This window comes from Bufo gargarizans, chromosome 5, assembly GCF_014858855.1.
Source record: "Bufo gargarizans isolate SCDJY-AF-19 chromosome 5, ASM1485885v1, whole genome shotgun sequence".
NCBI lineage: Eukaryota > Metazoa > Chordata > Amphibia > Anura > Bufonidae > Bufo > Bufo gargarizans.
This window is the reverse complement of record NC_058084.1, coordinates 478,141,641-478,213,729: the sequence shown is the minus strand read 5'-3', so window position 1 is coordinate 478,213,729 and position 72,089 is coordinate 478,141,641. Positions and strand designations below refer to the sequence as shown.

At 45.5% G+C, this 72,089-nt stretch overlaps 1 protein-coding gene across 2 annotated transcripts; it reads left to right on the top strand.

The window, feature by feature from the left end:
• The first annotated feature begins 12,675 nt into the window (after positions 1–12,675).
• On the top strand, positions 12,676–45,224 carry TAC1 (tachykinin precursor 1). Of its 2 annotated transcripts, none has more exons than XM_044294899.1 (5): positions 12,676–12,830; positions 13,063–13,292; positions 33,470–33,563; positions 34,718–34,741; positions 44,394–45,224. In XM_044294899.1, exons 2-5 carry the CDS (start codon positions 13,185–13,187, stop codon positions 44,441–44,443), a joined length of 276 nt encoding a protein of 91 aa, XP_044150834.1. In that variant the 5' UTR covers positions 12,676–12,830; positions 13,063–13,184; the 3' UTR covers positions 44,444–45,224. The 2 variants fall into 2 exon arrangements, with proteins under 2 accessions (XP_044150834.1, XP_044150833.1); XM_044294898.1 differs by lacking the exon at positions 12,676–12,830 and adding an exon at positions 12,864–12,976.
• The last annotated feature ends 26,865 nt before the right edge of the window (positions 45,225–72,089 follow it).

Here is a 72,089-nt window from a genome sequence, read left to right as displayed (position 1 = left end):
AGCAAACCCAGCTCTACTACATCTATACACATGACAGCTGCCAAAACACAGTCAGCTCTGCTACATCTATACACATGATAGCTGCCCCAACACACCCAGAACTGCTATATCTCTATATGACAGCTGTCCCAGCACAATCAGCCTGCTATATCTCTATATATGACAGCTGCCCCAGCAAACCCAGCTCTACTACATCTATACACGACAGCTGCCGAAACACAGCCAGCTCTGCTACATCTATACACATGACAGCTGCCCCCAACACACTCAGCTCTGCTATATCTCTATATATGACAGCTGCCCCAGCAAACCCAGCTCTACTACATCTATACACATGACAGCTGCCAAAACACAGTCAGCCCTGCTACATCTATACACATGACAGCTGCCCCCAACACACCCAGCACTGCTATATCTCTATATGACAGCTGTCCCAGCACAATCAGCTCTGCTATATCTCTATATATGACAGCTGCCCCAGCAAACCCAGCTCTACTACATCTATACACATGACAGCTGCCGAAACACACCCAGCTCTGCTACATCTATACACATGACAGCTGCACCAGCACACTCAGCTCTACTATATCTCTATATATGACAACTGCCCCAGCAAACCCAGCTCTACTACATCTATACACATGACAGCTGCCGAAACACAGCCAGCTCTGCTACATCTATACACATGACAGCTGCCCCAGCACACTCTACTGTATAGCAATACTTAGAGATATATAGATGTAGCAGAGCTGGGTGTGCTGGAGCAGCTGTCATATATAGAGATATAGCAGAGCTGAGTGTGCTGGAACAGCTGTCATATAGAGATATAGCAGTGCTGGGTGTGTTTGAGCAGCTGTCATATGCATAGATGTAGCAGAGCTGGGTTTGCTGGGGCAGCTATCATATAGAGATATAGCAGAGCTGAGTGTGCTGGAACAGCTGTCATATAGAGATATATCTGAGATACTGCTATATCTGTATATGACAGCTGTCTCAGCACATTCAGCTCTGCTATATCTCTATATATGAGCAGCTGTCATGTGTATAGATGTGAGCCAGCTATAACAGTAGAAGTCTCATATTTTTTTCAGTGAGGAGCAAGGCAGCTGGTCTGGTCTAGTGGTTAGCTGCTTTGCCTCTGAAGCAGAAGGTCGTGGGTTCGAATCCCAGCATAAGCTTTTTCTGAAATACAAGCACTGACTCCATATAAGGACATACAGGGCGGGACAGAATACAAGGCGGGACACAGGAAGAGACTGCATCGCATCGCTGACATGGAGGTAAGTAGAAGTGTTTATTATTTTTTTTTTAATACCCGACTGTTACTGCCATGGGGGAGCGGGAGGCACCTGATACTGGCAGTGGCACCTGATACTGGCACATGGGGGAGGGGGGTTGGCACCTGATACTGGCACCTGGGGGGGAGGGGGGTTGGCACCTGATACTGGCACATGGGGGGGAGAGGGGTTGGCACCTGATACTGGCATAGGGGGGGGGAGGGGAGTGGCACCTGATACTGGCATATGGGGGGAGGAGAGTGGCACCTGATACTGGCACCTGGGGGGGAGGGGGGTTGGCACCTGATACTGGCACATGGGGGGGAGAGGGGTTGGCACCTGATACTGGCATAGGGGGGGGAGGGGAGTGGCACCTGATACTGGCATATGGGGGGGGGAGAGTGGCACCTGATACTGGCACCTGGGGGGGAGGGGGGGTTGGCACCTGATACTGGCACATGGGGGGGGGGGAAGAGGCACCTCATACTGGCACATGGGGGGAGAGGGGTTGGCACCTGATACTGGCATATGGGGTGGGGGGGGGGAGGGAGAGAGGCACTTGATACTGGCACTTTTTTTGTGGGGGGGGGGGGAGATGGCACTATGATACTGGGACATGGGGGGGGGAGAGGCACCTGATACTGGCACCTGGAGGGGAGAGGGGGGGTTGGCACTTGATACTGGCACATGGTGGGGGGGGAGAGGAACCTGATACTGGCACATGGGGAGGGGGAGGGAGAGAGGCACTTGATATTGGCACTTTTTTTTTGGGGGGGGGGAGATGGCAGTTGGCACTATGATACTGGGACATGGGGGGGGGAGGAGAGAGGCACTTGATACTGGCATGTGTGTGTGGGGGGGTTGGCACTGATACTGGCACATGGGGGGGAGAGGCACTTAATACTGGCACTTTTTTGGGGGGAGATGGCACTATGATAATGGGACATGGGGGGGAAGAGAGAGGCACTTGATACTGGCACATGGGGGGGTTTGGCACTATGATACTGGCACATGGGGGGTGGGAAGGAGAGAGGCACTTGATACTGGCACATGTGGGGAGATGGCACTATGATACTGGGACATGTGGGGGGGGGAGAGGCACTTGATACTGGCACATGATGGGGGGGCATCTATGGGGACACTTACTGGCACATTATTGGGGGGCATTATGGGGGACACTAGGCCGGCAGCCTATCAGAGGCCGGACACTGAGGGGCATCTACCGGGGCACTATATATGGGGCATTTTATACTGGTACATTATGGGGGGCACTAGCAGGAAGGGGGGAGAGGAGCACTATGGGGGAATTTACTGGGGGCACGATATAGGGGCATTTTATACTGGCACATTATGGGGGCACTATGGGGACATTAGCTCAACTGGGGGCATTACAAGGGGGTATTTTTGCACTGTCACATTATAAGGAGAATTATTTCTACTGGGGGGGCATTATGGTGGGCTTTATTACTCCCCCATGGTATGACCCCCTAGTAACAGCACCAGCCTCTCCCTGCTCTGCTATCCCTCTGCCCCTTCTCCAAATCCTTATTATAAAATCTTTCTCATTAGGATAAAACACAACATCAGCTCCGCCGAGCCCCCGGCCAAAGTGTGGAAGTGGCGTCCGAGATCCCCAAGGGCCAAGTAACTGTAAGTGTTCATATGAAATATGTTTATGTTATACACACATAGCATACACCGTGCCCCACAATGTACAGTATACCTCTATATTGTGCCCCACAATGTACAGTATACTGCTACACTGTGCCCCACAATATACAGTATGCCTCTACACTGTGCCCCACAATATACAGTATGCCTCTACACTGTGCCCCACAATATACAGTATACCTCTACACTGTGCCACACAATATACAGTATACCTCTACACTGTGCCCCACAATATACAGTATACCGCTACACTGTGCCACACAATATACAGTATACCGCTACACTGTGCCCCACAATATACAGTATACCTCTACACTGTGCCACACAATATACAGTATACCTCTACACTGTGCCACACAATATACAGTATACCTCTACACTGTGCCACACAATATACAGTATACCGCTACACTGTGCCCCACAATATACAGTATACCTCTACACTGTGCCACACAATATACAGTATACCTCTACACTGTGCCACACAATATACAGTATACCTCTACACTGTGCCACACAATATACAGTATACCGCTACACCGTGCCCCACAATATACAGTATACCGCTACACTGTGCCCCACAATATACAGTATACCGCTACACTGTGCCCCACAATATACAGTATACCGCTAGACTGTGCCCCACAATATACAGTATACCGCTACACTGTGCACACAATATACAGTATACCGCTACACTGTGCACACAATATACAGTATACCTCTACACTGTGCCACACAATATACAGTATGCCTCTACACTGTGCCCCACAATATACAGTATGCCTCTACACTGTGCCCCACAATATACACCTCTACACTGTGCCCCACAATATACAGTATACCGCTACACTGTGCCCCACAATATACAGTATACCGCTACACTGTGCCCCACAATATACAGTATACCGCTACACTGTGCCCCACAATATACAGTATACCGCTACACTGTGCCACACAATATACAGTATACCTCACTGTGCCACACTATACAGTATACCTCTACACTGTGCCACACAATATATAGTATACCGCTACACTGTGCCCCACAATATACAGTATACCGCTACACTGTGCCCCACAACATACAATATACCGCTACACTGTGCCAAAGGAGTGGGGTTTACACAGGAGGAGGGAGATGCGAAGCGCGCTGGGGGGGGGCCTTACAAATATTTGCTGTGGGGCCCAGTCACTTCTAGTTACGCCCCTGCATAGGTGGAACATCACACGGGGCTTCCTAAAGCACAGTATATCCCGACATTTTTTTGCCACCCATGACTAAGATCCCTCGAGGATATCGATCACACCAATTGAACATATTGCTGATAGCTGTCCGGATAGATCCAGAAAGGAGAGAGATGTTCTGAATTTTTAAACTACAGACGCTTAAACTATATGGCCTTAATGAGAGCCTTGAAAACAAATGCTTTTGACCTAGATATCCAGAAGACCATTCTCCTCTCCACCACCACTCCCCCCACCCCTTCCTTCCATTTTTCATTCAATCATTACCCCCATTCTTTTTATCAATTTTTTCATTCAATCATCATCCTGTCCCGCCATTTGTCTACATTACTCCCACTTTTTAGGCACACATCTTTTTCCCGTTTGTCAATACACTTCCCTTTGTCTTCTTCCTTTTCTCCTGCTGCTCATACCAGGTTCTTTTTACCCATATCATAGCTGACTCTTTTTCATGTATAGAGATCCTTCTCCCCCTGGTCATTGCCTGGCCATACACTCTATATGTTTTTTTTTTCTCTTGTCCCTTGTACTACTCATCTATTCATATATTCTTTCATCTTTACCCCTCCATTTTCCCTGCCTCCGTGTAGCTCCCTGTCATTATTCACCCTGCTGTAATACCCTTTGGTCATCCTTCTCCCAATACAGGTCCCCTCTGTATCTCCCCACTTTCAAAGAGCATCATTCATTATCGCCTGGACCACTCCCATCCCGCTAATGCCGCTGTCCAACCAGCGCTCCTGGTCCCCGCCCACTCCACACCTCCTTCTTTTTGCTGTGAGCGCGCTGCGAGCGCACAGCAAATCAGATGCCCCATGTGTCGACCGCAAGGGGCCGTGTTTAACCTTCAGTTGCAGCTTCCCAGGTACTTTTACTCTTTCCCCACAGGTCCTTGCCTCCAAGCAGCGATCACTACAAGTCTTTCTTCACAGACATTTATATATCCCCCTTTTTTTGCTGTACTATATCTGGTAACCTTATGTATGGGCCCCCCTTCAAGACCCCATTTATATGCATCCATCATGTAGCTATATACAGTTGCAAGAAAAAGTATGTGAACCCTTTGGAATGATATGGATTTCTGCACAAATTGGTCATAAAATGTGATCTGATCTTCTGCTAAGTCACAACAATAGACAATCACAGTCTGCTTAACTAATAACACACAAAGAATTACATGTTACCATGTTTTTATTGAACACACCATGTAAACATTCACAGTGCAGGTGGAAAAAGTAAGTGAACCCCTAGACTAATGACATCTCCAAGAGCTAATTGGAGTGAGGTGTTAGCCAACTGGAGTCCAATCAATGAGATGAGATTGGAGGTGTTGGTTACAGCTGCCCTATAAAACACATACCAGTTCTGGGTTTGCTTTTCACAAGAAGCACTGCCTGATGTAAATTATGCCTCGCACAAAAGAGCTCTCAGGAGACCTACAATTAAGAATTGTTGACTTGCATAAAGCTGGAAAGGGTTATAAAAGTGTCTTCAAAAGCCTTGCTGTTCATCAGTCCACGGTAAGACAAATTGTCTATAAATGGAGAAAGTTCAGCACTGCTGCTACTCTCCCTAGGAGTGGCCGTCCTGTAAAGATGACTGCAAGAGCACAGCGCAGACTGCTCAATGAGGTGAAGAAGAATCCTAGAGTGTCAGCTAAAGACTTACAAAAGTCTCTGGCATATGCTAACATCCCCATTAGCGAATCTATGATACGTAAAACACTAAACAAGAATGGATTTCATGGGAGGATACCACAGAGGAAGCCACTGCTGTCCAAACAAAACATTGCTGCACGTTTACAGTTTGCACAAGAGCACCTGGATGTTCCACAGCAGTACTGGCAAAATATTCTGTGGACAGATGGAACCAAAGTGGAGTTGTTTGGAAGAAACACACAACACTATGTGTGGAGAAAAAGAGGCACAGCACACCAACATCAAAACCTCATCCCAACTGTGAAGTATGGTGGTGGGAGCATCATGGTTTGGGGCTGCTTTGCTGCGTCAGGGCCTGGACGGATTGCTGTCATCGAAGGAAAAATGAATTCCCAAGTTTATCGAGACATTTTGCAGGAGAACTTAAGGCCATCTGTCCACCAGCTGAAGCTCAACAGAAGATGGGTGTTGCAACAGGACAACGACCCAAAGCATAGAAGTAAACCAACAACAGAATGGCTTAAACAGAATAAAATACGCCTTCTGGAGTGGCCCAGTCAGAGTCCTGACCTCAACCCGACTGAGATGCTGTGGCATGATCTCAAGAAAGCGATTCACACCAGACATCCCAAGAATATTGCTGAACTGAAACAGTTCTGTAAAGAGGAATGGTCAAGAATTACTCCTGACCGTTGTGCACGTCTGATCTGCAACTACAGGAAACGTTTGGTTGAAGTTATTGCTGCTAAAGGAGGTTCAACCAGTTATTAAATCCAAGGGTTCACATACTTTTTCCACCTGCACTGTGAATGTTTACATGGTGTGTTCAATAAAAACATGGTAACATCTAATTCTTTGTGTGTTATTAGTTTAAGCAGACTGTGATTGTCTATTGTTGTGACTTAGATGGAGATCAGATCACATTTTATGACCAATTTGTGCAGAAATCCAGATCATTCCAAAGGGTTCACATACTTTTTCTTGCAACTGTATATGTATGTCACTAGCACATTCTCAATCCAGTAAGCTCCTGGGCTCATATTAACATTTATACATACCACTATGTATTAGTACTTGTAACTACATCCCCTATATCACTCTGGCTATGTACTAATTGTGCATTTATTAATTAACTATTTATTTATTTATTTATTAATTTTATTATAATAATTTTATATTATTTATTATGCATCTATCTCTCATTATTTTAATTATTTTTTCCATTGAAATAAGTTTTTTAATAGCAATATTTAACCCAAAGTATTTCTTCTTTTATATATATACTGTGTGTGTGTGTGTGTATATATATATATATATATATATATATATATATATATACAGTACAGACCAAAAGTTTGGACACACCTTCTGATTCAAAGAGTTTTCTTTATTTTCATGACTAGGAAAATTGTAGATTCACACTGAAGGCATCAAAACTATGAATTAACACATGTGGAATAATATACATAACAAAAAAGTGTGAAACAACTGAAAATATGTCATATTCTAGGTTCTTCAAAGTAGCCACCTTTTGCTTTGATTACTGCTTTGCACACTCTTGGCATTCTCTTGATGAGCTTCAAGAGGTAGTCACCTGAAATGGTCTTCCAACAGTCTTGAAGGAGTTCCCAGAGATGCTTAGCACTTGTTGGCCCTTTTGCCTTCACTCTGCGGTCCAGCTCACCCCAAACCATCTCGATTGGGTTCAGGTCCGGTGACTGTGGAGGCCAGGTCATCTGGCGCAGCACCCAATCACTCTCCTTCATGGTTAAATAGCCCTTCCACAGCCTGGAGGTGTGTTTGGGATCATTGTCCTGTTGAAAAATAAATGATGGTCCAACTAAACGCAAACCGGATGGAATACCATGCCGCTGCAAGATGCTGTGGTAGCCATGCTGGTTCAGTATGCCTTCATAAATCCCCAACAGTGTCACCAGCAAAGCACCCCCACACCATCACACCTCCTCCTCCATGCTTCACGGTGGGAACCAGGCATGTAGAGTCCATCCTTTCACCTTTTCTGCGTCGCACAAAGACACGGTGGTTGGAACCAAAGATCTCAAATTTGGACTCATCAGACCAAAGCACAGATTTCCACTGGTCTAATGTCCATTCCTTGTGTTCTTTAGCCCAAACAAGTCTCTTCTGCTTGTTGCCTGTCCTTAGCAGTGGTTTCCTAGCAGATATTCTACCATGAAGGCCTGATTCACACAGTCTCCTCTTAACAGTTGTTCTAGAGATGTGTCTGCTGCTAGAACTCTGTGTGGCATTGACCTGATCTCTAATCTGAGCTGCTGTTAACCTGCGATTTCTGAGGCTGGTGACTCGGATGAACTTATCCTCCGCAGCAGAGGTGACTCTTGGTCTTCCTTTCCTGGGGCGGTCCGCATGTGAGCCAGTTTCTTTGTAGCGCTTGATGTGTTTAGTGACTGCACTTGGGGACACTTTCAAAGTTTTCCCAATTTTTCGGACTGACTGACCTTCATTTCTTAAATTAATGATGGCCACTCGTTTTTCTTTACTTAGATGCTTTTTTCTTGCCATAATACAAATTCTAACAGTCTATTCAGTAGGACTATCAGCTGTGTATCCACCTGACTTCTCCACAACGCAACTGATGGTCCCAACCCCATTTATAAGGCAAGAAATCCCACTTATTAAACCTGACAGGGCACACCTGTGAAGTGAAGACCATTTCAGGTGACTACCTCTTGAAGCTCATCAAGAGAATGCCAAGAGTGTGCAAAGCAGTAATCAAAGCAAAAGGTGGCTACTTTGAAGAACCTAGAATATGACATATTTTCAGTTGTTTCACACTTTTTTGTTATGTATATAATTCCACATGTGTTAATTCATAGTTTTGATGCCTTCAGTGTGAATCTACAATTTTCCTAGTCATGAAAATAAAGAAAACTCTTTGAATGAGAAGGTGTGTCCAAACTTTTGGTCTGTACTGTATGTGCATATATATATATATATATATATATATATATATATATATATTACACTCACCTAAAGAATTTATTAGGAACACCTGTTCTATTTCTCATTAATGCGATTATCTAGTCAACCAATCACATGGCAGTTGCTTCAATGCATGTAGGGTTGTGTCCTGGTCAAGACAATCTCCTGAACTCCAAACTGAATGTCAGAATGGAAAAGAAAGGTGATTTAAGCAATTTTGAGCGTGGCATGGTTGTTGGTGCCAGACGGGCCGGTCTGAGTATTTCACAATCTGCTCAGTTACTGGGATTTTCACGCACAACCATTTCTAGGGTTTACAAAGAATGGTGTGAAAAGGGAAAAACCTCCAGTATGCGGCAGTCCTGTGGGCGAAAATGCCTTGTTGATGCTAGAGGTCAGAGGAGAACGGGCCGACTGATTCAAGCTGATAGAAGAGCAACGTTGACTGAAATAACCACTCGTTACAACCGAGGTATGCAGCAAAGCATTTGTGAAGCCACAACACGCATAACCTTGAGGCGGATGGGCTACAACAGCAGAAGACCCCACCGGGTACCACTCATCTCCACTACAAATAGGAAAAAGAGGCTACAATTTGCACGAGCTCACCAAAATTGGACTGTTGAAGACTGGAAAAATGTTGCCTGGTCTGATGAGTCTCGATTTCTGTTGAGACATTCAAATGGTAGAGTCCGAATTTGGCGTAAAAAGAATGAGAACATGTATCCATCATGCCTTGTTACCACTGTGCAGGCTGCTGGTAGTGGTGTAATGGTGTAGGGGATGTTTTCTGGGCACACTTTAGGCCCCTTAGTGCCAATTGGCTATCGTTTAGATGCCATGGGCTACCTAAGCATTGTTTCTGACCATGTCCATCCCTTCATGACCACCATGTACCCATCCTCTGATGGCTACTTCCAGCAGGATAATGCACCATGTCACAAAGCTCGAATCATTTCAAATTGGTTTCTTGAACATGACAATGAGTTCACTGTACTAAAATGGCCCCACAGTCACAGATCTCAACCCAATAGAGCATCTTTGGGATGTGGTGGAACGGGAGCTTCGTGCCCTGGATGTGCATCCCTCAAATCTCCATCAACTGCAAGATGCTATCCTATCAATATGGGCCAACATTTCTAAAGAATGCTATCAGCACCTTGTTGAATCAATGCCACGTAGAATTAAGGCAGTTCTGAAGGCAAAAGGGGGTCCAACACCGTATTAGTATGGTGCTCCTAATAATTCTTTAGGTGAGTGTATACTTGCATGTGTATATCCCTTCCTATTCCATTTTATGTTTTTTAGACTTGATAAAGAGTCCTTTGAACCCCGAAACGCGCTGTCTTCAAATAAACCTTATTATACTTGCCATCTGGTTGTGAGTTTGCGCCCTGTGTCCACACGATCGCTAGACTTTCATGGTCCAGTGGAGACCCAGTACTAGTGCGACTGCGACGGGACAGCTGCACCAAAATCCGACTAGGATGGATTTTTGTGCGACTGTCGCGTCACAGTCGCAGCATTTTGTATGTCACAGTGCGATTCCATTGACTATCATTACAAAAAATGTTGCCCTACAAATGTCAGCGGGTAGCCGTACCCTAAGATGTAATGGACTTGCAATGGTAAAACCCCTATAAATAAATATGTATCTGATCAGCTGAACTAATTAGCATCTAAGGTCCTGTGCAGAAAATAGCTCTTGAAGAGACCAGCCACTGGAAGATCCTTCATATGTATGAGCCCCTAAATACGAGTGGTATGCATGCCTCATGGGCAGTGTGAGACAGGACAAGAAAGAGCAAGCTGGTGGCTGCTGCTGGAATCAGATCCAGGGCCATCCCTGCAGGAACTTGTGGAGGTGGTTGCTGCTGAAAAGACAGGTGCAACACCCCAGAAATCAGCTAGGGCACGAGAAGCTGAATACCGCAGAGGGTTAGGAGCCGGAGCCGAGTGATAAACAGAAGCTGTATAATCTGCGCATTCTGAAAGCAGCCGTGACAGAGACCAGCCTGCAAGCAATATTGTGTGAGAGACTCTATACGATACTGCACATGGCGAGGCAGAAATACCGCGATTAATAAGTGTGCGTGCAGAGGCTGTGAAGCCAGATACCAAAACCTGGGAGCGTCTGTTGGACACTGTGCACATTGTGTGATACTGCGCCATGTGGAGACAAATCTGTAGTGATAAGTGCAGAGACCAGGTCCAGAGTGTCCATGCCAGGTAGCTTAGTACAATGTTGTTATCTCTTAAAGGAACAGTGTTGTATTTGTTCATTGCCACTTAAGGAGACAGTGTATTAGATTATGGTGTTGCCTCTAAGTAAGCCTAGGTCCTCATTATGGGACTGTAACCAAGCCAGTTGCCTATCAAAAAGTGTTGTAAGCGTAAGCTTGTTACCCCATGTGAGTCCCGGGTGTTGGACCCCCCACCGATCAGATACTGATATCCTAGGTCATCAGTATAATCTTGGAAAAACCCTTTAAGTTACAACAGTGTCCACTGATTCCTTCCACCATCCTAGAGTAGGGAGCCACTAATACCAATAGGGGCCAAAAATATACTCCATTTTCTGTAATGGACCCCGACTACTATGTCACACCCCTTGCCTTCTTATATCACAGTGCCCATCGAGCCCACCGGCAGCTTTCTCAACACCCCGGCACCTCTCTGTACATACATGCAGGCACCTGACTGTGCGTCAGACCCTGGCAGCACATCCTTTGCGGCTAACACCCTCTTCGGCAGGCTGACCACTGAGTCTACACAGTCAACACTTAACTGTCACGGTCTATGGCTGGTCTATGTGTCCTAAGGCCCTCTGGGATTCCCACTGGCAGCCCTCTACACTCGGCTACAGTGTGTTTAAAGCGGGTCCTGCTGCTCCCCGCTTCTCCACAGACAGCTCTGACTTGCCAACAATCCCAGTGAAAAGGTAGTTAGGGGGGTGCCTATTCCACATGGGCACATGTCCTAACTCTTACTCAATGTGGCTTCAGCTACATGACCTGCTTGCTCTCTATTGCAAGCCCCTTATATATTATGAAACAGTGCCACCTTTTGTCAAGAGTGAGTACTGCAATCTGTACTGAATTACAGGCATGACATAGCACCCCCCCCCACATAATACAGTCCAAGCATGCAGCTAAACAGCACAGAACAGCATGCATAACACGGGATAACTTAACAAGGGCCCTAAGTTACTGCAGCGCTGCTTTACAGTTCAGGGATACAGTTGCAGGAACGGGGTGGTTCAGTGCTCTGACAGTCTCCATCGGAGCTCCCCCTTACAACCCTCTTCTAATATACCATCCAACAGAATACATACTGTAGAGGCAGTCCATGTGGCTACTGTACGGCCCCTGAAAAAAGGGGTCCCAGACCACTTTTGCTGATTTTGACCGAAAACCGATGGAAACACCATGAGGCAAAACTCAATCTTTGCCATGGGCCTCCCTCCCTACCGGCTACCGGCATCATAGGGCATTTTATAGGCATAGTCTGTCCCAGACTTCCACTTTAATTAATAAGAAGCGGAAATGAATCAACTTCAACTTTTTTCTTTTTTTAACAATTTCCATTTTTTGTCCAAATTTGTGATGATTAATCAAACTCCTCGGGGGGGACGGGGGGGACGCTCGGAATGTCTTCCACTTGAACGCCATTGATAGAACAATCATCCCTATCACTAATGGACTCTGATGAATCACCCTCCTCATCATTGCGTTACGTGACATGCAACCCAGCATTAGCATAAAGCGCTCGTGACTCGCATCGCCTCGAAGACATCATTGCCCAATTTTCCTCTTCAGTCATCGGCTACGGGCGTGGCCGCAGATTCGTCCACCTTGACGTCACTCGGGCCAAATTGTAAGTTCTCCCAAGGCGTCACTGGGACAGGCGATGGGGGTAGTGTCACCTACGTAGGATCCATGGAGAAAGCCACGGGAAAGCCTCCGAGACTCATTGAATATTGATAAGGAGACGTCACATGGGCCCCCATATGGTGAGCAGAGTTGGGTAATTAGATTTGGCAAACGCGAACGTCCCCTGGTCCAGCCCCTCTCCTCCTATATAAAGTGGAGAACACTTGGGAGAGGGCTGTTCCAGTAAGACACAAGCCGGTGTGAAGGGGAAGAGGAGAGCAGTGCGGTAAGTATTCACGCCCAGGCTGAGAAGAAACTTCACTCCACCACTGCTGCCTCCCCAGAGCTGACATCGCTTGTCTTCTCTTGCAGATTCCACCCCTGGCTGCTGTACGAAGCTCCTGCCTCTCCGCTCTGAGCCTCGTGCCTCCACCTGTCTCCTCAGCCCTCAGCCCATTGACTCCCGCAGAGCAGAGAGCGTGCAAAGGAGAAGCATGAAAATCGTCGTAGCCTTCGCGGTTGTCATGCTGGTGTCGGCGCAGGTCTTTGCCGCAGAAATCGGGCTGGATGAAATCGACTGGCCGTACAGCGACCAAATCCAGGTAAGAGAACGTTTTTGAAAATGTTAACATTTTGTTACATTCCGGAAAAGAAATTGGATACATTTGTAAAAAAAAAATTTAATTCGGACCTTTTTTTGTGAATTTCAAAAAGTTTTTTTTGTAACTTTTCAAAATTCGACTTTGGGGGGTGGAGGATGTCAGGATAAATATATATATTGTAGGGTTTGTTATTTTGTTGTCGGCACCCAGCTGAATGCCTTTAGTCTGCGCGCAATGTCAATTTCTTTAGTTTTACTGATGTAGCAGAGCCAAACTTGTGATAGGGCTGTTTGTGCACCATGATAACCTCAGCAATTTGGATATGGCATTAGGTTTTACCTGCAGTCCTATGTAAAAATGCTGATATCTCACAGCGGGGTTGTGCCAAATGGCAAACCCAGCTCTGCTACATTAATAAATTGAGCCTGATCCTACATTACTGAATTTAAACCAGTGACAAAAATAAGCTTGGCGCTACTACATTAACAAAACCACCCTTGAGATACTGTTAGTGTGCCAATTGACAAACTCGACTTCAGGTCTGCTACATTAATAGACACAGACCGGGCTAAATGAACAAACTTAGCTCTGCTGCACTAATAAACCCAGCTTTGCTTGTAAGAGCACAATCAGTTGTACCAAACAACACACTCACTTTCACTCAGCTCGGCTAGATTAACATTTAAACCTGTTAAACTTATGGCCCTGCTTGGGATATCACAGTGAGCTGTGCCAAATTGCAAACTCATCGTTGCTGCATTGATAAATTAGCCTTCACTATGTTAAAACATTCAAACCTGTTACATAAGAAAAGTCAGCTCTGCTACTCGCTTGTGATATCACGGCGGGCAGTGCTGAATGACTAACTCAGCACTACTACATTAATAAACCTCAGAGCTGCTGTAGTAATAACCTCAGCCCTGTTACATTTATAAACTGAAACCTGCTACAATGACAATGTCAGCCTACTACATTAATGCACTCAGCTCTGCTACACTAAGAAGCTCAGCTCTGCTTGTGATATCAAAGTGAGCTACGGCAGCGACAAACTCAGCCCTGCTATGTTAAAGCTGCTATAATAATAAACTCAGCTCTGCTATATCGTACAAGAAATCTACATTTCTTTAGAATCTTGTCTCTCATGTTTCTAACATTTCTGTTTCAAGATCATGAATTATAATTCTAGAAAAGATTATTTCCTGTCTATGGCGCCACAAGGAACATAGATCAGATTCTTGACCTGAAGAGCTTACACTCTAATGCCAGAGTTTTCCCCTAATGATGAAGAAGGCAGAAAAAACTATCTATCTATTATCTATCTCATATCTATCTATCTATTATCTATCTATCTATTATCTATCTATCTATCTATCTATTATCTATCTCCTATCTATCTATCTTCTATCTATCTATCTATCTCCTATCTATCTATTATCTATCTATCTATCTATCTATCTATTATCTATCTATTATCCATCTATTATCTATCTATCTATCTATCATTTATCAATCTATCTATTATCTATCTCATATCTATCTCTCTCTCTATCTATCTATCTATCTATCTATCTCCCTCCTATCTATCTATCTATCTATCTATCTATCTATCTACCTCATATCTATCTATCTATCTATCTATCTATCTATCTATCTATCCCCCATTCATAACTGTTAGTGGTGGTTTCCCCTGGTGTCTTCTCACATAACCCAGTCACCCACCTTCCTTCTGTCTGTTACTGTCCCCAGTATTAGGTTATTATATCATTTTATAATTATTAATTATTTTATATCGGTTTAGTTAAAAAAAAAATATATAGCAGAGCTGAACTTGTCATCTGTCCGTTTCCTATATAGACTGTGATGATTATGTCCAGTACTAATTTTGCCAAGTAAATAAGTAAGTGCCCGGACAGGTCCAGCTCTGCTGTATCGGCACAGCTTGGACTATGGCACATGATAGACTGGGAGGGGATACTTTGAAATTGAGTTTCCGAGCAGATATCGTAGCGCTGAACATGCTATTTATTACTGACACCTGCCCAATGATGATGCACAGTATTTACCCACAGCCCTATGTAAAACCATAGAGCCTAAAGACAAACTCGTGTACCCACCGCATGGATAAACTGAGCCCTGCTATACATGTGGAGGTACAGAGCTTCTAGTGGATTACGTTATGCTATACCGCCACATATATGTAATGGGATGGGGGGTCCTAACATTGTACTGCTGCTCCTATACCTTATGTACTGAAACAAAGGGCGCAAACTGGAACATAGTTAGTTAAACCAGTGCTGCCCAATCAGAAGTGTCCACCAGACTGGAGCCCTGTCCCTGCTACTTGTAGAAGAGGCAGGTGGGTTGGTAGGTTAGTGGCCGCTCCAATGAAACATACACTTTCAGGTTCCATAGGCATTCGTTTCCAATTCGTAAGGACTCGTTCACACGAACGCGTGCTGCCCGTTTCCGCATTGTGGAGCGCATTTGCGGATTCGCAATACACGGGCACCGTTCCGTGGCCATTCCGCATCACATTTCAATAGGTCCGCAAATCCGGAGATGCGGAACGGTGCAGAACTGAAGAACGGAAGGGATTACTACGGAAGCACTACGGAATGCTTCTGCACCGCAAAGAGATAGAACTTGCTCTATCTTTTTGCGGAACGGAAGGATCCGTTCCATTCTTCCTTTCCGCATCTCCGGATTTGCGGACCCATTGAAATGAATGGGTCTGCATCTGTGATGCGGAATGGCCACGGAACGGTGCCCGTGTATTGCGGATCCGCAAATGCGCTCCACAATACGGAAACGGGCAGCACGCGTTCGTGTGAATGAGCCCTCACACGAACTTTTTTTTTGCGTTCCGTATACGACCGTTTTTTGCATTCAATGGTTCCGCAAAAAATGTACTCCGTATGCATTCCCTTTCCGTATTTCCGTTTTCCCGTTCAAAGATGGAACATGTCCTATTATTGCCCGCAAATCACGTTCCGTGGCTCCATTCAAGTCAGTGGGTCTGCAAAAAAAACAGAACACATACGGAATGTACCCCATATGTCTTCCGTATCTGTTCCGTTTTTGCAGAAACATCTATTGAAAATTTTATGCCCAGCCCAATTTTTTCTATGTAATTACTGTATACTGTATATACTATACGGAAAAACGGAACGGAACCGGAAACACAACGGAACCAAAAAAGGGAAAAACAGATCCGTTAAAAACGGCCCGCAAAACACTGAAAAAGCCATACGGTCGTGTGAACGAGCCCTTATACAGAAAAAAAAACCAAGAAAACAAACAGCAAAAAGCATGAAAACAACTAAATAACATGGGGAAAAAGCTAAAAAACTAACAGAATAGAATAAAAACAATATAAAATGGAAAAATAAACCCTCTGACAAAAAGATCCAACTGAATATGAAAATAACACAAAAAAGACAAAAAAATGAATGCATAATAAAATAAGAAGGCCGGTGCCCCCGATGACCTTGTTGTCAGCCGGATTAACATACATGGAGGTTGATTTCCCAGGTCGGCGGTTTCCTCATTGTGACCTATTAGCGGAATCCGTCAGTTTCGCAGGACCGTCCACATGGCCGTATTGACCCGCCGGTGCCCTGTAAAATATTTAAGATCTCTGAGAGGTCAATTGGTGAAATCCCCAAATGGATCCCTAATCTGGTTTTAATGACCAGGAATATGAGCTCCTTCATCAGCCCCTTGTAGTATCGTAGGACAGACAACGTCACCGGGCGCAGTCACTTCTCAGCACCACGGACAGCACCCGGGGGATTACAGATGTAGCAGAGGGGAGGCTGTTATTTTACCATAACTCAGCACTGCTACATCTGACAAGCTTAGCTCTGCTACATCTGGGAATAGGAACAGGTGGCTATTATTTTAGGTTATTGAATCCAGAAGAGCCCACACAGAGAGACAGACACACATATGCACTCATACACATGGACATACAGACACACATATGTACTCATACACATGGACATACAGACACACATATGTACTCATACACATGGACATACAGACACACATATGCACTCATACACATGGACATACAGACACACATATGCACTCATACACATGGACATACAGACACACATATGCACTCATACACATGGACATACAGACACACATATGCACTCATACACATGGACATACAGACACACATATGTACTCATACACATGGACATACAGACACACATATGTACTCATACACATGGACATACAGACACACATATGTACTCATACACATGGACATACAGACACACATATGTACTCATACACATGGACATACAGACACACATATGTACTCATACACATGGACATACAGACACACATATGCACTCATACACATGGACATACAGACACACATATGCACTCATACACATGGACATACAGACACACATATGTACTCATACACATGGACATACAGACACACATATGCACTCATACACATGGACATACAGACACACATATGCACTCATACACATGGACATACAGACACACATATGTACTCATACACATGGACATACAGACACACATATGTACTCATACACATGGACATACAGACACACATATGTACTCATACACATGGACATACAGACACACATATGTACTCATACACATGGACATACAGACACACATATGTACTCATACACATGGACATACAGACACACATATGTACTCATACACATGGACATACAGACACACATATGTACTCATACACATGGACATACAGACACACATATGTACTCATACACATGGACATACAGACACACATATGTACTCATACACATGGACATACAGACACACATATGTACTCATAAACATGGACATACAGACACACATATGTACTCATACACATGGACATACAGACACACATATGTACTCATACACATGGACATACAGACACACATATGCACTCATACACATGGACATACAGACACACATATGCACTCATACACATGGACATACAGACACACATATGTACTCATACACATGGACATACAGACACACATATGTACTCATACACATGGACATACAGACACACATATGTACTCATACACATGGACATACAGACACACATATGCACTCATACACATGGACATACAGACACACATATGTACTCATACACATGGACATACAGACACACATATGTACTCATACACATGGACATACAGACACACATATGCACTCATACACATGGACATACAGACACACATATGTACTCATACACATGGACATACAGACACACATATGCACTCATACACATGGACATACAGACACACATATGTACTCATACACATGGACATACAGACACACATATGTACTCATACACATGGACATACAGACACACATATGCACTCATACACATGGACATACAGACACACATATGCACTCATACACATGGACATACAGACACACATATGTACTCATACACATGGACATACAGACACACATATGCACTCATACACATGGACATACAGACACACATATGTACTCATACACATGGACATACAGACACACATATGTACTCATACACATGGACATACAGACACACATATGCACTCATACACATGGACATACAGACACACATATGCACTCATACACATGGACATACAGACACACATATGCACTCATACACATGGACATACAGACACACATATGTACTCATACACATGGACATACAGACACACATATGCACTCATACACATGGACATACAGACACACATATGTACTCATACACATGGACATACAGACACACATATGTACTCATACACATGGACATACAGACACACATATGTACTCATACACACGGACATACAGACACACATATGCACTCATACACACGGACATACAGACACACATATGCACTCATACACATGGACATACAGACACACATATGTACTCATACACATGGACATGCAGACACACATATGCACTCATACACATGGACATGCAGACACACATATGTACTCATACACATGGACATACAGACACACATATGCACTCATACACATGGACATACAGACACACATATGCACTCAATACGCACATAGAAACACATAAGTAATCACACAGACTGACATATGAAGTCATACATACTGTACACACACACACACATGTATTCATACACAGCCAGGCACATATATACTCGTACACACGGACATGCAGATACATACATGTACACACACAGACACACATTGGTACTCATACACACATATGTACTCGTACACACGGACATGCAGATACATACATGTACACACACATTTGTACTCATACACACAAAGTCAGACACATATAGGTAATGATAGACACACACGCATACACAGACACATATGTACTCATACACACACATGTACAAACACATATGTACTTACACAGACTTTAAATGCCCATCATCACTATAATATCTCCAGTACACAGATACACACGTGTAGACTTACACCCTGATAGCTACTTACTGCCAGACACACACATGCAGAAACCGCGACATATACACAAACACATGTACATACTTAAACACCAGCTCAGTAATCCTGCATTGACAAACTCAGCTCCGCTACATCTGTAATGTTCCAGTTTTCAGAATAACACTGCAGTGTACTGTTCACACTTGCCATACAGTACGGCCACTTCACAAATCCTGACAGTGGGAGTATTCTATTATTTCAGGACCGGGTGCAGCACCCACATTAACGGCAACGCCGTCTGAAGTTCAAGAATCTGTTTCTGTTCCGGATGTAGCAGAGCTGAATTGGTTATTTAACAGTTTTTTGCACCATGATAACCCACTAGGTTGAGACAACTCAATGGGCTAACCTGCACATTCAGCACACATGCTGATATCATGCCAAATAACAAATCCAGCTCTGCTATGTCTGTAATTCAGTTCATTTACTGCTGCTTACCATTACCATAGATCTATTAAGACAAGATGCTGTAAAATATAAAATATTTAGCAGTGAATTTATAGCACAGATGTAGCAGAGTGAAGTTTGACAATGCGATATTGGCGAGTTTATTATTTAGCCCAACTTGTGGTAGCGTCAGAATTTGTTATCCGTGGGACTGTAGGTAATGAGCGAGTTCTGATCTGCGGATCTCTTACCCTGCATTCATCTATAGATGTAGCAGAGTTCAGTTTGTCATTTCACACAACTCATTTTATGACAGCATTGTAGTGACTGTGCCAGGACTTCAGGTCAACCTCTTACAGCATTCATATAACTCTGAAAATAATTGAACTCGCTATGCAGATCCAAAGATATAGATAACACGTTGAGCTCTGCTACATCAATACACCAGGGCTTTGTAGCTTTACAGACTATGCACCATCAAGCCCTTTGCTGTGAAACCTCTAATGGCACATGATGGTTGTGTTAGCGCTGCAGCGATTTACTGGCCGCTTTTCGTATTGTCCATTAGCGCATCGTTCTATCAGACCCATCAGATATCATTAACAGCTTCATTCACTTCACACATTATCCAGAGCTGGAATCCCTGGAGGGAAACTTAATGTTCTGAGATGTTTTTTACATTTTTAATTTCCAGCCCAGAGTAAAATGGTTCCTTATGGAACATGATATTTGGGTGAGAAGTGATATCTAGATGTATGTGCACAGTTTGCGGCTGCCGATCCCCGATAGACATGTCACGGTTATTGTATGAGCCGTCTCATGGCTTCGGGCTTCTCAATATTCATGATCTCCATGATTGCATCCTGCCTTCCTTTTCTCCTGTCTTACTTCCCCCTTCCTTCCTTCTTTCCTTCCTCCCTTCTCCCTTTCCTTCCTTTATTCCATCTATAAATTGAAAGATCTCTCTCTATCTCCCTCTTTCCTTTTACCGGAACATCCCTTTCTATTTCTATCTTATTCCTTCCTATCTCTCCTTTGTTTCCATCCATCCAAACATCCTTCTTTATACTTTCTCCTTCCTTCCCCCTTTTCTTTATACTTCCACCATTCCTTCCATCCTATCTTCTCACTTCCATTCTTCTCCTTTCTTCATTCCACCTTTCTCTCAATTTTTTTTCCTTCTCCTTCCTTCCATCATTTCTTCCTTTTCCTTTCTTCTTTCTCCACCATTCCTTCCTTCCTCTCTTGCTTCTCTCTACATCCTTCGGCTTATCATTACTACCTCCCTTCTCTCCCTTGCTTCCTTCTTTCCTCCTTTGCTTATTGCTACTTCTTTTCTTCTTCTTCCTTCTCTCACTCTTCTTTCTTTCTTTCTTTCTTTCTTTCTTTCTCGCTTATCACTACGTCCTTCTCTCTCCTTCTTTCTTTCCTTCATTCCATCTATCCATCCAAAAACCTCTCTATATCTTGCTCTCTTTCCTTCCATCCAAACATCCCTCTCCATTTCTATATCCTTCCTTCATTTATTTTGATCCCTCCTTTTTTCCATTCCATCCAAATATCCTTCTCCTTCTTTTCTTCCTTCTATCTGTTCTTGCTTATCACTTCTTCCTTCCTTCCTCTCTTGCTTCTCTTTACTTTTTACATTCACTTCCCTTTCAGCCTTCCTTTCTTTTCACTCTTCCTCCCTCCTTTCCTCCACCATTCCTTCCTTTCTTTTCTGTACTTCCTTCCTTCCTTCCTGTCTTGCTTATCACTACTTTCTTCCTTCTCTCCCTTGCTTTTTTTCTGTCGTCTTCATTCCTTCCTCTTGTTTATCACTACTTCCCTCGTTCTCCTTCCTTCTCCCCCTCCTTTCTTATCACTACTTCCATCCTCCTCTCTCCTTCCTTCCTTCTTCCATCTTCTCTCCATATCATAATGGTCTCTTCTTCTTTATGGAGCACATGGGGTAGATCCTTTGCGGTAATCCCCCACACTAGATCACTGCTGCTATAGTGACAAACTCATCTCTGCTATAGTCAGTCTTAACCTTCTCAGCTTTTAGAGAATACACCAGATTACTGTAGTGGGATTCAGGGATCGGCAGGATGTCGCGGTCCCGAGTGTTGCATCTGTCGCTGTGATGTGGACGGATCCAGAGTTTATAGCATAGAATTCCTTCACCAGACGAATCTCCTTCTCGTTATAATAAGTTATTTGTCCGTAAAATGCACAATTCCTTCTGTCCGTATGCTCAGAGGGTCGCAGCCATATTTGCCCTGATGCTTTTAGTCATCTGGATGAATGCATTACTGCTGATGTGTAAAGCTGGATACATGTTAGGTGCTGGGGGTGGGGAGGGGTGTAGAATTGGGGGTTTCATGTATACAGCACATTACAGCAGGCGGAATCCGCAATGTATGACGTTGGCTTCATCTCCATAATTAGATCAACCATTTCTTTCTGAAGTTGGGAGCTACGGTATACATTATAGCTGGAGAGCCACAGGTTGGAGACTGGAGCACTTTATAGCCAAATATGACTGGACTCCTTACTATAATACCGCCATTACAGACTGAGCTCAGCATGTCATGTATATGTGTGCTCCAAATACAATCATAGAACATATACATGTAATACCCTCACATTAATACTACATCTTACATATAGTGCATATACAGCGCCCATAAAATACCGCCACAGTCACCATGCATCATACATGTAGTATACATACAGCATCCATAAAATACCGCCACAGTCACCAAGCATCATACATGTAGTATACATACAGCACCCATGAGATACCGCCACAGTCACCATGCATCATACATGTAGTATACATACAGCACCCATTAAATACCGCCACAGTCACCAAGCATCATACATGTAGTATACATACAGCACCCATTAAATACCGCCACAGTCACCATGCATCATACATGTAGTACATATACAGCACCCATGAAATACCGCCACAGTCACCAAGCATCATACATGTAGTATACATACAGCACCCATTAAATACCGCCACAGTCACCAAGCATCATACATGTAGTATACATACAGCACCCATGAAATTCCGCCACAGTCACCATGCATCATACATGTAGTACATATACAGCACCCATAAAATACCGCCACAGTCACCAAGCATCATACATGCAGTATACATACAGTGCCCATAAAATACAGCCACAGTCACCAAGCATCATACATGCAGTATACATACAGTGCCCATAAAATACAGCCACAGTCACCAAGCATCATACATATAGTACATATACAGAACCTATAAATTACTGCCACAGTCACCAAGCATCATACATGTAGTACATATACAGCACCCATAAAATACAGCCACGGTATATACATCATACCTATGGTACACATACAGTAGCCATTAAATACACTTATAATAACCACACATCATACATATAGTACATATACTGCACCTATAAAATACACATAGTAACAACACATCATACATATAATACACGTACAGCACCTATAAAATAGCCTGACCGCAACCAGTGTCAGACTGGGGATCTTGGGGACCACCAGAAAAAATTTAAAGGGTTTTCCGAGACTTTAATACTGATGACTTATCTTCTGGATAGGTCGTTAGTATCTGATTGGTGGGGGTCCGACACCTGGGACCCCTGTCGATCAGCTTTTTGTGACGGTAGCGGTGCTCCAGTGAGCGCAGCGGCCTTCTCCCTGCTCACAAGCACAGCGCCGTACATTGTATAGTGGTTGTGTTCGGTATCACAGCTGTGCCCAGGCCATGGGACCGATGAATGTGATGTGACTTGGCCTATGGTAAGCTGCGAGAAGGCTGCGGGCTACTGCGAACCCTGGTGCCTTCTCAAACAGCGGGTGTCGGACCCCCACCGATCAGGTACTGATAACCTATCCTAATAGGTCATCAGTATATAGGTCATCAGTATATATGTCATCAGTATATATGTCTCAGAAAACCCCTTTAATCGTGAGCCCCTATATCCTCAATATAGTTTAATAGATTTTGAATCAAAGAAATAGATGCTAGAGGCTCCAAGTTATTGGCTCCAAGAGCAGCCAAATGTCAGTTTTTTCCTCCAGGATCTTTGGGGCCACTATGGTATCAGAGGCTGGGCCCTCCGGAGGACCCCCCGTTACTGTGGTGGGCCGGTCCGACCCTGCATGCAGCGCACCGAGGGCAGCCAAACAGCACACATACTGCAGTCATAATGTCCTCTCACATCAACCACAGAACACCCATGGAATACCTTGATCTCAGTCATACATGACACATATGGGGCACATACAAAGAAATATCCTCAAAGAAAGCACATGTATAGTGCACATAGGACACCCATAAAATCTCCTCTCCCAAAGCACAGTAAAATACTGTACCGTCATAGCGTCTCCATAGGTCAAACAGTCTTACAGAAAGCGCTGCGTACCTACAGCACACATGGAGCTCCATAAAACACCCACACAGAACTCACACAGCACCAGTATAGCATGGGTATGGTACACACAGCGCCAACATAGCATGGGTATGGTACACACAGCGCCAACATAGCATGGGTATGGTACTCATACAGCGCCAACATAGCATGGGTATGGTACTCATACAGCGCCAACATAGCATGGGTATGGTACTCACACAGCGCCAACATAGCACAGTATGGTACTCCTACAGCGCCAACATAGCACAGTATGGTACACACAGCGCCAACATAGCATGGGTATGGTACTCACACAGCACAGCATAGCACAGTATGGTACTCTTACAGCGCCAACATAGCACAGTATGGTACTCTTACAGCGCCAACATAGCAAGGGTATGGTACACACACAGCACAGCATAGCATGGGTATGGTACTCACACAGTGCCAACATAGCATGGGTATGGTACACAGACAGCACCAGCATAGCATGGGTATGGTACTCATACAGCACCAGCATAGCATGGATATGGTACTCACACAGTGCCAACATAGCATGGGTATGGTACTCATACAGTACCAACATAGCACTGGTATGGTACTCACACAGCACCAGCATAGCATGGATATAGTACTCACACAGTGCCAACATAGCATGGGTATGGTACTCACACAGTGCCAACATAGCATGGATATGGTACTCTCACAGTGCCAACATAGCATGGGTATGGTACTCTCACAGTGCCAACATAGCATTGGTATGGCACTCATACAGCACCAGAATTGCATGGATATGGTACTCATACAGCGCTCACACAATGCTACAACCATAAGAGGGGCAGTCAGAGTAACATTCCTGTGGTGGCCTCTGTCTGTACCCTAGCAGGTCATCATAGATGGCATCCTGTGTGGTCACATTGTACCTAGGGTGGGCTGGTTCTTCAAACCCAACCTGGACCAGGCTGGAGATCTCTCATTATTGATTCTAAGGGAATGCACTGAATTCCTGGAAATTTAGGAAAGGTCTTAAAAGGCTCTCAGTCCCATGCTATGTCTTCAGTAATTGGGGTTGAGTTGCAATAGCAGACACCACCAATGGACAAGAGTGGTGCTGTTTTTGGGTGAGCCCTTTAAATTTTAAATGACTTCAAAGTATTCCATCAGTCATCCTCTCCGGTTAGGTCTGTGATGGATGTGATATGTGCACTGCACGACCAGCGCTGGCATTTGGCCAGTGGGATTCCAATGACAATTCTAGGCACGCTTCGTGGAGCCGGCCGAGGTATGCTAATAACCGGGCAGACCACGCCGAGGTTTTTTCTAATTACTTTAAATAATCAATGGGAATCAATGATGTAAAAGGTCTGAGCCGGTGATGTATTATATAATCTGGAGGATGAAATACGACCTCAAGCTCACAAAGTCACCTTGGAGGAGAGCGCACTAATTGTCCTAAAAGAGAGAGGTCTCCTCCATAACTCAGGAACTGCGGAAGACTCCGGGACAGCACCGGGACTTGGCAGACAGCAGAGAATCCTTACAAGATACTGGCCAAAAAAAAACTAAAATTATAATTCTGCTTAGAAGTTGAATTTTTCCCTTGGAACGAGTCTCGTCAAATGGTTCACAGCCTGCCGGCCATTCCAATACCTTAGCTGGATGGATTCGCCATGCTTCTGGAAGCTTCTATGGAAGGGGTTGGCTCATTGGTAAAACGCAAACTGAACTCTGTATTAATTTTTATTTTTTCATTATAGGTTTTGTTTTTATTTTATTCTTTTTTTTTTACCTTTTTATTTTATTCATATTGTTATATTAATGACAATAGTATTAATATCAAAATATTATGACTTTTTAAATTATTATTCATATTAGGAATACCTTATTTATACACCTTACTATTATTATTCCTTTTATTGATATTCCCTTGTAGTAGTAGACTATTAATACTCTTAATCCGTTATTAATATAATTGTTTCCCAATATATTTTTAGGGCTCATTCAGACGACCGTATGAATAGGTTCGCATCCGTTCCACAATTTTTCGGACCAGTTCATTTCAATGGGGCCGCAAAAGCTGCGGACAGCACACTGTGTGCTATCCATATCCGTAGTTCCGCGGCCCCGCAAAAAAGATAGAGCATGTCCTATTCTTGTCTAGCCATTTCTATCATAGGACTGGCCATGTAGGTTCAACATAATGCGGAATGCACATGGCCGGTTTTGCGGATCCGCAAATTGAAAAGCACTAAGTCGGTCTGAATGAGCTCTTAATATCATCATGAAAAATATTATTACTATAAAAACAGGAAAACAGTATAGTAATGATATAATATAATATTTCGAACAATGCTTAAAGGGGTTGTCTCACTTCAGCAAATGTAATTTATCATGTAGAGAAAATTAATACAAGGCACTTACTAATGTATTGTGATTCTCCATATTGCCTCCTCTGCTGGCTGGATTCATTTTTCCATCACATTATACACGGCTCACTTTCAGGGGTTATAGCCACTGCTGCAGCTTAGATACGAGGCAGCCGGGACTGGAGCTACTGCGCATGCCTGCCTATGTGAGCTCTCACAGTCCTGGCCACCAGAGAAGGCGGCGCTTTCACCTATAGTGTGCAAGCACGACCACCGCTGATGGATTGCAGGGTGGTCGTAACCCCTGGAAACAAGAAGTCTATAACATGATGGAAAAATGAATCCAGACAGCAAAGGAGGCAATATGGAGAATCACAATACATTAGTAAGTGCCTTGTATTAACTTTCACTACATGATGAATGCCATTTTTTAAAGTGAGACAACCCCTTTAAATATTGTTAAAAATATTGTGATATTATATAATTACTATACTATACTGTTTTTCATATTATTAATACTTTTTTTTTGTACTATTGTCATTTCTTACATTTTATTGTGATTAATTTTGTATTATTTTTATTTACATATATATATATATTTTATTATCATTATTATTCAATATTGAGTATTAATTGAAATATGATATTAATGCTATTAATTTGTTACGAATAAATTTTTATTTCAATATTTTTTAAATTAGAATTTACAATTAAAACTTATATTATGGTATTATATTTATATGATATAAATTATGTTATTCCTGTACTTTTATTACTTTTATTGATTTATTATACTTATATTATATCAAAGTATTCCATTTTTTTGTTTAAATATGGGAAGATAAAACCCGACCCAACCTCAGCTCTGATAACCCAAGCTAGGAGCATCGTTTTACTCTATGTGACGATTCTCCCCTCGGTCAGGGCAGGATTTGCGACCGTAATACGCTCACGTGAAATCGGCCGTGCATTGACTACTTGATGTCTCGCGTTGATGGATGCAGCCCATCGACCATTACCTGCTTTAGTTTGATGAGATTTGCGTGTAATAGCATTACTGTTCTCCAGCCGTACGTCTGACCTGTTTTTAGACCGCGTTCACGGGATCGTACTTTGGAATTGAAGATTTCCCTTCAGGACTCGTTTCTGGTCAGAATTTAATTTGGCTTAATGAATCCTGCGCTGATGAAGCATTGAAGGGTGATTTGTATGAATCGAGGGCTGACTTCAGCAATTAGCAGGATGCAGCTAAATGAGCAAATTTGTGGAATTTAAAAGGATGAAGCGGAGACAAGAAAACATGAATGTTTTAGGGGTTTTTTTTTCCGCATGAATTCAAGACTACAAGGAAGCTCGGGGGACGTAGGAAGGAATCTGCTTCTCTCAAAAATAATTTTCTCATGTCAGTTATCTGCTCACAGGGTCTCTTTGCAATATGTTGATTTGAGTGGAAAATGTAAAAACTTTATATTTTTTTTATAAAATGGGCCACTAGGGGGCGATCTTCATCATTCAGGCTGCTGGAATAAATCACTTCTGAAAGGGTTGCATGCAGCGTTGGACTGGCCCACCACAGTTCCAGAGGATCCTCAGGTGGACCCCAAAGGTCCAGGAGAATACAAAGTATTTGCAGCTGCCTATGGCGCCAATCTCTTGCCACTCTTTCAATCAAAACCTGTGAGACATTGCTGAAGATTAGAGATGAGCGAATCGAATCGTTCGATCCGAATCTCAGGATAAATTCTATTCGCCTAGAAACCGAATTTCCTCGCGCTTGGTGTCAGCGAATCGATTTAACCTGAAATAGCATAAAATACGAAAAAATTCTAACTTACCGCCTCCATTTGCTCGCGACCGGCCGCCAGCCTACATCTTGCTTGAAGATCTCGGCCGAAATCCCGAGCGGCGCGAAATTCCACATCTCGTAATCTCGCGCCATACAGGATTTCGGCCGAGATCTTCAAGCAAGATGGAGGCTGGCGGCCCGTCGCGAGCAAATAGAGGCGGTAAGTTTGAATTCATGTTTTTTTTATTCTTGATTTTACACTCAGATGCTGCGATCATGTATGAACGCGGCATCTGAGGGGTACAATGACGGGGGCGGCGCTATCGCAGCTCCCTGTCATTGCACCCGCTACTCACAAAACAATGCACTTCGTGAAGTAAAGTTCGTAGAAGCAGCCGAATCTAATTTTAAAGAAATTCGCTCATCTCTACTTATGATATAAGGGTTGGGCCCCAAGAATAGTTTCCTCTGGAGGGCCCAAGGAACCCCAGTCCGACACTAGTTGTGTAGAAATCACATCAGCAGGGAAGAGCAATGGAGAATGCTTTTCATGACCAGTGTTGCAATAATCCTGACGCCACTTCTGGGTATCATCTGTGCAATTGAACATTCAGCTGAAGCCTCAGAAGAGGATTTGGAAATGAATGGGATTGTGCCCCCATTAAAGGTTATTTTATTAGAATTCAGCATGAAAGTTAACTTGGTTACAAAAAAAATGCTCCAGTTGTGAGATATCCTCTTTACTTCATTATAATGGTGCCACCTGGTGTTCAATCTGTGTAGCAATCTGCACGTCCACCTACTGGGGTGGGGGTCGCACATGCTCAGTTCAATCCTTCAGCTGCCCCCAGCTGTAGCAGAAAGGACCACTGATCTGATAGAGAGAGATTCAAGAGAAAGGACACACTCCTATGCCGTGATAGGGAGAGTGCTATACCAGAAAGGACACAGCTGTGGTAGGGAGACAGCTGACGGAGAAAGGACACACTCCTATGCCGTGATAGGGAGAGTGCTATACCAGAAAGGACACAGCTGGGGTAGGGAGACAGCTGACGGAGAAAGGACACACTCCTATGCCGTGATAGGGAGAGTGCTATACCAGAAAGGACACAGCTGTGGTAGGGAGACAGCTGACGGAGAAAGGACACACTCCTATGCCGTGATAGGGAGAGTGCTATACCAGAAAGGACACAGCTGGGGTAGGGAGACAGCTGACGGAGAAAGGACACACTCCTATGCCGTGATAGGGAGAGTGCTATACCAGAAAGGACACAGCTGGGGTAGGGAGACAGCTGACGGAGAAAGGACACACTCCTATGCCGTGATAGGGAGAGTGCTATACCAGAAAGGACACAGCTGGGGTAGGGAGACAGCTGACGGAGAAAGGACACACTCCTATGCCGTGATAGGGAGAGTGCTATACCAGAAAGGACACAGCTGGGGTAGGGAGACAGCTGACGGAGAAAGGACACACTCCTATGCCGTGATAGGGAGAGTGCTATACCAGAAAGGACACAGCTGGGGTAGGGAGACAGCTGACGGAGAAAGGACACACTCCTATGCCGTGATAGGGAGAGTGCTATACCAGAAAGGACACAGCTGGGGTAGGGAGACAGCTGACGGAGAAAGGACACACTCCTATGCCGTGATAGGGAGAGTGCTATACCAGAAAGGACACAGCTGTGGTAGGGAGACAGCTGACGGAGAAAGGACACACTCCTATGCCGTGATAGGGAGAGTGCTATACCAGAAAGGACACAGCTGGGGTAGGGAGACAGCTGACGGAGAAAGGACACACTCCTATGCCGTGATAGGGAGAGTGCTATACCAGAAAGGACACAGCTGGGGTAGGGAGACAGCTGACGGAGAAAGGACACACTCCTATGCCGTGATAGGGAGAGTGCTATACCAGAAAGGACACAGCTGGGGTAGGGAGACAGCTGACGGAGAAAGGACACACTCCTATGCCGTGATAGGGAGAGTGCTATACCAGAAAGGACACAGCTGGGGTAGGGAGACAGCTGACGGAGAAAGGACACACTCCTATGCCGTGATAGGGAGAGTGCTATACCAGAAAGGACACAGCTGGGGTAGGGAGACAGCTGACGGAGAAAGGACACACTCCTATGCCGTGATAGGGAGAGTGCTATACCAGAAAGGACACAGCTGGGGTAGGGAGACAGCTGACGGAGAAAGGACACACTCCTATGCCGTGATAGGGAGAGTGCTATACCAGAAAGGACACAGCTGGGGTAGGGAGACAGCTGACGGAGAAAGGACACACTCCTATGCCGTGATAGGGAGAGTGCTATACCAGAAAGGACACAGCTGGGGTAGGGAGACAGCTGACGGAGAAAGGACACACTCCTATGCCGTGATAGGGAGAGTGCTATACCAGAAAGGACACAGCTGGGGTAGGGAGACAGCTGACGGAGAAAGGACACACTCCTATGCCGTGATAGGGAGAGTGCTATACCAGAAAGGACACAGCTGGGGTAGGGAGACAGCTGACGGAGAAAGGACACACTCCTATGCCGTGATAGGGAGAGTGCTATACCAGAAAGGACACAGCTGTGGTAGGGAGACAGCTGACGGAGAAAGGACACACTCCTATGCCGTGATAGGGAGAGTGCTATACCAGAAAGGACACAGCTGGGGTAGGGAGACAGCTGACGGAGAAAGGACACACTCCTATGCCGTGATAGGGAGAGTGCTATACCAGAAAGGACACAGCTGTGGTAGGGAGACAGCTGACGGAGAAAGGACACACTCCTATGCCGTGATAGGGAGAGTGCTATACCAGAAAGGACACAGCTGGGGTAGGGAGACAGCTGACGGAGAAAGGACACACTCCTATGCCGTGATAGGGAGAGTGCTATACCAGAAAGGACACAGCTGGGGTAGGGAGACAGCTGACGGAGAAAGGACACACTCCTATGCCGTGATAGGGAGAGTGCTATACCAGAAAGGACACAGCTGGGGTAGGGAGACAGCTGACGGAGAAAGGACACACTCCTATGCCGTGATAGGGAGAGTGCTATACCAGAAAGGACACAGCTGGGGTAGGGAGACAGCTGACGGAGAAAGGACACACTCCTATGCCGTGATAGGGAGAGTGCTATACCAGAAAGGACACAGCTGGGGTAGGGAGACAGCTGACGGAGAAAGGACACACTCCTATGCCGTGATAGGGAGAGTGCTATACCAGAAAGGACACAGCTGGGGTAGGGAGACAGCTGACGGAGAAAGGACACACTCCTATGCCGTGATAGGGAGAGTGCTATACCAGAAAGGACACAGCTGGGGTAGGGAGACAGCTGACGGAGAAAGGACACACTCCTATGCCGTGATAGGGAGAGTGCTATACCAGAAAGGACACAGCTGGGGTAGGGAGACAGCTGACGGAGAAAGGACACACTCCTATGCCGTGATAGGGAGAGTGCTATACCAGAAAGGACACAGCTGGGGTAGGGAGACAGCTGACGGAGAAAGGACACACTCCTATGCCGTGATAGGGAGAGTGCTATACCAGAAAGGACACAGCTGGGGTAGGGAGACAGCTGACGGAGAAAGGACACACTCCTATGCCGTGATAGGGAGAGTGCTATACCAGAAAGGACACAGCTGGGGTAGGGAGACAGCTGACGGAGAAAGGACACACTCCTATGCCGTGAAAAGGAGAAAGATACTCCTGAAGGGACACTCAGCCTGAAGAGACTCTAGAAGAGTAATCGGAGCAATGATTGGGGAGATCTCTCGATCTATGTGAGGTACAGGGCCGATTGTCGCTTTGCTAGAAAGATGTCATCTAAAATATGAATTTATTTATTTTTTACATCCATTGTGGCATAGGAAATAGTAAAGATCAGGACACCACCAATTAGCCACTGAAAATCCGCTACTCAACCCTTGCCTCGAAGATGTTCTTTAAAGGGACGGAAGTGTGTTATAGCAGTGGGTGTGAAAACCAACAAGTTTGATTTTGGGCTAAACCTAAGGACATTGTCCTGGTGATCCCCTTGTATTTACCCTTTAACCCATTTACAGTGATCTAGACTTAACTGCAGGAGAGCCACCAGGCTGCTACCTCCTGGAGTAGTCCTGGTGTGGTCGAGAGATGACCCAAGACACCTCTGTGGAGCACTGAGCGATCAGGCAAAACTCGTAGTCATTTACAGGCAATGTGAGTGAGCTGCAGCAGAAAGGGCACATCTCCTGAGCTGGGATAGGGAGAGCTGCAGCAGAAAGGACACCCCCTCGAGCTGTTATAGAGAGATTCAGCAGAAAGGACAAACCCCCTGGGCTGTGATAAGCAGAGAGCTGCAGCACAGGTGACACACCCCATAAGCTGTGATAGGGAGTGAGCCGCGGTAGAGGAACACACATCCTGAGCTGTGACAGTGAGAGAGCTGAAGCACAAAGGACACACTCGCTGAGCTTTGATAGGAAGTGAGCATCAGCAGAAAGACCCCCCCCCCCCCCCGAGCTATAATAAGTAGAGAGCTGCAGCAGAAAGGACATGCCCTTTGAGCTGCCAGCTTGGAATAAATCTAGCGGAGCAATTGGAGCAATGAATGTGGAGATCTCTGGACCCATGTGAGGTACAGGGCTGGTTCTAGCTTTATTAGAAAGAGACTGTCACGTACTAGATGATGTCTGATTTTCATTTTTCACATTAATAGTGGAATAACCCCTTTAAATTAATTTTATTTTTTGGACATTTCTTTTTTAGGAGGAATTACCAGTGTTTGAAAATTTTCTACAGAGGATTGCAAGGAAACCAAGACCTGATCAGTTCTATGGTTTAATGGGAAAGAGGAACAACGGTAAGTGATAGAAATACGTAATATCTGATTGTTTATATGTTATGTAACGAGGGTTATTACGTTACGGATGCATTTATTACACGAGGTTAGAGTTAGCCATGGTTTCATGTACAACGTACTTACCTCACTCACCATTGATGTCTCTGTACCCTGGAAAATGATTAAAAAAAAGGACATTTTAATAACAAAATCTATTGCTCTGCTGCATCCAAAATGAAAAACTTTACAAATGGTCCAATAAAAATATCCTACCGTTTTGTGTCTACAGCTCCTGTGCAGACCTATGTGTCGTCACGGTAGCAGATTACAACAAACTCAAACTCTCCATCTGACCTCTACTTCTTGCTAAACTTACATTTGGTTGGTTTGCAAAAATGAGCCTGATGGAAGGACTACGACTGCAAGATCAGACTACGCAGAGCTAGATTGTAGTCTGTTACCATGGAGACTTTTCTCAAAGTTTCTTTATTTTTCATATTAGATGTGTTGGAGCAATAGAAAAACAGGACAATGTCTTGTAATCCTCAAAGCACAGATTACTCCCTGCAGGAACTTAGAAGGAAGTCCAGCGTTAAGAGTAGGAGGCCATTTTACTTCTTCAGGCTATGACATATCAATATCCAAACATCTAAAGGGATCATGGAGATCATCTACTTTTAGGATGTTTGCAGTTTAAAAGGATCTCCTAAAATATAAAATTGTCCATGTATTGTCTGATAGGAGTGGGGTCCACCTCTTGGGAGAAGGAGAATCCCCTCAAAGTTCGGTGCCAGCCAATGTATCCAGGCAGAGACTGAATGGAGCGTGTCCACTTCTGCTGCCATCCCTCCGTTCAGTCTTTGTTTGGCCAGGGGACACCTGTTCTCTTTAGGTGGAAGTCCCCGTATATCATAATTCTTAGGAAACCCCCCATAAGACACTCCACCCTATTCATCAAACAGGCTCAGTGAATGGGTGGGCTTATTAATGACATCTCTGCTTACTAGTCAACCAGATGGCTAAACTCTGTGATGTCACCACCAGGATGGGCAGGGAAAATATTTAGTGATGTTACTCACGAATGGAGATGTTGGTCTTATCAACTTTTGGCGACTAGTGACTGAACTTCTATAAAATGGCTGCCGACTAATTTAAATTTTTTTTTTTTTTTTTAGGATATGGCCAGATGTCCCGCAAAAGTAAGTTTACTGTTTACGTTCCATATTTCTGTATACGTCACTTTTTCTGCAATTTACAGCGTATCTCGTTCATTTAACCCTTTCCTGCATAGTTTTTACCAATCCGTTTTTTTTGTTCTTTCTGATATTACTGTTCCATCCCCCCAGTCCTCATCGACTGCACATAATCAAATTAGTGAACTGTTATAAAGAAAACATGAGAGATCCAGCAGATGTGCAATTATAACAATCTGGCTGGCGTAGGGCGGTATCATTATTAATTTTGTGTTCTAATTAGCGCTTAATATGATAGAATCTGTGCGCAATAAGGGTGGTTCATTAAATGCAGAGCACAGAGAAAAGGCGGCCTTATACATGACCACCAAGATGGAGGCTAAGAATTTAACCAGATTGGCAGAATAGTATCGGTTGCTAGGGAGAAACACAACAGCAGTCCTTAGCAACCTATCAGAGCTTAGTGCTGCTTAGAAAATGAAACAAGCGATCTGATTGGATGATTTGGTTAACTGCTCTACTATTGGTCTGTACAATTTTTTTTACCTTTTTTTTTTCTTGATACTTTATTAGATTTTCAGGAATACAAACAGCAACAAAACACAGCAGGCAGAGAATGCCTAACTTAAGGGGGTATTTCCATCTTGATATTTATGGCCTGTCCTGTGGACACACACCTATATGGAGAATGGGTAAAAGTGAATTTAGATAACTGGGGATGCTTTCCAGTCTCGAGCAAGGAGAGGATCCCAGAGGTGGAATTTCCACCTATGGGACATAATCAAGATGGGAATACCCCTTTAAGGGAACACTCTAGGGTGCACCAATACATTATGTCATGCCTAGTGCAGGGCCTTAGGGACACGACATGACACATGAATACCAAAAAGACCATCCCAGTGTCATGCATTGGCCCTGCAACTGGCAGTACACCATGGGTCTTGTTCCCATAGCAACCAAAGTTAAAGGGGAAAGCGTGTTTGAATCTGACAACCCCAAGTGGGCTTGTATTGTCGGCTAGGCCGGTTTTTCTGTTCTTATCAATGATGCCCAGTGGGTTTTACTTTTAGAGTTCCCTTAAAAAGCATCTGTCAGCAAAGGGCATCTGTCAGCAGATTTGCACCTATGACACTGGCTGACCTGTAACATGTGCATTTGGCAGCTGAAGGTTTCTGTGTTGGTCCCATGTCCATATGTGCCTGCATTGCTGAGAAAAATGAGGTTTTAATATATGCAAATGAGCAACTAGGAGCAATGGGGGCGTCGCCTTTACACCTAGAGACTCTGCTCTCTCTACATTACATATGCTGCGCCCTCTGCACTTTGACATAGCAAGACGTGATGACGTTTTCCGGCCTGGCCCTGTCGATCAAAGTGCGAAGCTGCAGCAGTTGCAGAGAGAGCAGAGTCTCTAGGTGTAATGGTAACGCCCACGTTGCTCCTAGAGGCTCATTTGCATATATTAAAACATCATTTTTCTCAGCAAAGTGGACACATATGAACATGGGACCAACACAGATGCCTTCAGCTGCCAAGTGCACATGTAACAGGTCAGCCAGTGTCATAGGGACAAATCTGCTGACAGATGGGCTCTAAAGAGGAGCTCTGGCAGGTACGGTATTCCCGGATACGCAACAGGAATACTCTTCTATATTTGTCGAGCGTGCGTACTGGCACTCCATTCACCTCCATGGCACTGCTCATGGATGATGGGTTTCCAGTGCTTGGCATTGCCTAGTGTAACCCAAACAGCCCTTTAAGCTGTTTTTTTGGGGGGGTTAGCGAGGCCACGCCCCCTTCAATAATGTTTTACTACTTACTTTAAAATATTTTACATTGCTATTCTTCTTCCACGTGTAGGATTCGGTCAGATATCTCGAAAGCGTAAGTTAGAAAGGTGCTAGCTTTACTGGCGATTTTCTGTGATCGTCTGCATAAATCAGCATAATCACGTGATTCCCAACGAATCCAGAAAATCTAAAAAATTCCGCTTGGTTTCATTGACAAATCAATTTTTTTTCATCTGCCTTATGATCATTCCTGAAATACAATCCTGAGAATCATCACAGAAATTTCCTCACACAATCTACAGAAAATTTTGAGCAATCCTTAGATTTTCTTGTCTTGTGCTGATTTTAACTGATATGATGCCTTTCTTCTCCATTCACATCTAAAGCTGCGTTCACAGTTTTGCCGATCGTCTGTTACCACAGAGCAGTGCATTGTGGGAACTCAGTGGACAGCTACAAAGGGTCACAATTTCTAGCAATGGGGTGTTGTCTGTTTCCAAGGGTGAGCAGAACAATTTTGAGAGAGAAAGAGAGAGAGGCCAGCTATGTATATAAAAAGGTTAAATGACATGCAATAAGTCAAGACCGTCTCTAAAGAGGTTCTCCGATCCGTTTCTGAGGACCTACTGGTGATGAGCTGATCACCATGGAGCTGGCAGCTAAAACCCTGGTGATCGGCTGATATAACTGAGGAACATGTATTTCCTGGAGTGGCCACTACAGGAGAAATGTGGTATTACATAGCACACTATAAAACAAAAGGGAGACCATGCATGTGAGTCCTCCAGATAGGGAAGCTGCTCTTGTAAATCGAGGGTGGTCGTGTAGAGCTACTCTACTTTTAAACCACCAGAATAAGTCTCCAAATTTCACTTTCTGGAGACTGGGACTGATGAAGAGTCCAGATCAGAACCATCCAGACCAAGTACAGCTTATGCACCAAGGCCCAATCCATCCAAGCTACAGCTCCCAGCAGGAGGACTGCATAGTTACCAACTGTCCCCGAAATTGCTGGGACTGTCCTTGATTTTCAGAGACTTTCCCGGCAAATTCGGGCTGTTCTAGGGTCGAAATAGGTGGGGTTACTGTAAACTCAACCCATAAGTGGGCATTACCAGGTGGGAGGCAAGGTTTAGCAGGTCGGGGCTTAGATGTCCTGATTTTACCAACTAAAACATTGGTAAGTATAGAACTGCCAACCTTATCAGTGTAACTATAGATGGAGGATAAGGTCCGCTTGTCCACAAAACAATCCGCTTGGCGAAACTGTGATCCCCTTTAAATGACTTCATTCTCTGCTGGTCAGCCCCCATCCATCCGCCTGCCTCTCATATCTGTGATTTTCTGGACTGAATATTAAAGGGTCCGTACATAAACTTGGGATCAATGATCAATGGGATCTTATGTGATCATTCAAAAAATTACAAAAAATTTCTAAAAGCCACAATGCTTGAAATGTATATTTTTCAGGGTATAAATCAGATTCGTTTTTTGGACTTATGGGCAAAAGGTCTTTATTTTCCGGTATGTATTTACCCTATACATCAGCATTAAGGGATTGGTCAGCCTCCGAATTAAACAGAGAGCACTGTCAGGTTCCTTCTGCTCACATGTCTCTGCCCGCATTCCAGATCTGCGGCTCCGTTGCAGAGAAATCACGTCTATTGTGATATGCAAATGAGCTCTTTGGTGCAACGAGGGCGGCACCCTTGCACCTGGTCACACCAAAAGCTCTGCCTTGTATGGTGGATAGCACCAACCCCCCCAGTTGTGAGTGACAGGGCCAGGCTGGGGATGTAATTAAGCCTGGCCCTGTGTGGTCTCGTGCATGTGCCTTTGTTTTGTGAATTGCCGCATGCGCAGTACAGCCTGAAGTTCTGTACTGTGCAGCCCTGTCAAGCACCAGGGCTATACTCCCAGGGCGATGGCGCACACAGGGCCAGGCGAAATTACATCACCACCTGTCACTCACAGCTGGGGGCGCGGTGCTATCCAGGATACAGGGCAGAGCTTTTGGTGCAACGTGGTGCAAGGGTGCCGCCTTTGTTGCACTAAAGAGCTCAGAATAGACGTGATTTCTCTGCAACGGAGCCGCAGATCTGGACGCCGGCAGAACAGAAGGATACTGACAGTGCTCTCCGTTTTAGGGCTCATGCACACGAACATGTGCCTCCTGTGCCGTGCATTGGGGACCGCGAATTGCGCGTGCACCGTCCGTGTGGCCTGTGCTGACGGATGCAGACCCTTTCAACTTGAATGGGTCCGCGATCCGTCCTCACAGCAAAAAAATAGAGCGTGTTCTTTTTTTTTTTTGCAGTGCAGAGGCACGGACCAAAATGTGCTTCCGTGGAATTCCGCTCCATGCCTCCTCACTGTATCTTCCGAATTTCCGTGAAACGGTGCCCACACAGGCCGGTGCCTGTATATTGCGGACCCGCTTTTTGGTCGTGTGCATGAGGCCTAATACTGAGAAGTGGGCTGATGGATCCCTATTATGTGTGCGGTCTGTTATATAATACTGATATTAGGTGTTCTTGCCTGGCACACCACCAGAAAGATGTATCCCGGGGAGGAGGGGGCACAATTAAAACCAAATGCAAATCTGCCTCCTACTGTGACCTGTGGATGTCCCCACCTCCATGTAGGAGCGCCAGCCCCTAGTATTGGGTGGGACTTTGAGAAATCGGCAAACTGCAGTGACATGGCTATTGGGGTTGGGAAGCAGAGCCCTGGCGTCCAAGGGGGACACCATGACCCCTCTACTGACCACCAGTCCTATAATACTGCACAGAGGAGTCACAGAATGTCACGTGTATGTGAGTAGCTCACATTTAAAAGGATTTTAGATCCTACACAATGGGATTTGGGACCCTAATGCAGATGTTGAATGGGGACCCAAGGGTGTGTAGACCCCTGAGACATAGAAGAGGAGGGGGGAGACAGCAGGGTGGTATTGTGATGGGTGCCGTAGCTTGCCGTCCCCATAAGTCCCCATGCACATAGCAGTAATAGGAGTCCATATTTATGGCGCCTACAGTAGGTCCATACTGTACCACCGCGTGCTTCTAATTGCATAACAACACTACATGCCGTATTAGAAAAGGGGAGAATACTATATGGCGGCACACTCTGCGTATACAGGTCTGTAATATGGAACTGTAGGGATTCCAGGTGCAGACGGACAGGGTCAATGCATGTGGCTCTGGAGCACAAACTGTTCCCTGAGGGCTCATGCAGATTGCATTTTGCGGAACGCAACGTCCGGCCCATATTAGACCTTACCCTATCCTTGTCCATAATGTGGATAATAATAGGACATGTTCTATATTTTTGCGGGGCCACAGAATGGACATACGGATGTGGACAGCCTCTGATCCGCAAAAAATGCAGATCGGATGCAAACAAAAAATACATTTGTGTGCATGAGCTCCTAGGCCTCTTTCACACGAACAATACGGATGCGTTCAGTGAAACTCGCACCATTTTGCAAGCAAGTTCAGTCCGTTTTGTCTGCGATTGCGTTCAGTTGTTCAGGTTTTTCCGCTCGGGTGCAATGCGTTTTGATGCGTTTTTCACACGCGTGATAAAAAACTGAAGGTTTACAGACAACATTTCTTAGCAACCATCAGTGAAAAACGCACTTGCTTCTGGATACAATGCGTTTTTTACTGAAGCCCCATTCACTTCTATGGGGCCAGGGCTGCGTGAAAAACGCTGAATATAGAACATGCTGCGATTTTCACGGAACGCAGAACTGATGCGTTAAAAAAAAAAATCTATGTACACAGACCCATTGAAATGAATGGGTCAGGATTCAGTGCGGGGGCTATACGTTCACGTCACGCATTGCACCCGCGCAGAAAACGCGCTCATGTGAACTCAGCCTTAGTCTGGGGGATCCTGTGAAGGATTAGAGAGCAGGAACCGGAGGGCGTTTTACGAGGTGGATGGACTCCCTGGTGCCTCAGTAAGTGACAGGGTCAACTGCGGAGCACAGCGAACACCTCCTGCCAATATTGCTCTCTGAATTATTTAGTTCCTCTCCTTTAAGTACATAGAGCTTGCACATTACACATCAAGTGCTGCTTAATTAATTACTCCACGGGAACGAGTTTTTAAAACGTCAATGCAAATGATGACAAATTGTTAAATGGCTGCAGAGAAGAATCCCGGGGACTGCTGCATCATCCCTAATTCATCATGAAAGCGCAGAATCACGCCCATGGGCTACTAACAGACGTCCGCACAGAGTGAAGACTGTCAGCAGAGAGTGAAGACTGTCAGCAGAGAGTGGGGCCAGTCAGCACATAGTGGGGACAGTCAGCACATAGTGGGGACAGTCAGGACATAATAGGGACAGTCAGCAGAGAGTGGGGGCAGTCATCAGATAGTGGCGACAGTCAGGACATAGCGGGGACAGTCAGGACATAGTGGGGACAGTCAGGACATAATAGAGACAGTCAGGACATAATAGGGACAGTCAGCACATAGTGGCGACAGTCAGCATAGAGTGGGGACAGTCAGCACATAGTGGCGACAGTCAGCAGAGAGTGGGGACAGTCAGGACATAATAGGGACAGTCAGCAGAGAGTGGGGACAGTCAGGACATAGTGGCGACAGTCAGGACATAGTGGGGACAGTCAGCACATAGTGGGAACAGTCAGCACATAGTGGGGACAGTCATCAGAGAGTGGGGACAGTCATCAGAGAGTGGGGACAGTCAGGACATAGTGGGGACAGTCAGGACATAGTGGCGACAGTCAGGACATAGTGGCGACAGTCAGGACATAGTGGCGACAGTCATCAGAGAGTGGGGACAGTCAGCACATAGCGGGCACAGTCAGCACATAGCGGGCACAGTCAGCACATAGCGGGGACAGTCAGCAGAGAGTGGGGACAGTCAGGACATAATAGGGACAGTCAGCAGAGAGTGGGGACAGTCAGGACATAATAGGGACAGTCAGCAGAGAGTGGGGACAGTCAGGACATAGTGGCGACAGTCAGCAGAGAGTGGGGACAGTCAGGACATAATAGGGACAGTCAGCAGAGAGTGGGGACAGTCAGGACATAGTGGCGACAGTCAGCAGAGAGTGGGGACAGTCAGGACATAATAGGGACAGTCAGCAGAGAGTGGGGGCAGTCATCAGAGAGTGGCGACAGTCAGCACATTGTGGGGACAGTCAGCACATAGTGGGGGCAGAGAACGGACAGTCAGCACATAGTGGGGGCAGAGAACGGACAGTCAGCACATAGTGGGGGCAGAGAACGGACAGTCAGCACATAGTGGGGGCAGAGAACGGACAGTCAGCACATAGTGGGGGCAGAGAACGGACAGTCAGATCATAGTGGGGGCAGAGAACGGACAGTCAGCACATAGTGGGGGCAGAGAACGGACAGTCAGCACATAGTGGGGGCAGAGAACGGACAGTCAGCACATAGTGGGGGCAGAGAACGGACAGTCAGCACATAGTGGGGGCAGAGAACGGACAGTCAGCACATAGTGGGGGCAGAGAACGGACAGTCAGATCATAGTGGGGGCAGAGAACGGACAGTCAGCACATAGTGGGGGCAGAGAACGGACAGTCAGCACATAGTGGGGGCAGAGAACGGACAGTCAGCACATAGTGGGGGCAGAGAACGGACAGTCAGCACATAGTGGGGGCAGAGAACGGACAGTCAGCACATAGTGGGGGCAGAGAACGGACAGTCAGCACAGAGCAAAAACAGCAGAGAGTGGGGGCAGTCAGCAGAGAGTGGGGGCAGTCAGCAGAGAGTGGGGGCAGTCAGCAGAGAGTGGGGGCAGTCAGCAGAGAGTGGGGGCAGTCAGCTGAGAGTGAGGGCAGTCAGCACATATTGGGGGCAGTCAGCACATATTGGGGGCAGTCAGCAGAGAGTGGGGGCAGTCAGCACATATTGGGGGCAGTCAGCAGAGAGTGGGGGCAGTCAGCACATATTGGGGGCAGTCAGCAGAGAGTGGGGGCAGTCAGCACATATTGGGGGCAGTCAGCACATATTGGGGGCAGACAGCACAGAGCGAAAACAGCAGAGAGTATAGATTGACCACTTTCACACAGACAGTATTTGGTTAGTATTTATAAGCCAAAACCAGGAGTGGAACCTCCAGAGATGAAATATAAGGCCTCTTGCACACGAACGTCTTTTTTTTCCCGTTTCCGTTCCATTTTTTGCGTTCCGTATACGGACCATATACGGAACCATTCATTTCAATGGATCTGCAAAAAAATACGGAAGTTACTCCGTATGCCTTCCGTTTCCGCATTTCCATTCCGTTCAAACATAGAACATGTCCTATTATTGTCCGCATAACGGACAAGGATAGGACTGTTCTATTAGGGGCCAGAGGTTCCGTTCCGCCAAAAAACTAAATGCACACAGATGTCATCTGTATTTTTTGCGGATCCGTTTTTTTGCGGACCGCAAAATACTGAAAAAGCCATACGGCGTGTGCAAGAGGCCCTACACTGCCATTTGGGGTGACACGACACCTGGGGTATAAACAATTACAGTGTAAGATGATTTTATGGCATTCCCATAGCAATAGAAAAAAGTCATTTTATAAGGGTTGTACGAACAGCTCCCCCCATAGGCTATGTTTGGTATTGCAGATCAGCATTTTTGTAATCTCATACAATCCCTTTAAGGTTACTTTTACACTTGCGGCAGAGGATTCCGGCAGGCAGTTCCGTTGCCGGCAATCCGGACGCAAACGGATGCATTTGTGAGATGGATCCGGATGCGGATCTGTCTCACAAATGCATTGCAATACCAGATCCGTCTTTCCAGTTGTCATCCGGAAAAACGGATCCGATGTTAATTTTTTTCTCAATTTTAACGGTAGAGCGCAAAACCGAATCCGTTTTGCCGGAACACTTGGGCATTAATACATTTCAATGGAAATTAATACTGGATCCAGCATTCCGGCAAGTGTTCAGAATGCATTAGGATAAAACTGATCAGTTCTTTTCCAGTATTGAGCCCGTGACGGAACTCAATACCGGAAAACAAAAACGCCAGTGGGGAAGCACCCTGAGGCTACCTGCACACCGTGCGGAGTAGGAGTGGAGTTTTGTGCAGCATAGCACTGTGCCGGCGACGTGTAGCGGATCAGACAGGCCTCAGCCACACTCTTTTTCCTTCTGTGCGGATTTGGAAATCATGTGCCTATAAATTGTTTGTGTGGATTTCCCAGTTTGCTGTGCCAGTACCACGCGGACCTTCTGTCTGTAAACCATAGAGCAGGCATGTCCAAACTGCGGCCCTCCAGCTGTTGCAAAACTACAACTCCCAGCATGCCCGAATAGCTATAAGCTTCCCAGGCATGCTGGGAGTTGTAGTTTTGCAACAGCTGGAGGGCCGCAGTTTGGACATGCCTGCCATAGAGAGAAGCTTTCCTGGTCCAGGCACCATATGTACAGTCAATGCGGGGGGGGGTCATCCTTTTCTTCCGATCTGCACATCCCCCACCTTCTACTTTAATATAATGAAGATTACTACTAATTACATAGAGGTTCTTCCCGTTATTCTCCCCGATACATCTCTACATATGTCATGTATTGTACTGTATGTGCCACTGATGGCTGTATTATAGCACAACTCTATACTGTATGTATCTATTATCTATCTATCTATCTATCTATCTATCTATCTATCTATTATCTATCTATCTATCTATCTATCTATCTATCTATCTATCTATTATCTATCTATCTATCTATCTATCTATCTATTATCTATCTATCTATCTATCTATTATCTATCTATCTATCTATCTATTATCTATCTGTCTATCTATCTCTGTCTATCTTGTAGATAATTCTATATATTAACCATGGTATCTTTTTCGACAGGATCATCAGAAAGGAACACGATACATAATTACGAAAGAAGACGCAAATGAGCCCCCCCCCCCGATCCACTGATTAAACTTCATTCCGTGAACCAGAAGATGAAGTGTAATATATGATATCCAGTGTAAAATGAATACTTATTTATTTTGAAATCGGTTTATTAGCTTGTATATTCAATAAAGTTATTATTTTTAATAGTGTGGCAATGATACTTGTCCTATAAGTGTGCTGTAATTCTCCAACTATCACTCTCATCGGGCTACCATATTAGGCAAACGATTGGAGAGCGGCCCAACTGATTTTAGGAGGATCTGTCATGGTGAGGAACCTCATGTGATGATGACTGGAAATGGCGGGAAGGGGTTCGCCAGGATTAGAAAAACATGGCTGCTTTCCTCCAGAAACAGCACCACCCCTGTCCACAGGTTATGTCTGGTACTGCAACTCAGCTCCATTGAAGTGAATGGGGAGGAGTTGCAATACCTAATCCTGGACAATCCCTTTAAGTTGAGGTTCTTCACTGAAGCAGATTCTCCCAAATGTGGAAATGGCCTGTCCATCCACTATAAGGGGTTGCAATGAGCACCAACCCTGAGCTGGCAGAACATGCTGGTGGTTATAGTCCATTAGGTTCACTACCCCTAACGTTTCCCTGTTTTACCTGGACCTCCGTGGGGGATGTTCAATGTTTCTCGTGTACTTTTTGATCTTGACCAGATATCGGTATCATTGCAGCATGTTCATTTTATTTCCTGAATGTGAATCCAAAGTCTTCATTTCATAGTTTAGATTTTTTCTGATAGTGGCACTTTGAATAAAAAAAACTTGAGATTTTGCAACATTTCTTTGCGTTTCAAGCTTGTTTCTTTTCACATTGTATATTCTATAGATCTGACGCCATTGTAACTATTCTGATTATCGTCTACGGCGGTGGTCTCCAACCTGCAGGGATCTAGCTGGTGCAAAGCATGCTGGGAGTTGTAGTTTAGCAAAAGCTGGAGAGCAACAGTTTTAGGACTACTGATGAAGGGTGCACACATGATTCCAGGAGGCTGCTATGGAGTCCTTTCCAGGACATGCTGGGAGTTGTAGTTTTGTATAAGCTGGAGAGCGGCAGGTTTAGGACTACTGATAAAGGGTGCACACATGATTCCAGGAGGCTGCTACTGAGTCCATTCCAGGACATGCTGAGAGTTGTAGTTTTGTATAAACTGGAGAGAGGCAGGTTTAGGACTACTGATGAAGGGTGCACACATGATACCATGAGTCTATGGAGTCCATTCCAGGACATGCTGGGAGTTGTAGTTTTGTATAAGCTGGAGAGAGGCAGGTTTAGGACTACTGATGAAGGGTGCACACATGATTCCAGAAGGGCTGCTATGGAGTCCTTTCCAGGACATGCTGGGAGTTGTAGTTTTGTATAAGCTGGAGAGCGGCAGGTTTAGGACTACTGATAAGGGTGCACACATGATTCCAGGAGGCTGCTACTGAGTCCATTTCAGGACATGCTGGTAGTTGTAGTTTTGTATAAGCTGGAGAGCAGCAGGTTTAGGACCACTGATGAAGGGTGCACACCTGATACCATGAGTCTATGGAGTCCATTCCAGGACATGCTGGGAGTTGTAGTTTTGTAACAGCTGGAGAGCAGCAGGTTTAGGACCATGGTCAAGGCAGTGCACACATGATTCCAGGAGGCTGCTATGGAGCCTGTTCCACTTTGGTCTTGTCCCCATTTTAATGAGTGTTGAGGACCTGCACAGAAATGTCACAGAGGCCTCATGCACACGACCGTTCCATTTTTTTGCAGTCCGCAAATTGCGGATCCGCAAAACACGGAAGCCGCCCGTGTGCCTTCCGCAATGCAGAACGGACCAGGCGGCCCATTATAGAAATGCGTATTCTTGTCCATAAAACGGACAAGAATAGGACATGTTATTTTTTATTTTTTTTTGCGGGGCCACGGAACGGTGCAATGGATGTGGACAGCACACGAAGTGCTGTCCGCATGTTTTGCGGCCCTATTGAAGTTAATGGGTCCGTGCCCGAGCCGCAAAAACTGCGGCTCGGATGCGGAGCAGAACAACGGTCGTGTGCATGAGGCCTAAAAGTGGCCATACACCTGGCAAGAATTGTGGCTTGGACACATTTTTATACGGACCGCTCACAGATGACGTCCGCGTCCTGTCTGTCCTGACCCGGCATTAGGTTTATATTTTATTTTCAGCGGTGTAAGGGAAAATTAGATGTTTTTACCCAAACATTCAAAATTGCATTAAAAAAGGCATTTAAAACCGCATGCGGTTTAACTGGGTGTGCTGCAGTTTTGTGATGTGGTGATTCCCCAGTCAATCAGTAGGGGGCATGAACACTAAAGGGCAGCGTCAACCCTAAATACAGCCCTGTAAATCTGTAAGGGCTTAAAAAGTCTGCAGTAAAGAGGTGGTAACTACGGTGGAGTAACATGTCAAGACTGAAGTGTTAGGCCTCTTTCACACGGGCGTTGCAGGAAAATGTGCGGGTGCGTTTCGGGAACACGCATGATTTTTCATGCGTGTTCCCGAAAACATTGTAATGTGTTTGGCACTCGCGTGAGAAAAATCGCGCATGTTTGGTACCCAAACCCGAACTTCTTCACAGAAGTTCAGGCTTGGGATTGATGTTCTGTAGATTGTATTATTTTCCCTTATAACATGGTTATAAGGGAAAATAATAGCATTCTGAATACAGAATTCATAGTACAATAGGGCTGGAGGGGTTAAAAAATAAATAAAAAAATGTAACTCATCTTAGTCCACTTGATCGCGAAGTCGGCATCTCCTTCTGTCTTCATCTTAGCTCTGTGTAGCAACAGGACCTGTGGTGACGTCACTCCGGTCATCACATGATCCATCACATGATCTATTACCATGGTAATGGATCATGTGATGACCGGAGTGACGTCACCACAGGTCCTGTTCCTCCACACAGCACAGAAGACAGAAGAGATGCCGGCTGCGCGATCAAGTGGATTAAGGTGAGTTAAATTAATATTATTATTTTTTTAACCCCTCCAGCGCTATTGTACTATGCATTCTGTATTCAGAATGCTATTATTTTCCCTTATAACCATGTTATAAGGGAAAATAATAATGATCGGGTCTCCATCGTGTACTCGCCCGTGTGAAAGGGGTTTTAGGGGGAATTTATCATGAGAGTAATTTTTGAAGTCAGTCTTTATGAGAATACTTTGCACCAAATTTATCAAACGGCGCACTTTAGTGCAATCGAAGACTTTTTGCCTGGAATTGATGGTGTCCACCTTTTTACGTCAGCTCCTTCCTGGAGAGTGTTTACAAATATTTTTGTGACAAGTTGTAGGGATGAATCTGGCCTGAAACTAATTAACATAGCTCGCCACGTCCACTTTCCCACCCAAAGGTTGCAAATTTCAATGCAAAACGGGACTTGCCCCAAAATTTGCAACTCCTTTGCCTCACGTACAGCTTTGATACACTACGTCATAGACTTAAAGGGGTTTTCCAGTTTGCATCGACATCCTATAAAATGATCCTTTATGAAGGCAGCTCTTATTTTGTAACGTATTTATTTTACCTTTTTTGCTCCTGTCTCCCGTTCTGGGCTGTGGTCACATGACCATGTCCATGCAGCTTCTTCTTATTTCCTGTGATGTCATGTCCATGGGAGGGGCAGTGATAGGGGAGTGCCTATGTAACTATCTGGGTGGGAGGAGCTATAAACTTGATGGCAGTTGTTAGGGGCGGTGCTGGAGGTGTGGCAGAGAAAGGAGAAGTGCATCATGGGTTTGGTTGGATACAGCAACAGGAAGTGCTACCTACAGGATGGAAAAAGCAGAGAGATTGGTTTAGGCCTCATGCACACGACAGTGTTTTTTCACTGTCAGTCATTTGGCTTCGGTGGTCCGTGTCCGATTTTGCTTCAGTTGTGTTTCTTTGTGTCTTCCTTTTTTTTTGTCTGACAGGGGGAAAAAAAAGGAAGGCTAATGAAAAGTGTAATTTTATTGCACCAAGGTCTTGTAGAAAAAAACGCACACGGACGTGGACACGGATGACATAACAGTTGTGCATCCGTTTTTTTTGACGGACCCATTGACTTGACTGGGTCCGTCCTCCGTTTTCCACTGACAAGAATAGGACAGGTTATATTTTTTTGATGGACTGGAATCACGGATCACGGAATGCAGAGAAAAAACGGAGGACTATCAGTTTTTTTTCACAGCTCCATAGAAATGAATGGGACCTCCGCTAAACTGTGAAAAATGACGGAACGGACGCGGAAGCACACAATGGTCACCTTACATGGTGAAAACGGGTCAGGAGAGTCCAAACTGAAAAAACCCTGGGGAAGATGTACATGACGTAAGCAGCTACATGAGCATATCTGTTTACTATCATAATCCTGAAAGACCCCTTAACCCCTGGAGAACAAGGCAATTTTCTGTTTTGGGGTTTCTGTTTTTAGTGGTGTAAGGGCTTGTTTTTTGCAGAACAAGTTGTACTTTCTCATGGTACCATTCACTCCAACCCATAAAACTTTGGCGGAATTGCTTATTTTTTTTTCCGATTCCACCCCATTTGGATTTTTTTCCCAACTTCCCACTACATTGTATGCAACATACAATGTAGTGGGATGTTGGAAAAAATATCCAAATGGGGTGGAATCGGAAAAAAAAAATGCAATTCCGCCACAGTTTTATGGGTTTTGTTTTTACAGCGTTTCCTATGCGGTAAAACTGACGTGTTCTTCATTTTTAGGGTCAGTACGATTATGGCAATAGCACATTTATATAGTTGTTCTTGTGTTTTAATACTTTTAAAAAAATAAAAAAATAAAAACTTTGGAGAAAAATATATTTTTCTTTTCATTGCCATATTTTGACCCCTATAGTTTTTGTATAATTATGTCTACGGAGCTCTGCGAGGACTCATTTTTTTGTGAGGCGATCTTCTAAAGATTTCTTTATTTATAATATATATGTTTTGAGATGCAATAATACCTAGGATATTTTTTTTAATAATTTATTTAATTTTATTTAATTTTTGATTCAAAATTTTATACTTATTTAATTATTTATTTAATATTTATTTAATATTTATTTTAATAAAAAACCAAAAAATAAAATTGTAAACTTTTTTCAGCCCACCCTTGGGGATATGAACTTAAACTAGATTGCCTTTTCCACACTCTAATGTGATTTAAAAGGGTTTTACCATCTCAGACAATGAGGACATATCGCTAGGGACCCGCACTGGGACCGCACCTACAATGAGAACGGAGCGGGAAAAATGAACGGAGGGCGTACTGTTTCTATGGGGCTGCCGAAAATAGCCGAGCGCTGGGGGCAGGGGCCACGCGTGCGCGGTGCGCTTCCATTCCCTTCTATGCCAGCAGCGGGGAGCAGCTCTTGGTGGTGGACGGACCCCGGGAAATCCGGGCTCCTCCAGCCACAGCTCTCCCCGCTCCGTTCTCCTTGTAGGTGCAGGTCCCAGAGGTGAGACCCGCACCTATCAGACAATGGGGGTATATCCTAGCGATATGCCCCCATTGTATGTGATGGGAAAACCCAGGGGCGTAGCTAAAGGCTCATGGGTAGGGATGAGCGAACTCGAACTGTATAGTTCGGGTTCGTACCGAATTTTGGGGTGTCCGTGACACGGACCCGAACCCGGACATTTTCGTAAAAGTCTGGGTTCGGGTTCGGTGTTCGTCGCTTTCTTGGCGCTTTTGTGACGCTTTCTAGGCGCTTTTTGAAAGGCTGCAAAGCAGCCAATCAACAAGCGTCATACTACTTGCCCCAAGAGGCCGTCACAGCCATGCCTACTATTGGCATGGCTGTGATTGGCCAGAGCACCATGTGACCCAGCCTCTATTTAAGCTGGAGTCACATAGCGCCGCCCGTCACTCTGCTCTGATTAGCGTAGGGAGAGGTTGCGGATGCGACAGTAGGGCGAGATTAGGCAGATTAACTCCTCCAAAGGACTTCACTTGATTAATCGATCGATCTGCAGCTGTGCATCATTGAGCTGCTGAAATTCAAATGCTCACTCACTGTTTTTAGGCTGCCCAGACCGTTTGTCAGTCACTTTTTTCTGGGGTGATCGGCGGCCATTTTGTGTCTTGTGCGGTGCTGCGACCAAGTGCATCCAAGCTGCGACCAAGTGCATTTAACCCTCAATGGTGTGGTTGTTTTTTGGCTAAAGCCTACATCAGGGTGAAGCTGTCACACCAAGTGCATTTAACCAGCAATAGTCTGTTTATTTTTTGGCCATATACTACATCAGGGGCAAGCTGCGCCCGTCACCAAGTGCATTTAACCCTCAGTAGTGTGGTTCGTCAAGCTGTGACACCAAGTGCATTTAACCAGCAATAGTCTGTTCATTTTTTGGCCATATACTACATCAGGGGCAAGCTGCGCCCGTCACCAAGTGCATTTAACCCTCAGTAGTGTGGTTGGTCAAGCTATCACACCAAGTGCATTTAACCAGCAATAGTCTGTTCATTTTTTGGCCATATACTAAATCAGGGGCAAGCTGCGCCCGTCACCAAGTGCATTTAACCAGCAATAGTCTGTTCATTTTTTGGCCATATACTACATCAGGGGCAAGCTGCGCCCGTCACCAAGTGCATTTAACCCTCAGTAGTGTGGTTGGTCAAGCTGTGACACCAAGTGCATTTAACCAGCAATAGTCTGTTCATTTTTTGGCCATATACTACATCAGGGGCAAGCTGCGCCCGTCACCAAGTGCATTTAACCAGCAATAGTGTGGTTATTTTTTGGCCATATCCCAGTCTAATTCTGTCACTAAATCCATACCGGTCACCCAGCGCCTAAATACTAGGCCTCAAATTTATATCCCGCTAAATCTCTCGTTACCGCTGTCCTGTTGTGGCTGGGAAAGTTATTTAGTGTCCGTCAAAGCACATTTTTTGTTCTGGGTTGAAGTACAATTCCCAATTTAGCAATTTCATAATTTAGTGGTTCCTGCTATATCAGAGCTATTTGAAATCTATCCCTAAAAGGGTATATAATATTCAAGGTGCACATAGGGTCATTCAGAATAACTTCACACACACGCTACTGTGCATTTCCAAGTCTAATTCTGTCGCTAAATCCATACCGGTCACCCAGCGCCTAAATACTAGGCCTCAAATTTATATCCCGCTAAATCTCTCGTTACCGCTGTACTGTTGTGGCTGGGAAAGTTATTTAGTGTCCGTCAAAGCACATTTTTTGTTCTGGGTTGAATTACAATTCCCAATTTAGCAATTTCATAATTTAGTGGTTCCTGCTATATCAGAGCTATTTGAAATCTATCCCTAAAAGGGTATATAATATTCAAGGTGCACATAGGGTCATTCAGAATAACTTCACACACACGCTACTGTGCATTTCCAAGTCTAATTCTGTCGCTAAATCCATACCGGTCACCCAGCGCCTAAATACTAGGCCTCAAATTTATATCCCGCTAAATCTCTCGTTACCGCTGTCCTGTTGTGGCTGGGAAAGTTATTTAGTGTCCGTCAAAGCACATTTTTTGTTCTGGGTTGAAGTACAATTCCCAATTTAGCAATTTCATAATTTAGTGGTTCCTGCTATATCAGAGCTATTTGAAATCTATCCCTAAAAGGGTATATAATATTCAAGGTGCACATAGGGTCATTCAGAATAACTTCACACACACGCTACTGTGCATTTCCAAGTCTAATTCTGTCGCTAAATCCATACCGGTCACCCAGCGCCTAAATACTAGGCCTCAAATTTATATCCCGCTAAATCTCTCGTTACCGCTGTCCTGTTGTGGCTGGGAAAGTTATTTAGTGTCCGTCAAAGCACATTTTTTGTTCTGGGTTGAAGTACAATTCCCAATTTAGCAATTTCATAATTTAGTGGTTCCTGCTATATCAGAGCTATTTGAAATCTATCCCTAAAAGGGTATATAATATTCAAGGTGCACATAGGGTCATTCCGAATAACTTCACACACACGCTACTGTGCATTTCCAAGTCTAATTCTGTCGCTAAATCCATACCGGTCACCCAGCGCCTAAATACTAGGCCTCAAATTTATATCCCGCTAAATCTCTCGTTACCGCTGTCCTGTTGTGGCTGGGAAAGTTATTTAGTGTCCGTCAAAGCACATTTTTTGTTCTGGGTTGAAGTACAATTCCCAATTTAGCAATTTCATAATTTAGTGGTTCCTGCTATATCAGAGCTATTTGAAATCTATCCCTAAAAGGGTATATAATATTCAAGGTGCACATAGGGTCATTCAGAATAACTTCACACACACGCTACTGTGCATTTCCAAGTCTAATTCTGTCGCTAAATCCATACCGGTCACCCAGCGCCTAAATACTAGGCCTCAAATTTATATCCCGCTAAATCTCTCGTTACCGCTGTACTGTTGTGGCTGGGAAAGTTATTTAGTGTCCGTCAAAGCACATTTTTTGTTCTGGGTTGAAGTACAATTCCCAATTTAGCAATTTCATAATTTAGTGGTTCCTGCTATATCAGAGCTATTTGAAATCTATCCCTAAAAGGGTATATAATATTCAAGGTGCACATAGGGTCATTCAGAATAACTTCACACACACGCTACTGTGCATTTCCAAGTCTAATTCTGTCACTAAATCCATACCGGTCACCCAGCGCCTAAATACTAGGCCTCAAATTTATATCCCGCTAAATCTCTCGTTACCGCTGTCCTGTTGTGGCTGGGAAAGTTATTTAGTGTCCTTCAAAGCACATTTTTTGTTCTGGGTTGAAATACAATTCCCAATTTAGCAATTTCATAATTTAGTGGTTTCTGCTATATCAGAGCTATTTGAAATCTATCCCTAAAAGGGTATATAATATTCAAGGTGCACATAGGGTCATTCAGAATAACTTCACACACACGCTACTGTGCATTTCCAAGTCTAATTCTGTTAGTAAATCCATACCGGTCACCCAGCGCCTAAATACTAGGCCTCAAATTTTTATCCCGCTGAATTTGAATACAATACATTGGGCCAAATAATATTTTTGTTGTTGTGGTGAACCATAACAATGAGAAAAACATCTAGTAAGGGACGCGGACGTGGACATGGTCGTGGTGGTGTTAGTGGACCCTCTGGTGCTGGGAGAGGACGTGGCCGTTCTGCCACATCCACACGTCCTAGTGTACCAACTACCTCAGGTCCCAGTAGCCGCCAGAATTTACAGCGATATATGGTGGGGCCCAATGCCGTTCTAAGGATGGTAAGGCCTGAGCAGGTACAGGCATTAGTCAATTGGGTGGCCGACAGTGGATCCAGCACGTTCACATTATCTCCCACCCAGTCTTCTGCAGAAAGCGCACAGATGGCGCCTGAAAACCAACCCCATCAGTCTGTCACATCACCCCCATGCATACCAGGGAAACTGTCTCAGCCTCAAGTTATGCAGCAGTCTCTTATGCTGTTTGAAGACTCCGCTGGCAGGGTTTCCCAAGGGCATCCACCTAGCCCTTCCCCAGCGGTGAAAGATATAGAATGCACTGACGCACAACCACTTATGTTTCCTGATGATGAGGACATGGGAATACCCCCTCAGCATGTCTCTGATGATGACGAAACACAGGTGCCAACTGCTGCGTCTTTCTGCAGTGTGCAGACTGAACAGGAGGTCAGGGATCAAGACTGGGTGGAAGACGATGCAGGGGATGATGAGGTCCTAGACCCCACATGGAATGAAGGTCGTGCCACTGACTTTCACAGTTCGGAGGAAGAGGCAGTGGTGAGACCGAGCCAACAGCGTAGCAAAAGAGGGAGCAGTGGGCAAAAGCAGAACACCCGCCGCCAAGAGACTCCGCCTGCTACTGCCCGCCGCCATCTGGGACCGAGCACCCCAAAGGCAGCTTCAAGGAGTTCCCTGGCATGGCACTTCTTCAAACAATGTGCTGACGACAAGACCCGAGTGGTTTGCACGCTGTGCCATCAGAGCCTTAAGCGAGGCATTAACGTTCTGAACCTGAGCACAACCTGCATGACCAGGCACCTGCATGCAAAGCATGAACTGCAGTGGAGTAAACACCTTAAAACCAAGGAAGTCACTCAGGCTCCCCCTGCTACCTCTTCTGCTGCTGCCGCCTCGGCCTCTTCTGCTGCTGCCGCCTCGGCCTCTTCCTCCGCCTCTGGAGGAACGTTGGCACCTGCCGCCCAGCAAACAGGGGATGTACCACCAACACCACCACCACCTCCGTCACCAAGCGTCTCAACCATGTCACACGGCAGCGTTCAGCTCTCCATCTCACAAACATTTGAGAGAAAGCGTAAATTCCCACCTAGCCACCCTCGATCCCTGGCCCTGAATGCCAGCATTTCTAAACTACTGGCCTATGAAATGCTGTCATTTAGGCTGGTGGACACAGACAGCTTCAAACAGCTCATGTCGCTTGCTGTCCCACAGTATGTTGTTCCCAGCCGCCACTACTTCTCCAAGAGAGCCGTGCCTTCCCTGCACAACCAAGTATCCGATAAAATCAAGTGTGCACTGCGCAACGCCATCTGTGGCAAGGTCCACCTAACCACAGATACGTGGACCAGTAAGCACGGCCAGGGACGCTATATCTCCCTAACTGCACACTGGGTAAATGTAGTGGCAGCTGGGCCCCAGGCTGAGAGCTGTTTGGCGCACGTCCTTCCGCCGCCAAGGATCGCAGGGCAACATTCTTTGCCTCCTGTTGCCACCTCCTCCTTCTCGGCTTCCTCCTCCTCTTCTTCCACCTGCTCATCCAGTCAGCCACACACCTTCACCACCAACTTCAGCACAGCCCGGGGTAAACGTCAGCAGGCCATTCTGAAACTCATATGTTTGGGGGACAGGCCCCACACCGCACAGGAGTTGTGGCGGGGTATAGAACAACAGACCGACGAGTGGTTGCTGCCGGTGAGCCTCAAGCCCGGCCTGGTGGTGTGCGATAATGGGCGAAATCTCGTTGCAGCTCTGGGACTAGCCAATTTGACGCACATCCCTTGCTTGGCGCATGTGCTGAATTTGGTGGTGCAGAAGTTCATTCACAACTACCCCGACATGTCAGAGCTGCTGCATAAAGTGCGGGCCGTCTGTTCGCGCTTCCGGCGTTCACATCCTGCTGCTGCTCGCCTGTCTGCGCTACAGCGTAACTTCGGCCTTCCCGCTCACCGCCTCATATGCGACGTGCCCACCAGGTGGAACTCCACCTTGCACATGCTGGACAGACTGTGCGAGCAGCAGCAGGCCATAGTGGAGTTTCAGCTGCAGCACGCACGGGTCAGTCGCACTACAGAACAGCACCACTTCACCACCAATGACTGGGCCTCCATGCGAGACCTGTGTGCCCTGTTGCGCTGTTTCGAGTACTCCACCAACATGGCCAGTGGCGATGACGCCGTTATCAGCGTTACAATACCACTTCTATGTCTCCTTGAGAAAACACTTAGGGCGATGATGCAAGAGGAGGTGGCCCAGGAGGAGGAGGAGGAGGAGGAGGAAGAGGGGTCATTTTTAGCACTTTCAGGCCAGTCTCTTCGAAGTGACTCAGAGGGAGGTTTTTGGCAACAGCAGAGGCCAGGTACAAATGTGGCCAGACAGGGCCCACTATTGGAGGACGAGGAGGACGAGGATGAGGAGGAGGTGGAGGAGGATGAGGATGAAGCATGGTCACAGCGGGGTGGCACCCAACGCAGCTCAGGTCCATCACTGGTGCGTGGCTGGGGGGAAAGGCAGGACGATGACGATACGCCTCCCACAGAGGACAGCTTGTCCTTACCCCTGGGCAGCCTGGCACACATGAGCGACTACATGCTGCAGTGCCTGCGCAACGACAGCAGAGTTGCCCACATTTTAACCTGTGCGGACTACTGGGTTGCCACCCTGCTGGATCCACGCTACAAAGACAATGTGCCCACCTTACTTCCTGCACTGGAGCGTGATAGGAAGATGCGCGAGTGTAGTGTACGGGAGAGTAATACCCCGTCACTACTGAAGGGTCACTTGGGTATTGTCGTTCCCCCTGTATTTATGGGGAGGTTGGTATAGAACATCTTGTCAATGTACTGCTATGTATTTTCCTGTTAATGTGAAACGTGCATGTGCAGGCCGGCTAGGGTGTCATTCCAGCTCTGAGTCACTAGAGGGAGCTAGGGAGCCCTAGTTTATATAAGGCCCAGTCAGGAAGTAGTAAGCAGTCAGACAGTGGGAAGAGGAGTCAGAAATGATCCTGTGTCTGAGTGAAGGCCAGGCTATGGGCCTGTGAGAGCAGAGCAGGCCTGAAGCCTGCCGACTAGGAGAGGGTAGTAAAGGCCCTGTAACCGGGTTCCGGATCCAAGGAAAAGGTTCCCCTCCTGAGTCATCATCCGTTTAGCTGAGACAGCATAAGAAAGCCACCAGCCAAGACACAGAATACCACAGAGGCCGATCAGATAAAGCAAGAGGTACTCAAGATAACAGAGGAGGTACTAGATAAGGATAGCTTCAAGGGTACGCCAGATAAAGGGCATTAGACCTTGGAGAGAAAGTCACATGTTTCAGGACCAGTCAGGAATAGTGTGCAAGCCGCCTGTACTGCATCTCCTGTAATCAACACTCTGTATAAAACATTGCTAAGACCGGCCATTCTGTAATTCCAAGAACCACCTGTATTCTTATGGAGAACCAACTGTCTTTCATGGAACGGCGCTTCCAACTGCGTCCATGTATTATTATTGCTGATATTCAGTAAAGTTCCAGTTTTTGTTGGCTACCCTATGCTTGCTTCATTCTTTTATAATATCATACACGGCGTGTCACCGTTTAATTGACACTGGCGTCACGAACTTTGAACTACCTGCCTGTTCCAGCATTCGCCCCAATTGAAGACGACAGTGGATCCCAGGTTAGTGAGTCAATCTGCACTACAAAGCCCAGCATACACTACTGACCCCCTGGGACACTGCACGAGTACAAGCGCACGTTGGTAGACGCGCTACTGAGAGCATTCCCAAATGTCACAGGGGAACAAGTGGAAGCCCAAGGCCAAGGCAGAGGAGGAGCAAGAGGTCGCCAAGGCAGCTGTGTCAATGCCAGCTCCTTTGAGGGCAGGGTTAGCATGGCAGAGATGTGGAAAACTTTTGTCAACACGCCACAGCTAACTGCACCACCACCTGATACGCAACGTGTTAGCAGGAGGCAACATTTCACTAACATGGTGGAACAGTACGTGTGCACACCCCTCCACGTACTGACTGATGGTTCGGCCCCATTCAACTTCTGGGTCTCTAAATTGTCCACGTGGCCAGAGCTAGCCTTTTATGCCTTGGAGGTGCTGGCCTGCCCGGCGGCCAGCGTTTTGTCTGAACGTGTATTCAGCACGGCAGGGGGCGTCATTACAGACAAACGCAGCCGCCTGTCTACAGCCAATGTGGACAAGCTGACGTTCATAAAAATGAACCAGGCATGGATCCCACAGGATCTGTCCGTCCCTTGTCCAGATTAGACATTAACTACCTCCCCTTAACCATATATTATTGGACTCCAGGGCACTTCCTATTTTTATTTTCATTTTACCATTATATTGCGAGGCTACCCAAAGTTGAATGAACCTCTCCTGTGTCTGGGTGCCGGGGCCTAAATATATGCCAATGGACTGTTCCAAAGTTGGGTGACGTGAAGCCTGATTCTCTGCTATGACATGCAGAATGATTCTCTGCTGACATGAAGCCAGATTGTCTGTTACGGGACCTCTCTCCTCTGCCTGGGTGCTGGGCCTAAATATATGCCAATGGACTGTTGCAGTGGTGGCTGACGTGAAGCCTCATTCTCTGCTATGACATGCAGACTGATTCTCTGCTGACATGAAGCCAGATTCTCTGTTACGGGACCTCTCTCCTCTGCCTGGGTGCTGGGCCTAAATATATGCCAATGGACTGTTGCAGTGGTGGCTGACGTGAAGCCTCATTCTCTGCTATGACATGCAGACTGATTCTCTGCTGACATGAAGCCAGATTCTCTGTTACGGGACCTCTCTCCTCTGCCTGGGTGCTGGGCCTAAATATATGCCAATGGACTGTTGCAGTGGTGGCTGACGTGAAGCCTCATTCTCTGCTATGACATGCAGACTAATTCTCTGCTGACATGAAGACAGATTCTCTGTTACGGGACCTCCCTCCTCTGCCTGGGTGTGTGCTGGGCCTAAATATATGCCAATGGACTGTTGCAGTGGTGGCTGACGTGAAGCCTCATTCTCTGCTATGACATGCAGACTAATTCTCTGCTGACATGAAGCCAGATTCTCTGTTACGGGACCTCTCTCCTCTGCCTGTGTGTGTGCTGGGCCTAAATATATGCCAATGGACTGTTGCAGTGGTGGCTGACGTGAAGCCTCATTCTCTGCTATGACATGCAGACTGATTCTCTGCTGACATGAAGACAGATTCTCTGTTACGGGACCTCCCTCCTCTGCCTGGGTGCTGGGCCTAAATATCTGCCAATGGACTGTTGCATTGGTGGCTGACGTGAAGCCTCATTCTCTGCTATGACATGCAGACTAATTCTCTGCTGACATGAAGCCAGATTCTCTGTTACGGGACCTCTCTCCTCTGCCTGGGTGCTGGGCCTAAATTTATGAAAATGGACTCTTACAGTGGTGGGTGACGTGAAGCCAGATTCTCTGCTATGGGACCTCTCTCCAATTGATTTTGGTTAATTTTTATTTATTTAATTTTTATTTTAATTCATTTTCCTATCCACATTTGTTTGCAGGGGATTTACCTACATGTTGCTGCCTTTTGCAGCCCTCTAGCTCTTTCCTGGGCTGTTTTACAGCCTTTTTAGTGCCGAAAAGTTCGGGTCCCCATTGACTTCAATGGGGTTCGGGTTCGGGACGAAGTTCGGATCGGGTTCGGATCCCGAACCCGAACATTTCCGGGATGTTCGGCCGAACTTCTCGAACCCGAACATCCAGGTGTTCGCTCAACTCTACTCATGGGTCCTGGTGCAAGAGTTCATATATATATATATATATATATATAGAGATAGAGAGAATTATACTTCTGATATACCGTATATGAATGCATAATATGTGGGAAACTACTACTGATGTTTTTAGCCATAATATATTTACATATATTATAATACAAGAGAATTTAGACTAGAACCTTCAGAATCACAGGCGCATATCCATGAAGCAAACATAATTATAAAAAACAAGATGGCTGCAAATCATTATACATACAAACAATAGAGCTAAGAAATGGGGGTCATTCTAAATAAAAGTGGTACAATACCGACTATAAATGAGTTAATGGAAGCCAAATGTGCACTAACCCTAAGTTCACACCTGAGCGTTTTACAGCGCGTTCAAACGCGCTGTAAAACGCTCAACACATGAAAACCAATGCTTCCCTATGGGAATGGTTCTCACCTGGGCGTTTTACAGCGCGTACGATCGCGCTGTAAAACGCCCGACGCATAATCAAGTACTTGAGCTTCTTTGGGGCGTTTTGAAGCGCGTTTGTGGCCATAGGACACTGCAGTCAATCACACAAACGCGCGTCAAACGCGCGTTTACTATTACAAAAAACGTGCATAAAAACGCGTGACAAAAACGCGCGTAAAACGCGCGTTTGAGAAACGCTCAGGTGTGAAAGCAGGGTTAGAGCTTCCATTAACTAATTTATAGTCGGTATTGTACCCCTTTTTTTTAGAATGACCCCCATTTCTTAGCTCTATTGTTTGTATGTATAATGGTTTGCAGCCATCTTGTTTTTTATAATTATGTTTGCTTCATGGATATGCACCTGTGATTCTGAAGGTTCTAGTCTAAATTCTCTTGTATTATAATATATGTAAATATATTATGGCTAAAAACATCAGTAGTAGTTTCCCACATATTATGCATTCATATATATCAGAAGTATAATTTTATCTCTCTCTCTCTCTCTCTCTCTCTCTCTATATATATATATATGTATATATTAGTAATTACACATTTATTTTGTGCAATTACAAAAAATATATAAAATATATAAATTTAATTTAGCCTCTATGTCTGAAAAGTTTCTGCTGTGATTTGAACTCACAACCTTATACATTAGAGCCAAGAACTTTAACCACTATGCTATACAGCTACATGTTAACCTGCGCTGAAATATAAATTGATACTTCTGCTGTATAGGAATACTTACTACATGACAAACTACTACTATGGTTTTTCTGACATAGTTTATTGTTCAACTTTGTAGCTGAGTGGTTAAAGTCCTTGCCTCTAATGTAGAAGGTTGTGAGTTCAAATCCTGGCATTAACTTTCAGAAATAGAGGATAAATTAGATTTAAATACACTGGGTGTCCCCAAGCACTGACTCCATATATGGACATAGCTATATATGGAGTCAGAGCAGGGACTCCTAAGCCACGGACTGACACTGGGGGATTCCCTCAGTGTACAGCGATCTTCTGCATAGACCTCAGTGGGACCTGGCACCCTCCCCTCTTCAGAGCAGGGGTTGCCTGGTGACTTCCATTGTGGTCGGGTGCTCTCTAGAGCACCCGAGCATCACAAAGTCTTCTACTCGAGCACCCAAGCACTTTGGTTCTCGATCAACATCTGAGGCACATTGCCAATGGATGATTTCAATCTCCAGCATGATATGTTTTCCTTCATCTTGCATTGCTTTGATTAACCCAAGTTTTTATGTTTGCTACAAAATACAGAGGGGTCCCACATAGGGCATAATGGGACATATGGATGGCTGTGTAAAAGGGAAAACCCCTTTAAGGTATTTTGTGCCCCCTTAGGCACCAGGGCCCGGTTACGACTGCCTCCTCTGCCCCTCAGGGACCCATTATTAACAGGAGAAGAAGCAGTGAAGCCTGGAATCAATAAATGTCAGATATCCTCTGTGTTCGTCTCAGGTTTTGTGTGTTTTGTTACTTGTTGGTTTTGGCTGCTCGGGTTGTTCTGCTTCATTAGGTGAGGACAGGTTTATGCTTTTCATCCATTGTTTCTAGTGATTTTGCTTCCCCTGAATAATTTATAGGAATCATTTTAAGTAAATCTCCCTATGCGGCAGCGCTTGAAAAACTGAACTTTTCTTCTCACAGTTCTGTGTTCTTATCAGATACACAGTGCTATCAGAGGACCCAGCAAACAGCTCCTCATAGCTCAGCTTCCTGTGCGGAAAACTGCCTGGAAAATTTCTGAGCCTCTTGTAAAGAGAAAAGTTTGGGCTCTCTTTCTTGTATTCAGAATCAAAAACAATGGGGGGTGCTCCCTTGTGAATTACCTTAGGGTTTTCAGATAGGGGCTTAGGGCTCATGCACACAACCGTATGTATTTTGCGGTCCGCAAAAAACAGATCCGCAAATATACGGATGACGTCCGTGTGCACTCCGTATTTTGCAGAACGGAACAGCTGGCCCCTAATAGAACAGTACTATTCTTGTCCATAATGCGGACAATAATAGGACATGTTCTATTTTTTTGCGGAACGGAAATACGGACATATGGAAACGGGATGCACATGGAGTGCCTTCCGTTTTTTTTTTGCGGGCCCATTGAAATGAATGGTTCCGCATACAGTCCGCAAAAAAAACAGAACGGTCACGGAAAATAAAATACGTTCGTGTGCATGAGGCCTTAGAGTGAGGATACCTTACCGAGTTATGTTGTGCAAATCTGCTGCCCTTGTTCGCCGGAATCCTCCAAATGAAGTTCGGAATATAAATTAGAGCACGTTCGCTTATTAAGGAGAAAAAAAACAAAAGTGCGCTGCTCTGCTAACTATAAAATTATTTATAAAAAAAACCATACTTAAAACAATAAAAATAAGAAAGCTAGCTACGCGTTTCAGTGGTGCCACCTTCATCAGGATGGAGAATGCTAAGGAGATGTTAATAAATTAAAACAGCGAAAACAAAAACATGACTAGGGTATTGGTTAGACTGCTCGGGTCTTCCTAACCCCTTACCCCTCTTACCCCCCTTTTACGAATAAGAGCCAGACCGAAGAATTGGATTAATTCGGCAACAGCAGCCGTTTTATTTTATAAATAACATAACAAAACATGAATAAATAAACATTAACCCCCAATAACCCGAGTAAATGACGAGGGAGGTCCTAGAAGCCCAAATGAGAAAAAAACACCAAAACCAACTGGCAACTCCATCTAAGATAAGATAAGATAAGATGCCTTTATTGTCACTGTACAATACAATGTAATACAATGTACAATACAATGAAATGTTGTTTGGAGCAATCCTAGATGCCATGGACAGGGGAACAAGAACTGACATTTAAACTAAAGCATTACACTAGAAAAAAAAAAAACATTGCACTAGAAGGCGTTACTATTCCCAGTTCACAGCATATATATAGTAAGTGCTTGTGAGTAAGACGCCTACCAGAGGGTAGGGGAGTGAAAAGCCTGTGGCCGGGGTGAGTTGGATCCCCGCAGATAATTTTTGCCCTGTTGCTGCAGCGAGCAGTGAAGATGTCATCCAGTGATGGTAACTGAGTACCAGTGAGTCTTCCAGCCATTCTGATAATGCGCTTGAGGGTCTTCTTGTCCTCAGAAGAGCAGCCGGAGGACCACACTGTAATGCAGTATGTGATAACAGATTCTATGGTGCACCTGTAAAAATTGACAAGCAGCTGTTTTGGGAATTGTGCTTTCTTCAGACTCCTCAGAAAATAAAGCCTCTGAAGGCCTTTTTTGGTAATTTCTGTTGTGTTTTTTATCCATGACAGGTCCTGACTAATATGAACTCCCAAGAATCTGAAACTTTGAACTATCTCCACGTTTCCACCATTAATGCTAATGGGATGTGTCCATTTTGTTTCTTCTTCCTAAAATCCAGAATTAGCTCCTTTGTTTTCTTGGTATTGAGTAGGAGGTTTTTGTTCTTACTCCATCTCTCTAGGTTCTCAACCTCTTTCCTATAGGCTGTTTCATCATTGTTGGAGATTAGGCCTATCACGGTCGTGTCATCTGCAAATTTTATAATGGTATTGGTATTGTGAAGAGGGAGTAAAGGAGAGGGCTCAACACACAGCCTTGTGGTACCCCAGTGTTTAGTGTTAAGGATGAAGAAAAGTGCTTGCCCATGCGTACGATTTGTGGTCTTTTTGTAAGAAAACCCAGCATCCAGTTGCACAGGTGTGAGCTGAGACCCAAGTTGTTGACCCAAAAATAACAATAACGCCATCTCCCAATCCACTTCCTGCGCCCCTAACTGTACACACCACCTCTCCCAAGCTTCCCATGCCTTACCGTACGCAGCCCAAGTGCCAGGACACAAGGATGCCCAAACCAGCCCCATTACCGTTCCTCCAAAATTTCCCACAGACAAGCTGGACAATCCAACCCCTCGGCCTCCGCCTCTGGTACCAGTTGATGAAACCGCTCCCACTGCAAACGAGAAAGGGCATCCGCAATATAATTAGAAACTCCCGGAACATGAACCGCCACTATCCACGCATTAATGGACAAACATCTGAGCACTAAGAACTACAACAGCTTCACAACCGGAGACGATGCGGAAAGACTATTAATTACTTGCACTACCCCCATATTGTCGCAATGGAACCGAACCTTCTTGTTCGCAAATTTTTCCTCCCACAGCACCACTGCCATCACAATTGGAAACAGCTCTAGCAGCACCAAATTCCTAACCCAACCCTTAGTAATTCAAGAATCAGGCCACCGTCCCGCGCACCATTGACCCTGGCAGTATGACCCCCCCGGCCGCATCGGAAAACAGCTCAAAGTCAACATTATTTACCCCCCCATAACCAACGTCTTCCCATTATAAACCTCTAAAAACCCCGCCCAAACATCCAAGTCCCCCCGTAGCTCTTTACCCAACCGAACAAAATGATGCGGCGCTTTAACCCCTGACGTCGCGAGCACCAAACGCCTGCAAAAAATTTGTCCCATCGGCATGATTCTACACGCGAAATTAAGTTTACCCAACAAAGATTGTAACTCCCTCAACCTAATTTTTGCTGCCCGTTTTGCCTTACTAACTTCCAATCTTAAATTTGTTAACTTATCCTCTGGCAGCCTGCACTCCATTTTTTCCGTGTCAATCACGATTCCCCAAAAAACACAACTCGGTTGTCGGCCCCTCTGTCTTATCCTCCGCCAACGGAACCCTGAACTCCCCAAAAACCGCCTGCACCGTGTGCAACAGCAACGAACACACCCTTGAACCCACCGGGCCTAGACACAAAAAGTCGTCTAAATAATGAATAACTGAAGAGCACCCGGACATCTATTACCCATTCAAGAAACTAACTAAATGTCTCGAAGTAGTTGCACGACAATGAGCACCCCATCGGCAAGCACCTATCCACGAAATAACGCCCCTCCCAACAACAACCCAACAGGTGCATACTTTCCGGATGCACCGGTAACAAACGAAACGCTGCCTCAATATCGATTTTTGCTAGTAACGTACCCGGGCCCAACTTTCGTACCCACGCCACAGCCACGTCAAATGACGTATAAACCACTGAACATAATTCAGGATCAATACCATCATTGGCTCTTTCTTGGGAACCACCCCCAACGCCTACACAATCAGGTTCGCCAGAGCCGGGACGGAAAATGGGCCCGCCATTCTTCCCAGCATCACCTCCTTGGCCCATTTCCCGGAAACTACCTCTGGATGAGTTAGTGCTGACCTCAAATTCTTAGGAACCCCGGACCCCTGCGACGAAACTGTCGGAAAATAAAAACCCGCCTGAAAACCACCTTCCAGCAACTTCGCCGCCTCCCGATGCGTGTACTTTTTTAGAAAGCGTGCCATCCTTTCCACCCGTACAGGCGTCCGACCCTTTTCCAACATTGTCCCCCCCTCTTTGTTGATGCCGCCGCGAAATTCCCCTGTCCTGACCCCCCAGCCTTCCCCCGAAAGGGCTGCCCGGGCCGTATCGGGGCAGTAACCCTTAACCATAGTCCTTGTGGTCCCACCGTATGTTGGGCCGGACCGCCTTTCTCTGCCTAAATTGCTCGTCGTACCGGAGCCAACCCGTATCCCCATAAACCCGGTACGCCTCCCCTATCGCGTCCATATAACAGAACAGAGCCGAACAACATTCTGGTGCTTTTTCTCCAATGACGCTGGCCAAAATTGCAAAGGCCTGCAACCAGTTTGCAAACGTCCGCGGGATCAAGCGATAACGCCGCTTCTCATCCTCCTCTTTTTTACCCTCCTCCTTCTTTCCTTTGTCAAACTGAAACCTCTCCAACGGGAGTAGGGAAAATATTTCCACATACTCCCCTTTCCAGATCCGTTCCCTAACTTCTTGTTTTAAGTGCGCCCCCAGCGGACCCTCAAAACACACGTACACCTTGCCCCGTCATCTACTTTAGGCCTATTATCTCCCCCCCGGCCTGAGTCTGTACTGACGCTGACCCAACTGACCTAGGACTCGCACCCGCGTCCGTCCCCCCACCCCTGGGCCCCACACCCCAAGCAGGCAGTGGCGATGCTCCCCCCATCCTGACACCCGACAACGACCCCGCTAATCCTCCCAAAAGCTGTCCCAAGCCCCTTCCAACCTCCTCTGGACGTCCCGCTCCCCCGACGCCCCCCCAGACAGCCAAGAATAGACAAAAGAGGACCCCATGAGATCTCACCAGACTGCACGGGTGCGGTGAACCCTGCCGCCGCTGATCCTGTATCCAGTCGCTCCTGCTCGCCACCGGGACATTCTCCAGATGTACTTGCCGCGCTGCATCTGCACTCTCACCGCACTTCTCCCTCTCCATTCGAATCGCTCCAGCTTCTTTCCAACATGGCGACAGCCACGTGGAGGGCGTGTCCTTCTCCTACATCTCGGGCAGCATGGGGCCTGTGCACCTCCTGGGAAGCCTCCTGCACAGCCCGTCCTACAGCAGACCCCCTCCCTCGCTGAGTGGACCTCCCAGAGTCGGGACACCTGGGAGAATCCGCAGACCCTGGTCCTGATCTAGCCGCAACTGCTGCAGAGAGCGGGGGAAGGGTGGTTAAATCCCCGCTCTGCTCAGGGGCCCGCCGCTGCACAGGATTCCTCCCACTGCGGGAGCGCCTACCTGAAGCCTGCTGCGCCGCTCCCTGCCGTGGAGGGTCCCTGGAGGGGCTCCGCAATTGGCGCCTGACCCGTGGGGTTTCATCTGGGCTCAAGCGCGCCGGCTGTCGGACCCGCCGCTGCCGTCTAGCCCCTTCGTCAGGAATCACCGCCGCCACTGGGGGTCCCTGAAGCAGGCCTCCTAACTGCCCTCTCAACCATCCGGATCCCCGGGCCTCCGCTTCCATCCCAATCTGGGCCAGCATTTCCTCTACCGACATGGTGAGTGAGTTAGTTGGCTAACTGCCCAAACAAAATGGCACCTAACCCCTCCTCACTCCCACTTTTTAATGCCTCTCACCACACCCCTTAGTTACCCTGGCAACACCCTCCACCTCCCGGCTACTGGGCTATTAACCCTTTAAATGCCTGACTCCTCGCCAACCAAACCAGCGTCATGCTGGCCTCCCGTCAGCTCCGCTCTAGTCCGGCCTCACTTGACTTGGTGCAATCTAATTCACGTGCACACGTGTATACGAATATACCCATACATGTATACATCTATGCACAAATACATTCTCTTCCAATTAATAATTACAAATGCAAACATAGTGGATAAATACTAATTTATATACTGTATATATAAACAAATATACTATACATCTATATAGAGCCATAAGTGTTTATATAAGGAGCAATGCTACGGAGGCCCGTTCCCGTCGCAGCCTGCTATAGGCTGACCCCCCCTCCCCCCAAGCCGGATGTTTTCATCAGCACAACGGGAAGATGCAGTGGCGGCCGTGCGGGCTACAGAAGCGACGCAGTTGCCGGGGAGCGAGGTAAGTACATTGTGTGTGGGGGGCCCGGGCATATGGGGAACATTTCAGGAGTTGGATGACCCCTTCAATGCAGAAAAAGCCAAAAGGCCCTTCAAATTTTGTGCTCTCCTAAATACAATCTCAGGTGTGTCGGATAACATATTTTTTAGGATTGGTCCTAAAGCAGGATGGGCCAGTATTTACATAGTATCCCCCTTATTTCTTTATGTGATGTATGTAAAGTAGTCAAAAACAATTTTATAGATAGCAGCATGCTTTTATTGTTTTCTGCTCCTTGTTGAGCTAAAGTGTTCCTATTTGTATTCCACACCCCACCTAAAGGATGTCAGCAAACAAGTGCACCAGCCTGACCTATCCTCCCAATAAGAAAGACCACACTGTCCCCTAATGTTGTGCCTGGATTTGCACAACCCGATCTGGTAACGTATTCTCAAACAGAGTCCTTATCTGGGAATCTTGAGCTGTTTCACAAGGAAGCAACTCCTATTGTTTTTAATTTTTACAATAAACACAGTGATGTCACAGTACAGAGATAATACACACAGTGATGTCACAGTACAGAGATAATACACACAGTGATGTCACAGTACAGGGATAATACACACAGTCATATCACAGTATAGAGAAAATAAACACAGTGATGTCACTGTACAGAGATAATAAACAGTAAGGTCACAGTACAGGGATAATAAACGCAGTGATGTCACAGTACAGAGATAATAAACATAATGATGTCATAGTACAGAGATAATAAACACAGTGATGTCACAGTACAGAGATAATAAACACATTGATGTCACAGTACAGAGATAAAAAAACCAGTGATGTCACAGTACAGAGATAATAAACCCAGTGATGTCACAGTACAGGGATAATAAACACAGTGATGTCACAGTACAGGGATAATAAACACAGTGATGTCACAGTACAGAGATAATAAACACAGTGATGTCACAGTACAGAGATAATAAACACAGTGATGTCACAGTACAGGGATAATAAGCACAGTGATGTCACAGCACAGAGATAATAAACACAGTGATGTCACAGTACAGAGATAATAAACACAGTGATGTCACAGTACAGGGATAATAAACACAGTGATGTCACAGTACAGGGATAATAAACACAGTGATGTCACAGTACAGGGATAATAAACACAGTGATGTCACAGTACAGAGATAATAAACACAGTGATGTCACAGTACAGGGATAATAAACACAGTGATGTCACATTACAGGGATAATAAACACAGTGATGTCACAGTACAGGGATAATAAACACAGTGATGTCACAGTACAGGGATAATAAACACAGTGATGTCACAGTACAGAGATAATAAACACATTGATGTCACAGTACAGAGATAATAAACACAGTGATGTCACAGTACAGGGATAATAAACACAGTGATGTCACATTACAGGGATAATAAACACAGTGATGTCACAGTACAGGGATAATAAACACAGTGATGTCACAGTACAGGGATAATAAACACAGGGATGTCACAGTACAGGGATAATAAACACAGTGATGTCACAGTACAGAGATAATAAACACAGTGATGTCACAGTACAGGCATAATAAACACAGTGATGTCACAGTACAGGGATAATAAACACAGTGATGTCACAGCACAGGGATAATAAACACAGTGATGTCACAGTACAGAGATAATAAACACAGTGATGTCACAGTACAGGGATAATAAACACAGTGATGTCACAGTACAGAGATAATAAACACAGTGATGTCACAGTACAGAGATAATAAACACAGTGATGTCACAGTACAGAGATAATAAACACAGTGATGTCACAGTACAGGGATAATAAGCACAGTGATGTCACAGTACAGGGATAATAAACCCAGTGATGTCACAGTACAGAGATAATAAACACAGTGATGTCACAGTACAGAGATAATAAACACAGTGCTTACATTATGGTAATGATTAGAGATGAGCGAATTTCTCAAAAATGTATTCGTGGTGAATCGCATAAAAAAACTGCTATTTCCTAGCTGCAGAGAGGCTTTATAGTGGGGTAGAACACTGTGCCTTGCAGTAACACACATAGGGAGTCTGCTGTGGTAGTGAAACAATACTGTCAGTCAGTATGACATGCAGATGACAGGCGTCGCTCTTAGAATCACTGCACACTTCACTTATTTGGGCAGTCACGGGGCCAAAACTGACCAAATAACTCAAGTATGACCTCAGCCTTTCAGGTCAATGTTAGCGCCAAGAAGAAGCGCACTCCTTCTACACCGTCATCAGCTGATTCCACATAGATGTCTACAGAACCTGTTCTATTAAACGCTTATACAAGTAGAGCCCCCGACAGAGTGGAGAGGGTGTCATCAGTAAGTTTGTGTTGACGTCACTGATAATAACAGAACAATAACCCCCAAAAAACGGATCCTGTCTTTGGAGCATCCGCCTTCACTCGGTCAGCATTTGGTCAGTAATCCATCAGTATTGCTAAAGCTAAAGAAAACAGGAGTGGATCCAAAACGGAGATGACATGTGAATGCAATATTTGCATGTCTTCTGTGTTTTGTACACACTCCTGCTTTTGGCTACCAAATCATAAGCCAATTCTGATGCAAAATAGGCACCATGTCATGCAGGCCTTACAGCTGTTACATACACAGGATCCGTTGTGCGTCTAATTTTTCCTTCCTTTTGACAGATCAGAAGAAGGGTCAAATACCGTATTGTTCGCCGTATAAGACGCACCCCCAAAAGTGGGGGGAAAATAGCAGTGCGTCTTATACGGCGAATGTAGCTGATTTTGCCTTGTTTTCAATGATACACCCGCCGCGATGCCGTGCGGTGGGTGTATCAGCTGTGAGGGAGGAGGGGCTGGGGGCGGCATCTGCATTTATAATGACAGCGGGGCCCGTGCAGTGACTATTCTACTACACGGGCCCCGCTTACTGTATAATCATATCCCTAATAGTTAATTGTTGTATGCATGTAAAAGCATAATGAGCGTTAATGAGCGCTGTGTATTACTTACAATTAGAAGCGCTCGCCGTTCGGAGCAGAGAGGAGGGAGGAGGCAGGCCGGGAGGACGGGCGCTGGCAACGTGAGTCATACGTCACGCGCCTGCGCCGCCGACTTTATGAATGAAGCAGGCGGCGTGGGCGCATGACGTATGACTCACACTGCCAGCGCCCGTCCTCCCGGCCTGCCTCCTCCCTCCTCTCTGCTCCGAACGGCGAGCGCTTCTAATTGTAAGTAATACACAGCGCTCATTAACGCTCATTATGCTTTTACGTGCATACAACAATTAACTATTAGGGATATGATTATACAGTAAGCGGGACCCGTGTAGTAGAATACAGTCACTGCACGGGCCACGCTGTCATTATTAAAGCAGATGCGACCCCCACCCCCATTATAAAAGCAGATGCGACCCCCACACTTATGGAGGGGATCTGTGGATGACACATAGCATAAGATGCTATATATGTGTCATCCACAGATCCCCCCCATAACTGTCATACACAGATCCTCATTCTCATAACAGTGCCATCCAGAGAGGATCCCCCATAAGTGTCACCCACAGATCCCCCATAACAGTGCGTCACCCACAGATCCCCCATAACAGTGCGTCATCCACAGATCCCCATAACAGTGCGTCACTCACAGATCCCCCATAACAGTGCGTCACCCACAGATCCCCCATAACAGTGCGTCATCCACAGATCCCCCATAACAGTGCATCATCCACAGATCCCCCATAACAGTGCGTCACTCACAGATCCCCCATAACAGTGTGTCATCCACAGATCCTCCATAACAGTGCGTCACCCACAGACCACAATTAGTTCAAAAACCACCAAAAGCACACCTTTTGGTTCAAAATATTTTTTTTCTTAATTTCCTCCTCAAAAACCTAGGTGCGTCTCATGGGCCGGTGCGTCTTATAGGGCGAAAAATACGGTAAATGATGATGTCAGCCGGGCCAAAAGGTAAAAAGTGGCCCAGTCATGAAGTGGGGAGGGTGGGAACAGCATGAGAAGTCCACAGAGTGTCCCTATGACAGAGTGGTGAGGTGGAAGCAGCATGAGGAGACCACAGAGTGGCCCAATTACAGAGTTTGGAGGTAGCAGCAGCATCAGGAGGAGGCCACAGAGTAGCAAAATGACAGTGTGGAGGTGGTAGCAGCAGCATCAGGAGGAGGCCACAGGGTGGCACAATAACAGTGTGGAGGTGGCAGCACCAGCATGAGGAGACCACAGAGTGGCACAGTGACAGAGTGTGGAGGTGGCAGCAGCAGCATCAGGAGGAGGCCACAGGGTAGCTGTGATACAAATGTGATACGAATGTATAAGAATGAGTGGAATAATGGTGATTGACACTCAAGTAGTCATGAAACCTTAGTTAGTATAGCCGTGTATATAAGTGGAAAAGTACTGAGGGTACTGGAGTTCAGGAAAACAAAGAAGATTCTCAGGCATTGTCACAAGTCAGGAAAACAAGTTATTGTGCATGAACACATGAAGTGTTCATAATAAGACTTTTTCTCATAATAATACTTTTCTCAAAATAAGGCTTTTTCTACTTTTCTCATAATAAGCATAATTAGACTATTCTCTCTGCACATGATCAAGTAAAAAAAAAAAAAAAAAAAGAGAGGAAAAAAAAAATAAAAAAAATAAATAAATAAATAATTAAAAAAAAAAAGGAATAAGACATGGGCCCAAAAGCTTTTAGGCGCTCGACTGATCTATCAGGTCAGAAACACGGGTCCAAAACTGCTGAACCAACAAAACTGGACCAGTTCCTGAGGT

What these genes read in the sequence shown, in the direction of transcription:
- TAC1 (XM_044294899.1), top strand. Translation starts at nt 13,185, where the DNA reads ATGAAAATCGTCGTAGCCTTCGCGGTTGTCATGCTGGTGTCGGCGCAG. An exon ending in AATGGGAAAGAGGAACAACG is followed by an intron (nt 33,564 to 34,717) that starts GTAAGTGATAGA and finishes TTTTTTTTTTAG; the next exon opens with GATATGGCCAGATGTCCCGC. An exon ending in TGGCCAGATGTCCCGCAAAA is followed by an intron (nt 34,742 to 44,393) that starts GTAAGTTTACTG and finishes CTTTTTCGACAG; the next exon opens with GATCATCAGAAAGGAACACG.